Source organism: Ranitomeya variabilis, chromosome 3, assembly GCF_051348905.1.
Source record: "Ranitomeya variabilis isolate aRanVar5 chromosome 3, aRanVar5.hap1, whole genome shotgun sequence".
Classification (NCBI taxonomy): domain Eukaryota; kingdom Metazoa; phylum Chordata; class Amphibia; order Anura; family Dendrobatidae; genus Ranitomeya; species Ranitomeya variabilis.
Window position 1 is genome coordinate 74908066 of NC_135234.1, and position 72089 is coordinate 74980154.

Here is a 72089-nt window from a genome sequence, read left to right on the forward strand (position 1 = left end):
GCATTTGCGGGAGCGCAAATCCGCTAATCCTTTGGCGGTGTTGTCTGAACAGACGCCTGATTTAATGCAATGTGATAGAATTCAGACTAGAACTGAACGGCCAGATCATAGACGTCAGAATGGGTTGTGTTTTTACTGTGGTGATTCTACACATGTTATATCAGCATGCTCTAAACGCCTAACAAAGTTTGTTAGTCCTGTCGCCGTTGGTAACTTGCAGCCTAAATTTATTTTGTCTGTGACTTTAATTTGCTCATTGTCTTCCTACCCTGTTATGGCGTTTGTGGATTCAGGCGCTGCCCTGAGTCTTATGGACTTGTCGTTTGCCAGGCGCTGTGGTTTTGTCCTGGAGCCTTTAGAAAATCCTATTCCTCTTAGAGGAATTGATGCTACGCCTTTGACGGAGAATAAACTGCAGTATTGGACACAAGTGACCATGTGCATGACTCCTGAACATCGGGAGGTGATTCGTTTTCTTGTTCTGCATAAAATGCATGATTTGGTCGTTTTGGGTCTGCCATGGTTACAGGCTCATAATCCTGTTCTGGATTGGAGGGCTATGTCTGTGTCAAGTTGGGGTTGTCAGGGAATTCATTGCGATTCCCCGTCGGTGTCTATTGCTTCCTCCACTTCTTCAGAAGTTCCTGAGTATTTGCTTGACTATCAGGATGTGTTCAGTGAGTACAGGTCCAGTGCTCTTCCTCCTCATAGGGACTGTGACTGCGCTATAGATTTGATTCCTGGTAGTAAGTTTCCTAAGGGCCGATTATTTAATCTGTCGGTACCTGAGCATGCCGCGATGCGTTCTTATATAAAGGAGTCTTTGGAGAAAGGACATATTCGTCCATCCTCTTCCCCTCTTGGTGCGGGATTCTTTTTTGTGGCCAAGAAAGACGGATCTTTGAGACCTTGTATAGACTATCGGCTTCTGAATAAAATCACGGTTAAATTTCAATACCCTCTGCCACTATTGTCGGACTTGTTTGCTCGGATTAAGGGTGCCTGTTGGTTCACCAAGATAGATCTTCGTGGTGCATACAACCTTGTGCGCATTAGGCAGGGAGATGAATGGAAAACTGCATTTAATACGCCCGAAGGTCATTTTGAGTACTTGGTGATGCCTTTTGGGCTCTCTAATGCTCCTTCAGTGTTTCAATCCTTTATGCATGACATCTTCCGGAAGTATCTAGATAAATTTGTGATTGTTTATCTGGATGACATTTTAGTTTTTTCTGATGATTGGGATTCTCATGTAAAGCAGGTCAGGATGGTGTTTCAGGTTTTGCGTGATAATGCTTTGTTTGTGAAGGGCTCAAAGTGTCTCTTTGGAGTGCAGAAGGTTTCCTTTTTGGGTTTTATTTTTTCCCCTTCTGCTGTGGAGATGGACCCAGTTAAGGTCCGAGCTATACATGATTGGACTCAACCCACGTCTGTTAAGAGTCTTCAGAAGTTTTTGGGTTTTGCTAATTTCTACCGTCGTTTTATTGCTAACTTTTCTAGCGTTGTTAAACCTCTGACGGATATGACCAAGAAAGGTTCTGATGTCGCTAATTGGGCTCCTGTGGCCATTGAGGCCTTCCGGGAGCTGAAGCGCCGGTTTACTTCGGCGCCTGTTTTGTGCCAGCCTGATGTCTCACTTCCCTTTCAGGTTGAAGTGGATGCTTCTGAGATCGGTGCAGGAGCTGTTTTGTCACAGAGAGGCTCTGGTTGCTCTGTGATGAAACCATGTGCTTTCTTTTCCAAGAAGTTTTCGCCGGCTGAGCGGAACTATGATGTTGGTAATCGGGAGTTGTTGGCCATGAAGTGGGCATTTGAGGAGTGGCGTCATTGGCTCGAGGGAGCTAAGCATCGTGTGGTGGTCTTGACTGATCACAAAAATCTGATGTATCTCGAGTCTGCTAAACGCCTGAATCCTAGACAGGCTCGTTGGTCATTGTTTTTCTCCCGTTTTGACTTTGTGGTCTCATACCTGCCTGGTTCGAAAAATGTGAAGGCTGATGCTCTCTCTAGGAGCTTTGTGCCTGACTCTCCTGGAGTCTCAGAGCCGGCTGGTATTCTTAAAGAGGGAGTGATTTTGTCGGCCATTTCTCCTGATTTGCGACGTGTGTTGCAGTGATTTCAGGCTGGTAGACCTGACTCTTGTCCACCTGATAGACTGTTTGTTCCTGATAAATGGACCAGCAGAGTTATTTCCGAGGTTCATTCCTCGGTGTTGGCAGGGCATCCTGGGATTTTTGGTACCAGAGATTTGGTGGCTAGGTCCTTTTGGTGGCCTTCCTTGTCTCGGGATGTGCGTTCTTTTGTGCAGTCCTGTGGGACTTGTGCTCGGGCTAAGCCTTGCTGTTCTCGTGCCAGCGGGTTGCTTTTGCCCTTGCCCGTCCCGAAGAGGCCTTGGACACACATTTCCATGGATTTCATTTCAGATCTTCCGGTGTCTCAGGGAATGTCTGTCATCTGGGTGGTGTGTGATTGTTTTTCTAAGATGGTCCATTTGGTGCCCTTGCCTAAGTTGCCTTCCTCTTCCGATCTGGTTCCTTTGTTTTTTCAGAATGTGGTTCGTTTACACGGCATTCCTGAGAATATCGTGTCTGACAGAGGATCCCAGTTTGTGTCCAGATTCTGGCGATCTTTTTGTGCTAAGATGGGCATTGATCTGTCGTTCTCGTCTGCCTTTCATCCTCAGACTAATGGCCAAACGGAGCGAACTAATCAGACGCTGGAGGCTTATTTGAGATGTTTTGTTTCTGCGGATCAGGATGATTGGGTGACCTTCTTGCCATTGGCTGAGTTTGCCCTCAATAATCGGGCTAGTTCCGCTACTTTGGTTTCGCCATTTTTCTGCAACTCTGGTTTTCATCCTCGTTTCTCCTCGGGTCATGTTGAGCCTTCTGACTGTCCTGGGGTGGATTCTGTGGTTGATAGGTTGCAGCGGACTTGGAATCATGTGGTGGACAACTTGAAGTTGTCACAGGAGAAGGCTCAGCGTTTTGCCAACCGCCGCCGCGGTGTGGGTCCCCGACTTCGTGTTGGGGATTTGGTTTGGTTGTCTTCTCGGTTTGTCCCTCTGAAGGTTTCCTCTCCTAAGTTTAAGCCTCGCTTTATTGGTCCTTATAGAATTTTGGAGGTCCTTAATCCGGTGTCTTTTCGTTTGGATCTTCCTGTGTCGTTTGCCATTCACAATGTGTTCCATAGGTCTTTGTTGCGGCGGTACATTGTGCCTGTGGTTCCTGCTGTTGACCCTCCTGCTCCGGTCTTGGTTGAGGGCGAGTTGGAGTATGTGGTGGAGAAGATCTTAGATTCTCGTCTCTCTAGACGGAGGCTTCAGTATCTGGTCAAATGGAAGGGCTATGGTCAGGAGGATAATTCCTGGGTGGTCGCCTCTGATGTTCATGCGGCCGATTTGGTTCGTGCCTTTCACGCTGCCCATCCTGATCGTCCTGGTGGTCGTAGTGAGGGTTCGGTGACCCCTCCTTAAAGAGGGGGTACTGTTATGAACTATCCTTTTTGGCTCCCTCTTGTGGTCACTCGCGGTATGGCTCTTGGATACTCTTTCCCCAGGTTGGTAGTCACCTGGTTCGTTAAGACTCTGGGTGTTCCTATTTAAACTTCCTGGAGTCTTAGTCCATTGCCTGGCATCCATGTAATCAGTCCTTGTCTGGTTGCTCTTGTCTACTGGTCCTGATTTTTGCAACATAAGCTAAGTCCTGCTTTCTTGTTTTTTGTTTATTTGTATTATTCTGTTTTTTGTCCAGCTTGTTCATAATGTGATTCCTGATTTTGCTGGAAGCTCTAAGGGGGCTGATATTCTCCCCCCATACCGTTAGTCGGTACGGGGGTTCTTGGATATTCAGCGTGGATATTTTTGTAGGGTTTTTCGCTGACCACATAAGTCCGCTTTCTATATTTCTGCTGTTATTTAGTGGGCCTCTCTTTGCTGAATCTAGTTCATACTTACGTTTGTCCTTTCCTCTTACCTCACCGTTATTATTTGTTGGGGGCCTGTATCTACTTTGGGGTACCTTTCTCTGGAGGCAAGTGAGGTCTGTATTTTCTCTGAAAGGGTTAGTTAGATCTCCGGCTGGCGCGAGACGTCTAGAACCAACATAGGTACGTTCCCCGGCTGCTATTAGTTGTGGGCCCCCTAAGAGCTAGTTTTTATGTTTGCAGACTTTGCTGAAGACCCTGAGATCCTCTGCCATTAGGATCACAACAGGACTGGATGCCTTTCTTGAAAAGTATAATATTACAGGGTATATATATTAGATTCCTTGTTAGGGTGTTGATCCAGGGAACTAATCTGCCGTATGTGGAGTCGGGAAGGAATTTTTTTCCCCAATGTGGAGCTTACTCTTTGCCACATGAGGGTTTTTATGCCTTCCTCTGGATCAACATGTTAGGGCATGTTAGGTTAGGCTATGGGTTGAACTAGATGGGCTTAAAGTCTTCCTTCAACCTTAATAACTATGTTACTATGTTACTAATTTTATATTAATGACCTATTCTTACGAAATTTCAGATCAATGGAGGTCCGGCGTTCCCACCCATCCAACTGTTACCTGGTCCATCGGCGGCTGGATGTAAAGAGTGTACAGAGTGAAAACACCACAGCTCCATACAATATTTGGCGGCATCTATTCAAGTGAAGGTTTTAAAGGGAGTCTGTTACCCACCTACTCTCTTCCCAAGATACATTTTAAGCAAGCTAGAGGGGACTTAGCGCCTCTATAAATTACTGGTACAGTGCATAAGAAAATAACTTTAATTTGTATTAGGTTTACTCTTTGCGTGGTCAAGTGCTTAGTGCACAGTTACGCCCCATCATTTGATGTGTTGGGGTCTTCCTTCGCTTGTAAATGACAATGATCACTTCCCAGAGCAAGTCCTGCCTAAAGTCAGTTGGCGTTTGTGCGCACTGACACTGCCTGAGCCTTGCTGCATGCGGCATGTTTAATTCCTGGCTCCTCTCTAAGACTTATTAAAAAAAAAAAAAGAGTCCAGATGTATACCTTTTTTGTATACCTTATGCCATAATCAACCTTTGTTCAGCATTATATGGGGCAAATGTTTCTATGGAGCATCTTATGGGGCCATAATCAACATTTGTTCAGCATTATATGGGGCATATTTTTGTATGGAGCATCTTATGGGACCCATCATAAACTTTATGAAGCATTATATGGGGCATATTTTATTTTAGAGCTTCTTATGGGGCCCATTGTATTTTGTATGGAGCATCGCTTGGGGACGAGAGATTCTCAGTGCTGCAAAGTCTGCCCCCATCGGGACGTCACCACCCTCCTGATGCGATAGCATCGGGCCTCATCTAGTTATATAATTAAAAATGGTACATCACCATAAAAATAATAGAGCTACAGTTTTCATATAATGGCAACACAGAGATATTATTTTTTTTACACAATTCAGAATATTTTTAACCACTACAATAAACAATCTTATTAGTTTGGTATAGAGTTATTTTTCCATCACAATGAATGGGATAAAAAGAAAACGTCAGAAAACAATAGAGGGATTTAATTTTTTTCAACATTTCACAGTAATTGCATTTGCATTTCACTGTGTTAATTAAGGCTTGGGCTAAACGTTCACTTTGATTGTGCGGCTAAAGATTATTATTAGTGATGAGTGAACGTGCACGGATAAGATGTTATCTTAACACCGTAAAAAAAACGAGGCAAAAAAAATGCTTTCTCATCATACCGCTGAACAATAAGTGCAATAAAATGTGATCAAAAAGACTAATGTAACTAAAAATGGTACTGCTGAAGACATCATCTTGTCCCGCAAAAAACAAGCCATTACACAGCTCTATCAGCAGAAAAATAAAAAAGTTATAGCTCTCAGAATAAAGCCATGTAAAAATATTTTTTAGATAAAATAGTTTTTCATGTGTAAAAGCACCAAAACATTAAAAAAAAGTATAAATTGGGTATCGCTGTAATAGTACTGACCCGGAGAATAAAGCTGCCTTACCAATTTTACCACACACAGAATGGTATAAAAACAAAAAAATCAAAAAGCAATTCCTGAATTGCTGTGTTTTTTTTTCATTCTATCTCCCAAAAATCATAATACAAAACGTTCAAAAAATGTCATGTGCCTGAAAATGGCACCAACAAAAATGTCAGCTCGTCCCGCGAAAAAACAAGCCATAACATGACATAACATGACATAAATTTTAGCTCTCACAATATGGTGATGCAAAAGCTTTTTTTGTGTGTGACAGCAGCCAAACATAAAAACCTAATATAAATCTGGTATCGCTGTAATTGCACTGACCCGAAGATTAAAGTCACCTAATCACTTATACTACACGAGGAATGGCATAAAAAAATAAATAAAACCAATTCTTCACATGCTGTTGATTTTTTCATTCTGCTTCCCAAAGACTGCAGTAAGGCTTGGTGCACATTTATCCTGCGCTCTGCGTTGAGCGCTTACACTGGGGCTTCTGTGAAATACGTGATCCAGACAGAACCCCCGGCTGAAGATTCCCTATAATGAGGCAGATGAAGGCACTGTGGGCTCAATAGGACCTGTGATCAGGTGGTGTCCGTCTTTTTAGGTTTGCAAAAAAAGTGCCGTCGGCCACAGTTTTGTGCACTTTTGAAAAGGACACCATTGAAAATAGGCTAGACAGAGTACAGAGTAACTGCTACCTCATTATAGTGAATAGATCCATTGGGGGTTTCATCTGTCACGTTACTCAGAGATTTAGATGGAAATCCTGATGCAAGTGCTTAGCGTACAGAAATGTGATCATAAATGCTATGTAATATGTTCCCAATAAAAGCTTCAACTCAATCCGCAAAAAAGCAAGTCCGCACTCAGGTCTGTCATCTGTTAACAAAAATATAGGGGGCTTTCACGTTACTGATAGCATAAATGCTCTAGAAAAGCAAAAATGGCTCTTCGCCCTCCAAAAGAAATTCAGCAAATTCTCCGCTCCCAAATGCAAATGCCCTCCTCCCTTCTGAGCCCCAGTGTGCCTAAACCACATTTAGTGCCCACATGTTTGGCATTTCTGTAGCGATGAGAGTCCACTTAATTTACCGGTGCGTGACTCCAGAAGCATGAGCTGGGCATAATGTAGTGGTGACTACAACGTACTGGTCACTACAACGTACTGGTCACTACAGCGTACTGGTCACTACAACGGCAGTTTGCAATTTTCACTCAGCAATATGCACCGCTGTTTGTTTTTGGAAAACGCCCATGGAGTTAAAATCATCCCTACTCTTGTAGATAAATTCCCAAAGGGTTATAATTTCCAAAATGGGGTCACTTGAAGGGGGATTCTGCTTTTCTAGCACTTTGGGGCTCTGTATATGGAATCAGCAAACTATTCTAGTAAAATCTGCGTTCCAGGAGACAAATAGCGCTTCGTCCCTCCCAAGTCTCTCTGTATGGCTAAGTACTGTAGTACTGTACATCCACATATGGGGTAATGCCATGTTCAGTAGAAATTGTTGGACAAATTTTGGTGACATTTTTACCCATTTCCCAGTATGAAAATGTAAAACTTGAAGTAACACACAATCTTGATGGTAAAAATGTAAATTATTTTATCTTCACTGCTCAATGGTATAAAAGTTTGTGACACACCTGTGATGTCAATATAATCACTGCACCCCTAGATGAAATCATTGAGATGTTTAGTTTGTAAAATGGGGTCACATATGGGGGGCTCTGCTGTGTTGGAACCTCAGGGGCTCTGCCAATGTAACATGACACCCTCAAACAAGTGCAGCAAAATCTGCACTGTAATATGGCTGTAATTTCTTCCCTTCTGAGCTTTGCACTTTGTCTCAAAAGTATTTTTAGACAACATATGGGCTATCGGTAAACTCAGGAGAATTTGCCAACAAATTTTGGGGTCCATATTCTCTTGTTACCCTTGTGAGAATACAAAATTTGAAGCTAAAAAAGATTTTTGCGGAAAATATGTGATTTTTTTTTATTTTCACAGCTTAACGTTATAAACTTCTGCAAAGCACCTGAGGGTTCAAGGTGTTCAATACACATCTTGATAAGTTCACAAAGAGGTCTAGTTTCCAAAATTGTGTCACTTGTGGGGGGTTTCCACTGTTAGGCACATCAGGGGCTCTCCAAACGTGACATGGCGTCCGCTAATTATTCCAGCAAATTTTACATTCAAAAAGTCAAATGGTGATCCTTCCCGTCTAAGCCCTGCCGTGCGCCCAAACAGATTTCACCCACATATGGGGTATCGGCATGCTCAGGAGAAATTGCCCAACAAATTGTATTATCCATTTTCTCCTTGCAAAAGTAAAAAAAAAATAGGTCTAAAGGAAAATTTTTGTGAAATAAAAGTAGATGTTTATTTTTTCCTTCCACATTCCAAAAATTCCTGTGAGGCACCTGAAGTGTTAATAAACTTATTGAATGTGGTTTTTAATACCTTGAGGGGTTTAATTTTTAGAATGGTGTCACTTTTGGGTATTTTCCATCATATAGGCCCCTCAAAGTGACTTCAAATGTGAGGTGGTCCCTGAAAAAAATTCATTTAGTAAATTATACTGTAAAAATGAGAAATCGCTGGTCAATTTTTAACTCTTATAACTTCCTAACAAAAGAAAATTATGTTTCAAAAATTGTGCTGATGTAAAGTAGACATGTGGGAAATGATATTTATTAAATATTTTGTGTGACATACAGTTAAGTCCATATATATTTGGACAGAGACATCATTTTTCTAATTTTGGTTACAGACATTACCACAATGAATTTTAAACAAAACAATTCAGATGCAGTTGAAGTTCAGACTTTCAGCTTTTATTTGAGGGTATCCACATTAAAATTGGATGAAGGGTTTAGGAGTTTCAGCTCCTTAACATGTGCCATCCTGTTTTTAAAGGGACCAAAAGTAATTGGACAGATTAAATAATTTTAAATAAAATGTTCATTTCTAGTACTGTTGCTGTTTGTTTGTGGGCCTTTCTGTCTGTTTAGTCTTTAACAAGTGAAATGCATGCTCAATTGGGTTGAGATCAGGTGACTGACTTGGCCATTGAAGAATATTCCACTTCTTTGCTTTAATAAACTCCTGGATTGCTTTGGCTTTATATTTGGGTCATTGTCCATCTGTAGTGTGAAACAACGACCAATCAGTTTGGCTGCATTTGGCTGGATCTGAGCACACAGTATGGCTCTGAATACCTCAGAATTCATTCGTCTCCTGTCCTGTGTCACATCATCAATAAACTTTTCTCACACCCCAAGATCAGACAACAGAGCAGGTGGAGGCGTTGGTCTGCTCCTTTCACCCAAATGTACCTTCCAAGTTATCCCCCAAGTACCCTCACTTGTATTCCCTTCCTTTGAGGTCCATGCTGTCAGACTCTACGCCCCCTTCTCCATGCGAGTGGTGGTGGTGTATCGTCCTCCCGGCCCCTCTCACCAGTTCCTGGATCATTTTGCCACCTGGCTTCCACACTTTCTCTCCTGTGACACCCCCACCCTCATCATGGGTGATTTCAATATCCCCATTGCTTCTCCCCTCTCCCCATCTGCTTCTCACCTTTTATCTCTAACCTCCTCTTTCGGCCTCTCGCAGCATACTAACTCTCAAACGCATGATGATGGAAACTCCCTTGACTTGGTCTTCTCCCGGCTTTGCTCACTGGATGACTTCACAAACTCCCCTCTCCCGCTCTCTGACCACAACCTTCTTTCATTCTCTATCAAGAACTGCCATCCCGCTCAGGTCACCCCCACTTTCCACACTTATAGAAACATACAGGCCATTAACACCCAGAAACTTATGAAGACCTTGCAGTCCTCATTGGCCCCAATCTCCTCCATCTCTTGTCCTGATTCTGCTCTGAAGCATTACAATGAAACCCTGCAAAGTGCCCTGGATGAAGCTGCACCTCCTATACATAGAACAACTCGCCACAGACGGCGACAACCATGGCACACGCTGCAAACACGCTCCCTGCAGCGGTGCTCCAGGTGCGCCGAACGTCTGTGGAGAAAATCTAATCTACCTGAAGATTTCATCCATTATAAGTTCATGTTAAAAACATACAACTCTGCCCTTCACCTCTCCAAGCAAACCTATTTCAACACCCTCATCACATGGCTGTCCAATAACCCTAAACGTCTCTTTGACACTTTCCGGTCCCTACTCAACCCAAGAGAGCAGGCCCCAACCACAGATCTCCACGCTGACGATCTGGCCAACTACTTCAAAGAAAAAATTGACCACATTCGACAGGAAATAATTTCCCAATCTCTTCATACCAAGCACTGTCCTCCCTCCCCACTGCATCTAGTTCACTCTCTGACTTTGAACCAGTTACAGAAGAAGTAAGCAGGCTCCTTGCATCTTCTCGCCCGACCACTTGTACCAGCGACCCCATTCCGTCGCATCTCCTCCAGTCCCTTTCCCCGGCTGTCACCTCTCACCTAACAAAAATTTTCAACCTTTCCCTCACTTCCGGTATTTTTCCCTCCTCATTTAAGCATGCCATCATACATCCATTACTTAAAAAGCCCTCCCTCGATCAAAATTGTGCCGCTAATTATAGACCTGTCTCCAATCTTCCCTTCATCTCTAAACTCCTCGAACGCCTGGTCCACTCCTGTCTTACCCGCTATCTCTCAGATAATTCTTTTCTCGACCCTCTTCAATCTGGTTTCCGCTCTTTACACTCTACTGAAACTGCCCTCACTAAAGTCTCTAATGACCTACTGACAGCTAAATCTAATGGTCACTACTCCATGCTAATCCTCTTGGATCTCTCCGCAGCATTCGACACTGTGGATCATCAGCTCCTCCTCACTATGCTCCGCTCCATCGGCCTCAAGGACACCGTTCTCTCCTGGTTCTCCTCCTATCTCTCTGACCGATCCTTCACTGTATGTTTTGCTGGTTCCTCCTCGTCTCACCTTCCCCTTACTGTTGGGGTTCCTCAAGGATCAGTCCTAGGCCCCCTCCTCTTCTCTTTGTATACCGCCCCTATTGGACAAACAATCAGTAGATTTGGTTTCCAGTACCATCTCTATGCTGACGACACCCAATAATACACCTCTTCTCCTGTTATCACGCCGACCTTTTTAGAAAACACCAGTGATTGTCTTACCGCTGTCTCTAACATCATGTCCTCCCTCTATCTGAAACTGAACCTGTCAAAAACTGAACTCCTCGTGTTCTCTCCCTCTACTAACCTACCTTTGCCTGACATTGCCATCTCAGTGTGCAGTTCCACCATTACTCCAAAGCAACATGCCCGCTGCCTTGGGGTCATCCTTGATTCCGAGCTTTCATTCACCCCCCACATCCGATCACTGGCTCGCTCTTCTTATCTGCATCTCAAAAACATTTCTAGAATTCGCCCTTTTCTTACTTTCGAGTCTGCAAAAACTCTTACTGTCTCACTTATTCATTCTCGTCTGGACTATTGCAACTCTCTACTAATTGGCCTACCTCTTACCAGACTCTCCCCGCTCCAATCTGTCCTGAATGCTGCTGCCAGGATCATATTCCTCGCCAACAGTTACACCGATGCCTCTACCTTGTGCCAGTCATTACACTGGCTACCCATCCACTCCAGAATCCAGTACAAAACTACTACCCTCATCCACAAAGCACTCCATGGCTCAGCACCACCCTACATCTCCTCTCTGGTCTCAGTCTACCAACCTACCCGTGCCCTCCGCTCTGCTAATGACCTCAGGTTAGCATCCTCAATAATCAGAACCTCCCACTCCCGTCTCCAAGACTTTACACGTGCGGCGCCGATTCTTTGGAATGCACTATCTAGGTTAATACGATTAATCCCCAATCTCCACAGTTTTAAGCGTGCCCTAAAAACTCATCTGTTCAGAATGGCCTACCGCCTCAACGCAGTAACCTAATTATCCCTGTGTGGCCTATTAATAAAAAAAACAAACAACATAATCAGGTTACTCCATGTTCTCATACACTTTTTGCAGTTAATAGCCTCTGTGTCTGTACTGCTACATACTTAGGCAGTTAATTGGTTCATGCAGCTTTACATGAACACCCGAGCCTTACACTATGGCTGGTCCAAATAACTAAAGCAATTGTTACCATCCACCTCTCGTGTCTCCCCTTTTCCTCATAGTTTGTAAGCTTGCGAGCAGGGCCCTCATTCCTCCTGGTATCTGTTTTGAACTGTGATTTCTGTTATGCTGTAATGTCTATTGTCTGTACAAGTCCCCTCTATAAGTTGTAAAGCGCTGCGGAATATGTTGGCGCTATATAAATAAAATTATTATTATTATTAATAAACACTAGTGACCCAGTGCCACTGGCAGCCATGCATGCCCAAGCCATCACACTGCCTCCGCCGTGGTTTGCAGATGATGTGGTATGCTTTGGATCATGAGCTGTACCACGCCTTCGCCATACTTGTCTCTTTCCATCATTCTGGTAGAGGTTGATCTTGGTTTCATCTGTCCAAAGAATGTTCTTCCAGAACTGTGCTGGCTTTTTTAGTTGTTTTTTAGCAAAGTCCAGTCTAGCCTTTTTCTTCTTGATGCTTATGAGTGGCTGCACCGTGCAGTGAACCCTCTGTATTTACTTTCATGCAGTCTTCTCTTTATGGTAGATTTGGATATTGATACGCCGACCTCCTGGAGGGTGTTGGTCACTTGGTTGGCTGTTGTGAAGGGGTTTCTCTTCACCATGGAGATTATTCTGCCATCATCCACCACTGTTGTCTTCCATGGGCGCCCAGGTCTTTTTGCATTGATGAGTTCACCAGTGCTTTCTTTCTTTCTATCTCAGGATGTACCAAACTGTAGATTTTGCCACTGCTAATATTGTAGCAATTTCTCGGATGGGTTTTCTCTGTTTTCGCAGCTTAAGGATGGCTTGTTTCACCTGCATGGAGAGCTCCTTTGACCGCATGTTTACTTCACAGCAAAACCTTCCAAATGCAAGCACCACACCTCAAATCAACTCCAGGCCTTTTATCTGCTTAATTGAGAATGACATAACGAAGGGATTGCCCACACCTGTCCATGAAATAGCCTTGGAGTCAATTGTCCAATTACTTTTGGTCCCTTTAAAAACAGGGTGGCACATATTAAGGAGCTGAAACTCCTAAACCCTTCATCCAATTTTAATGTGGATACCCTCAAATGAAAGCTGAAAGTCTGAACTTCAACTGCATCTGAATTGTTTTGTTTAAAATTCATTGTGGTAATGTCTGTAACCAAAATTAGAAAAATGTTGTCTTTGTCCAAATATATATGGACTTAACTGTATCTCTCTGATTTAAGGACATAAAAATTAAAAGTTTGAAAATTGCGAAATTTTCGCCAAATTTCCATTTTTTTCACAAATGCAAGTCATATCAAAGAAATTTTACCACTATCATGAAGTACAATATGTCACAAGAAAACATTCTCAGAATCACTGGGATCCATTGAAGCGTTGTAGAGTTATGACATCATAAAGTAACACTGGTCAGAATTGTAAAAAAAAAATGTCCTTGTCCGGAAGGTGAAAACAGGCTTTGAGGTGAAGGGGCTAAATGTCTTTTATTAATATATAGCAATGTCAGTGATTTTCATGAATACACCAATCTTATATAGAGGATGTCTCCAGTTCAATAGTTTATTATACTTGCTTTTCCTCAGATCAGTGCTGACATCTGCAGGCCAAAGACATGTATTACATATTATTTAGACATGAAGGAACTGTAAGTGATTTACGCCTTCTGGGTCCTCTGGGTTCCCCATAATCTCCAAAAACATACTGACAGATTAAGCTTTCTATAAAACTGTGTGTGATACTCTGAAAACCACAACATTTTTCTATAAAATCATTTTCTATCATCCTAAATTTAAAGGGCTATTCCCAAATTCACAATATAGTCTTATAATAATAATGTCTTATAACGATATACACATAGATTTATTAATTTCTGCCGATATTACTCATCTTGAAATCTGCCCTGGTTTGCACATATTATTCCCCAAATGATGCCCCTCCAAACATCTGGATTTGTTTTTTCTTTTGTTCATGCATCTCTCTGTTCCTGAGATGTGTCCCACTTTTCAATGTATGTAAATGTAATTTTGTTAATTAGCTAATTGTTCATGGCCCTCAACTTCTCTCTGTGGGTATCTATAGAAACATGATGGTCAGTGGGTGCTCTTGTCCACTGGTCTGGCTGTCTTTAGGAAGACCACACGGGCCATGGCTCATCCCACTAAATGCCCGTACTCCTTCCCCGTGGGCAGAACACTACTCGGACAACACAGGGTGAGGTTACCGCAGTCGGGTAAGACTTTATTGTATCACCAACCGTTAACAACATATAGTACTTTCCCAGCAAGTACACAAGATGGAACAAATGACAGAGTCTCAGCCTTCGACTTGCTCATTTGGGGGTTAGAACCTACACGACTTTCGCACATCCAGGGCCACCTACCACAACCAGTGGCAACCTGCTTTTGGCAGTCATTATAGAGAAGAGTTAGCGGCAAGCTTAGGAAGCTGACCGAGCACAGCAAGATATCTGGCCAGATGACCTGATTGTCCCAACCTGGGTTCTCCAGATGACTTTGTGGGCTCCATGATGGGCAGTGGAGCACATCTGTTTTCCACCAGCTAGAATCATGGTTTCTGGGCTGACACCCTGTAGAGCAGAGGCCTTTTGTATCCCACAGCTCTCATTTTAGGGCATTGTCCCATAGGATTGGGGGAAGGTGAGGGGAGGTAATCCCTCATTGTTCAATTTTTCACTTAGGGTACCGTCACACAGTACCATTTTGATCGCTACGACGGTACGATTCGTGACGTTCTAGCGATATCGTTACGATATCGTTGTGTCTGACACGCAGCAGCGATCAGGGACCCTGCTGAGAATCGTACGTCGTAGCAGATCGTTTGGAACTTTCTTTCGTCGCTTGATCACCCGCTGACATCGCTGGATCGTTGTGTGTGACAGCGATCCAGCGATGTGTTCGCTTGTAACCAGGGTAAACATCGGGTAACTAAGCGCAGGGCCGCGCTTAGTAACCCGATGTTTACCCTGGTTACAAGCGTAAACGTAAAAAAAACAAACAGTACATACTTACATTCCGGTGTCAGTCCTCCGGCGTCTCAGCTTCTCTCCACTGTGTGAGCGCCAGCCGGCCGGAAAGCAAGCACAGTGGTGACGTCTGACGTCACCGCTCTGCTTTTCCGGCTATGGCGCTTACACAGTGGAGAGAAGCAGAACGCCGGGGACAGACACCGGAATGTAAGTATGTACTGTTTGTTTTTTTTACGTTAACGCTGGTAACCAGGGTAAACATCGGGTTACTAAGCGCGGCCTTCACTTAGTTACCCGATGTTTACCCTGGTTACCCGGGGACTTCGGCATCGCTCCAGCGCCGTGATTGCAACGTGTGACCGCAGTCTACGACGCTGGAGCGATATTCATACGATCGCTGCGACGTCACGGATCGTGCCGTCGTAGCGATTAAAATGGTACTGTGTGACGGTACCCTTAGACTACATATTTGTCCTCCAAGTTGTGCAGACTAGTACACCGCAGGGGACTGATGCAATACATAATCAGCAGGCTTTCCACAATCTAACATACAAGGGTCAACGCGCAGTCTCAGATGAAACAATAGATCATGTCTAGACATGAGCGAATAACGTCACTCCCTAATGCTACGATGCTGGGCTAGTAGACAGTTGTGGTTTTGAGTTTTCTCTCGTACTTTATGACACTTAATTAAGTTTCACAAAGCGATCTTCCAGGCTTTACCTTACTAAGGCTCTTTGGCCTTGCTATATATGGGGCATTTACCTGATAATTATCTTTTTCCTACTTGTAGTTCAGCAGTTTTGCAGTATTAGAATCGGCTCTCTGTAGACTGAAGTCTTGGTGAACCAGTGATTGACTGGCTGTCATGGAAAAAAATAAAGGAGGAGGCAGAGCTGCTAGGGGGAGGTAGAGAGCAGCAGTATGAACCAATGAGGAGACAGGGGCGTGTCCCAGACTCCCAATAGCACAGTTCCCAAAACTTGGCCTGGTAATGGGGCCACACATAAAAATGAAATTTTAAGTTAACAGCTGTAAAATAGTAAAAAAGTATTAAAAGCTGCAGCCAGTCAGTGGCTGCTGATTGGCTATAGCAGTCACGTGACAAAACAATGTCATGTCACCCGCTGGAAACAGCAGCACTAACATCACTGGAATAGTGCCGCTGCGTGAGGTGAGTTTCCATTGTTTTTACTTTCTATTTGGCCCAGAATTGTTAATGGGGATTATTCATAATGAACAACTCCTTTTAATTAAAGATTGTTTTTTTAAAAATTACTTGCCGTATTGGTTATATAGTATCATGCATGGTACAGCACAAGACTAGTAATCACAGCACACTACCAGTACAGCACATGACAGTACTTCAGTAATGTAATCAGTTGAGTATATGCCCTCTCAACCACTTCATACACATACACATGAATGCTCAAAGGGAATAAGCCTAATTTATAAAGCTCTGGGTGTAGTTTGCTGCAAAAATTGTCAACTTGGGCCTTTCATTTAGCTTAAATGTGGCAATACACCAGAGATAGACGTCGAACACTTAATAGTTTATGTCCTACTGTATAATAAATAAGGATCAGACACATTGAAATGTAACATGCCATAATATCCTTTTTACCCCCAAGATACCTACAGACACATACATGGGTTTAGTAACCTTCACACTAAATGCACCAGGGGGCCTTTATTGTGCCTTGTGCTGTCTGGGCTGAAGGACACAGAAAAGAGGGAGCTCCCTGCTTTTGTGCCTTTGTGATCAATACTAATTATGGTGTAACATGTATTAAATAAAGGTTCTCAAATGTTAAAAGGAATCGATCAGCAAAAATTCAACCCCCAAACGATTTATACGTGCATAACAGTGGGTATACAGTGGAGAAAAAAGTATTTAATCAGCCACCAATTGTGCAAGTTCTCCCACTTAAAAAGATGAGAGAGGCCTGTAATTGACATCATAGGTATGTAAGAAGAGATACCGGACCGGGGGTACCTTTTTCACACCAGGGCCGGAACTGTCGGGACTGTCACCTTTGTTGTCTGGGGGAAGGTTTAGAGGCTTGGACGGACCTTTGCACTCTACAGCAGGGGGCGGAGCTAGGATAAAAAGGGCAGGGCACGTGAAACGTCAGGCAGACTTGATGGGAAGAAACAGCACGCAGGATAATTTAGGTGCTCCGTCATCTGAGAACCGTGACAGCGCAGGACCACGCTACATTGTCCCGGCTGCTGCCTACAAAGATTGTGATTGGAGAAATGTGTTCTACCCATTGGCCTCTTCTGTTCAAGTTACTCAATGTCAGGGGCCATCATATAACGTGTGCCCGTGCTGCCTAAAAGAGACCGGGTGACTTGTCGAGAACTTTACCCTTACTCACCCCGGCAGCCCAAAGGAATACTCTGCTCTCTGCTACTCAGGAACCTGGGAAATACATGGAGGACTCATCACCACCGCCAGGAGCCGGTACATCAGCGCTTGCAGGCCTGCATCACATCCATCACGTGCTGACTGCGTCGGCGCCACCATGCGCATCTGAGATTCTTCACTCTGAGGCCGTCAGACTGATAAGTTTACTATTATTGAACATTCGTTCTACCTTCCGCCCCATTATTTCCTTCAGTACATTGTATGTGTTAATACCACCTCCCTCTACCTTCCCACCTCCCTGCGTGGAGTATATCTCTGTTACAGTAAAGTTAATTTCAACTCTTGCTCTGCCTCATATCCGTTACTGTGTCCCGCAACCTGCTCACAAGTCGACCACAACTATGAGAGTCAAAATGAGAAAACAAATCCAGAAAATCACCTTGCCTAATTTGGCAAGATTTATTTTGCAAATTATGGTGGAAAATAAATAAATGGTCATCATTAACAAAAGTTCATCTCAATATTTCGTTATATATCCTTTGTTGGCAATGACAGTGATCAAACGTTTTCTGTAAGTCTTCACAAGGTTGCCACACACTGTTGGTGGTATGTTGGCCCATTCCTCCATGCAGATCTCCTCTAGAGCAGTGATGTTTTGGGCCTGTCACTGGGCAACACGGATTTTCAACTCCCTCCAAAGGTTTTCTATGAGGTTGAGATCTGGAGACCGGTAAGGACACTCCAGGACCTTCATATGCTTCTTACGAAGCCACTCCTTCATTGCCCTGGCGGTGTGCTTGGGATCATTATCACGCCGAAAGACCCATCCACGGGGCACTTTTGTAAATACAAATATATATGCTGAATGTATTGTATTAAAAACCCTTAAACAAATTGCAACAGGCAAATATATCTTTCCAAAGATCCTGACTCCTGAGAAAAGACAAGGCAACACAAAGGGGATGTCCAGAAATCTTCAAAAGTATAATTGTTCTCAGTAAGAAAAAATACATTTTGAAAAAAATGCTAACTTTTAATGGCGGGACAAATTAAAAGAAATGATGATTTACACACAGTCAGATACACCTTCCTATTGTGCTGCAACTCTGCTATAAATCATGGAAATATAATTTATTACATGCAATTTGCAACAGATTTTTCTTCACCCTTTGCATTAACAAAGATAAAGTTTTCTGCAATTCTGTAAGATAATAGAAAAGTTGCCAAATCCAAACTCCAGGGAATGGCTTGAAATCCGTGCAGATTGTTTCCTATCGTAATTCACATACGTTATATAGTAAATTGTTGCAGAATCTGTCTTGAGTAATTAACTGTAAGGAATACAATTTCGTATTATGACTTTGATGGGGATAAAAAAGATATTTGTAGGAAAGTCTTCTACTGTAGGAATGACTCCCAGGTAATAGAACTGCCTGGTTTCGTACCTGCTTACAAGGGTATATTTGATAACAGTCTTCTGTCTGGGAAGCGACGTGTCATGGACACATATTAAAGTTTCTATAAGAACTGACTGCATTGTGTTAGCTCAGACAATGATACATTCTGGGTGACTGAGATGCCCAAGAGATCTGCCAAGAAATATTGTTATCAAATTTGTGGCACAGAAGCGTGTCACACAAAGAACGCAGCCAGCAGATGATATCAAATAATGAAAGTAGCACCACACGTCAGGTTAATCGGAATATTGCTTTCACAGCACCCGACGCAGGTTACTGTTGAATTGTGTTACTGCTACTAAAGCAGAAGAAAAGTTTTTTTTAATCAAGATTAAGACTGAAACACAATCAAACCTAGAACGTAAAGTGTTCAGAATTTCTCAAAATTCTACACAAAAGCTCACTACAGTCTACTGTGCCGTTCTGTTATTCCTCCTGGAAATGTATGAAGAATTTTGATCAATGAATATTAACATTCTCCTTATAAACCGAATATGTTCTTGTAACACTGTCCAGTTAGTGGTATCAGTGATAAAGGGAGTCATGTTAGTAGATTTAATGCCATGTAATCTGAGAGCAGTATGAAGTAGGAACAGATACCCTGATTTCAGGGATGTATCACTTATTGTTGTTTCAGCAGGAGATTATCATCACCGCCCGGACCGGTGCCCACATGAGACATAGTCCAACTCCTCCTCCAGCACTGATTCACAGCTTACTGTCAATAGACAATGTGCACAGAAAGCTGCGGTGTGGGTGAGGTCAGTTTTGTGAGCTGTGCTACGCCTCAAAACTCTGATTGTATCAAAACTGCTGCACCCAAGAAATAAGAGACACATCGCTGGACTTAAGGTCTCTGCCCTTTCACTACTCTGCTCTCTGATGATATAGCAAAGACCTAGTGACAGATTCCCATAAGGCCCTCATACACAGAAGTTAAGAGCAGTGTTGCCACCTTGACTTTTGTTGTTTTTTTTTAATGGACGGCTATCAGAAAATCTTGGACAGATAATGGAGGGGGTTTCATAGCTTACGCCAATCTTAATGAAGCAGTTTCTGGAATACACTGACTTAATTCATTAAGCAGAGTGCACCACTTAATGAATCACGATCATCTGAACCCTAGCTTGCACCAATGCACCATTCCCAGAAATGTATGCCAGCTTGGGGTTGGTCATTTCTGGAGTGAGTTATACCACTTTAGTGGTGTAACATATGATGAATTTAATGGATGGGCATCACCACACCCCCTTAGCCTATGACCCACAAAACCCCAAAAGTCACACTATTTTTGAACTGGAGAATTTATTAAGGTGTTTATGACAAATTTCTTGTGTATGCTAAATGGGGACAAATGAAAACATAAGTTGATGCTATAAAAAAATCTAAACTAGAGGAGGTACTGTGCTAACCTAGAGGTGTTATGATGACAACTCCTGGGAACGCCTGTAGAATCCCAGCTGCTGCTCCTCTGTGTGCTAGAGGATGATCCTCAGAGGATAAATGGAATGGATAAGGAATTTATCATAGGTGGATGGCAGCACTGCTGCACATAGAATGATCTTCAGGCATAACAACATTTCAGTAATATGGGGTTTTATTTGTAGACAAGTTTGATTTTATCTTGAAAAAGGAGCCGGTTCGGCTCTGAAACACATTGACAAATAAAACCCTATATTAATTAAATATTACTATGCTTGAGGATCGTTCTTCTGTATGTCTAGCAGTGCTGCCATCCACCCATGAAAAATGTCTTATCTATTCCAGATATCTGGCATAAGCACCTTAATAAAATTGTTCCAATATTTTTAAGAAACACATTGGAAAACCGTAATAAATCATGATGATATCAATATTTGTCTGCAGTCCAAAATTCTGATATGAAGACATCATCAGCATTCACTGTAAAATGATAATTACAGTCAAATGTATTTTTTATTCTCAAAATAAATCACAGACGCCTCTCTGGATGGTTGGCAACCTTGGTTAATAGTTGGCCGAACTTGACAATTTTGGTGGGATCGGCCAGTCAACTAATGGGTATGGATTTCCACCAAGAGATGATGTTGGAGAAGAGAAGGATCCCACCAGTTGGAATTTTAATGGTCTATGGTCTTGGAAATAAGCTGCTGCCAAAGAAGTCTGGCAGTTGCTCTCACATGAAGATCAGACGATGATGACTTGGCTGAGCTGAGTGTTGCTGTGTATGGGGGAGTCAGGAGAGACAGCTGTTAACATTTACCGGTCTGTGTTTGTCATCTACTGTTATGACCAAAAGTGTTGGCACCGTTGAATTTTTTCCAGGAAATGAAGTATTTCTCACAGAAAAGTATTGCAATTACACAAGTTTTGTTATACACATGGTTATTTCCTTTGTGTGTTGGAACAACACAAAAAAAACAGATAAAAAAAGCAAATTGGACATCATTTCACACTAAACCCCAAAAATGGGCAGGACAAAATTGTTGTCACCTTCCCAATATTGTGGATAAACAACTTTGTTTTAAGTATATGATGCTCGTTCAAACTCACCTTTGGCAAGTCATGAGTCTCGGGAGGGCCAGTGCTGACATTAATGGAAACTTAATTGGGGGAAACATGGGCATTGAGAGGGGTTGTCTGAGTAGTGGATGAAAATATTATATCCTTAGCATATTGTATGCTGAATCCTTATACTATTTTAACACAGTTACAAGAATTCAATGTAAATGCGAATGTTACTATAACAGATATCACTATAAAACCTTGGGTAATTTCTTTTTATCATTATTAGCATTTAGCATTATTGAAGTTTTTTCATGCATATGTAGAATTGCAGGGATCGGGACGTCGTCAGGGACAGGAGGCAGATCAAGAGTTAACAAGTTTATTAACAGATGTAAACTCCACGCAGGGAGACAGGGGTATGGGAGGCAAAGGATGTAACGTTATGGGAACTGGAGGGGAGAACGGGGTAAAGCGGTGTTAGGAGAATGTTCAAAAAGAGGAAAGCTGAGTACAACTTATCAGTCTGTCGGCTTCTTGATTGCAGCGTCTCGGGTTCCAACGATGGCACCGACAACAGCGGCACGTGATGTCTCGGGGTTGTCCTGAAGAGACGGAGGTCTGGTTCCTTGATGCAGATAGAGAGTCTTTGCGATACTAGGCGGGTTCCCGTACCCGTGGTTTTCTTGTCCTGGTCTCAGTTCTATGTACAGTATCACCAGAGTGTAGCTCTGCTCCGCAGTGCAGGCGGAAAGGGAGTCGGTACATTCTGGCTCAGACACCGGTACAAGGCTAGGCCGCATGTACACAGCAGTCACTGGACTCACATGTGAGTCACCTCCTGGCACGGGGACGTCGGGAGCATAGCTGTCTGATGTCCGCCAGCCATGGACAAAATAGCAGGGGTTGAGGTAGATGGGCTTGCGGTAGGTGGTCCTGCGCTTACAAGATGTCCCGCCCTCAAGGCCTGCACTACATTCTGCTGCGCGCTCAGTCTTCCCGCCAGAACTCCTGCCTTTTTCCCGCGCGCAGCCCTTTTTATGTCTGACCCGCTCCCTGCTGACAAGTGTAAAGATCAGTCCGGGCCAGAAAGCTCTCCCCCATGCAACAATGGTGGCAGTCCCAACAATTCCGTAACTTGCGCAAGAAAGGTACCCCGGGTACGGTTCATCTTCTTACACATATAAAATTCATTTTATGTAATTTTACCTGTCAACAAAAGTGCTAATTGATTTTTACACCGCGTAATTACCATGATTACTCTACTTTAAATATGAGGCATGTAGTGCACATATTCATTCAATTATGTGAAAAAAGGGACCTCATTCTGGTAGACCCATTGTTGTTCATAGAAATCTCAGCAAACAGTCCTTTTTCGGCCTGCCTCTCAATTTTTAAAATCGATGAGATTGACACATGTCATGACAAGTACGCCGTAAGTATGCCAAAACAGGGCAGCAAGGTGGCTCAGTGGTTAGCACTACAGCCTTGCAGCGCTGGTGTCCTGGGTTCAAATCTTACCAAGGACAACATCTGCAAGGAGTTTGTCTATTCTCCCCATGTTTGAGTGGGTTTCCTCTGGGTACTCTGGTTTCCTCCCACATCAAAGACATACTGATAGGGAATCTAGATTGTGAGTAATGATGAGGTATATAAAGTGCTGTGGTATTTGATAGTGCTATATAAGCAAGTCATAATATAAATAAATAAAATACCAAAGCTCCTCAGAGTTCTCACCCACAACTAAACCTCTTTAAAGGCCCTTATAGAGTATAATCCGCTAAACAATGACCCACACATTATGAGGACACCACGTTGCCTCCAACAAACTAAGATGCCACAATAGTAACCTCAAGACAGTATAATTCCTCTTCCAGCATGATGCTCCTAAAGTGCCCCCCACGTAGTATGAGGCAGTGTTGTCACCCGCAGACACTGTTTCTGGACCCTAGCCGAGTAGTCAGATGCTTTGTTTACATGTGCCTGAGCATGCTGGTGGTGGTCAGGCTGGTAGTCATGCTGCCCCTGCTGATGCTGGCATGGCACATGTTGAAAATGGCCTTTTTTTGATTAACTGGATTGTTTTTAAAAAGTGCCGAAAACTAGGCCATGTGGAAGACAGTGTGTTGCTGGCAAAGTGACTGGAAGCATTATCTGCTATCCATCCAACAACCTTTACACACTAGTCTGGCTTCAAGAGTGGTGTTCCGCGCTCCCCTGCAAAGTAGGACAGGAAGCAAGATCCACATGAAGTGTGTGTTGACTGTGCTCATCTTGCCTGTGGCCTCAGCCGCTGCGCTCACCATCAGCATCACGTCCACTTCCCTGTCCCTTACCATATGCCTTGCCCATTTTAAATTATATATGATATATCCCTGTTGAGAAAACGTTGCAGGATTAGTGTCGCAGGAAAAGTTGCCCACCGCTGATGGACTTGTTACAGTGACGGAGCAATATAGTGATGCTATTTCTAAACAACCAACTCTGTCTTTTTTATTTTGATGCACAACTGGTGCAGTATAAATGGCTTATAATATTTGTCTGCTGAAAAAAATGGCAAGAATACTAGCAATGGTAAATTTTTCCACTTCAGCTGGACTTCTTCGACTGCAGTATCAATATAGCGATGCTATTTCTATCCAAACAAGTTTGCTTGTGTTTTGAGGCACAACTGGAGCATGATAAGTGGTGTATAAAATTTCACTGCTGAAAAAAATTGCAGCATTATTATTGCAGGAAAATTTGCACACCTCAGATGGACTGGTTACACTGCAGGAACAATATAGTGATACTATTGATATCCAACCAAGTCTGTCTGTATGCTTTTCATGCACAACTGCTGCAGTAAAAATGGTGTATAATATTTCCCTGCTCAGAACAATTTGCAAGATTAAGAGCAAAAATATTATTAGCCCTGAGAAGGATTTTTGAGATAAATTGCAGGTTGCAGTATAAATGAAATGCAATACACCTTATCCTGTCCTACACAATCCCTTCAGTACAATCTCTCCCTTAGTGCTGCTAACAGCAGTATTAATATTGATTATAATTAGCCATAAGAATGGCTGCTGTTGTACTTGAAAGAAATCTAAATGTGGTTGAATCCCTGTTTATACGCAGCTACAATTCTGTCCTTCTCTCACCAGCCCCTCTCTGTGCTCTGCCTGTTTCCAGGGTACAGTGTGACAAGCATGGCTTCATGGGTCTTATATAGACCTGATGATGCCATGCAGCCAGCCAATCACCATAATACCACAACCAAGATGGCTACGGCATTACAGTGAGTGGCAGGAAATCCCCACATGTTTACTGGCTGTCTAAACATGCTGGACTTGGACTTGAGCGTCCGCTTTATACACTTTATATATTTGTTTCAGACATGTCGTGTTTATTTTACCAACGTCTAATAACATAGAATGATGCTGCTAAATGTGATAGAGTTTTATATACTGCGTAGCGATAAGGTCATGATTGCAGAACTCGCCTGAGGAAAAAGCTGCAAAACACTGAAAGAGATGAGGCACTTGCCTTAGATGTAAGGTGTGTGTACTGGTAGTTTTCATCTCCTGGAGGGAGTCTGCTTTGATAGCTGAGCGATTAAAGCAATGTTAGTTCTCTTTGAAATATCAATATCTTTTAAAATATGCGTAGAAAGTAAGATCTTTTGATTTTCAATGAATATGTGTATGGAAATACGGCTTTTGGAGTTTGTGTTTTAGCCAAAACAAAGATTGTTTTATTTGGCTTTTATATTTGAAGAAAATTACTTTTTTTATAAATCAAAGGTATACTAGTTTTCCGCAAAAATTAAAACAATAAACAAGGTTACCGAAAAGTCTATGCATAAATGGGTATAAGACATATTTGACATTGAATATTTATGACCCCTTTGGCCATATCTTAACATATATATATATCTTTACTAAATCTAAAACACATCTCTCTTACACTTCTGTAGTAGTATAAATATGCATAAAAAATACAATCTGAAATGGAAAAAATGAGAAGAAAGAATGAATGAGACTTCTGGTGAGAACTGGAAGAAAATTAATATTCATGTTAATAGTATTTGTGGTCCAGATAGTTGCTATTTCAACCCATGTCTTTTTCTCCTTACGGTGAAATACACACATGGTCAAAATTGTTGGTACCCCTCGTTTAATGACAGAAAAACCCACAATGGTCACAGAAATAACTTGAATCTGACAAAAGTAATAATAATTAAAAGATCTATGAAAATGAACAAATGAAAGTCAGACATTGCTTTTCAACCATGCTTCCACAGAATTAAAAAGAAAACCTCATAAAATAGGCCTGGACAGAAATGATGGTACCCCTGAAAATAATATGACAAAATGGACATGTTAAATCAAGGTGTGTCCACTAACTAGCATGACAGGTGTCTACAATCTAGGAATCAGTGAGTGCCTGCATATAGGGCTACAGATACTCACTGTGCTGTTTGGTGACATGGTGTGTATCACACTCAACATGGACCAGAGGAAGCAAAGGAAAGAGTTGTCTCAGGAGATTAGAAAGAAAAGTATAGACAAACATGTTAAAGGTAAAAGTTATAAGACCATCTCCAAGTAGCTTGATGTTCCTGTGACTACTGTTAAACATATTATTCATAAATTTAAGATCCATGGGACTGTAGCCAATCTCTCTGGACGAGGCCGCAGGAGAAAAATTGATGGCAAATCAAAGAGACAGATACTACAAATGGTAACAAAAGAGCCCAGAAAAACTTCCAAACAGATTAAAGATGAACTATAAGCTCAAGGAACATCAGTGTCAGATTGCACCATCCGTCTTTGTATGAGCCAAAGTGGACTTCATGGGAGACGACCATGGAGGACACCATTGTTGAAAAAAAAGCCAGACTGGAATTTGCCAGACTACATATTGACAAGCCACAAAGCTTCTGGGAGAATGTCCTATGAACAGATGAGACAATAATGGAACTTTTTGGCAAGGCACATCAGCTCTATGTTCACACATGGAAAAATGAAGCATATCAAATGAAGAACACTGTCCCTACTGTGAAACATGGAGGAGGCTCTGTTATGTTCTGGGGCTGCTTTGCTGCATCTGGCACAGGGTGTCTAGTATCTGTGTAGTGTGCAATCAAATCTCAAGACTATCAAGGGATTCTAGAGAGAAATGTGCTGCCCAGTGTCAGAAAGCTTGGTCTCAGTCGCAGGTTATGGGTCTTGCAACAGGATAATGACCCAAAACACACAGCTAAAAACACCCAAGAATGGCTAAGAGGAAAACATTGGACTATTCTGAAGTGGCCTTCTATGAGCCGTGACCTAAATCCTATTGAGCATCTTTGGAAAGAGATGAAACATGCTGTCTGGAAAAGGCAACCTTCAAACATGAGACAACTGGAGCAGTTTGCTCTTGAGGAGTGGGCCAAAATACCTGTCGAGAGGTGAAGAAGTCTTATTGACCGTTACAGGAATCGTTTGATTGCAGTGATTGCCTCAAAAGGTTGTGCAACAAAATATTAAGTTAAGGCTACCATCATTTCTGTCCAGGCCTATTTCATGAGTTTTATTTGTTGAAAAATTCTGTGGAAGCATGGTTGAAAAGCAATGTCTGACTTTCATTTGTTCAGTTTCATAGATTTTTTTATTTATTATTACTTTTGTCAGATTCAGGTTATTTCTGTGACCATTGTGGGTTTTTCTGTCATTAAACGAGGGGTACCAACAATTTTGACTACGTGTGTATGTCTAAGATACAAATCATCAAGGAAACATAATTATAAAGAGAACAATCCGGCAAACCTACTCCTCCTGCCTTTTTAGGGCTGCATAATAGATAATAAGATAAACGGGGGCAATTATGAAACCAGATGAATTTGGTTATGGCATCCTTGAGTAGTGGAAAAAAGGAAGCTAGTAAGTAAAGGAGAATTGCCTGAAAGAAAGTAGAAAATATGAGGTAAAAGGTCCATTTTTATTGCGTTAGTCAAGTCGCACGTCCTCAGGTACTATAGGAAGTTTATGCAAATGCAAGTAAGATTATATTTTATCCTGAACTTGGGGTATAAGAAGGTCTCTAAAATGATCCTTGATATTATATAAGGATTTGTAATAATCACTGAAACCCAGGAGGATTTCGCTAGTTCTATGCACCCTTATCCCCTCAGTGGATTTTTATTAATTGGATTTAAGTGTTTAAAGCTCTGGACAGTAACCTTCAACGTCTATTTCCTAGTTGGTAAAAACAACTTCTAATTTGTTCTCTAAAATATTGAGTCTTCTGATCTATAATTGCTAATAGTTTCTGTCTTGCTGTTGAAAGTTGTGAATATATGGGTGAAGATGTTTTATGTTCATTGTTGTGAAATTGGATTTTGGGCTCCCCCGGTGGCCACTGGTGGAATTGAACTGGTGTGCATCATCCTCTCTGTTCACCTGTTTCCATCAGGATGTGGGAGTCGCTATTTAGCCTTGCTCCTCTGTCACTTCCATGCCGGTCAACATTGTAATCAGAAGCCTTTCTGTGCATGTTCCTGCTGCTAGACAACTCCCAGCTAAGTTGGACTTAGTCCTTGTTTGTTTTTGCATTTTGTTCCAGTTCACAGCTGTAGTTTCGTTTCTGTGTCTGGAAAGCTCTTGTGATCTGAAATTGCCACTCTGATGTTATGAGTTAATACTAGAGTCTTAAAGTAATTTCAGGATGGTGTTTTGATAGGGTTTTCAGCTGACCATGAAAGTGCCCTTTCTGTCTTCCTGCTATCTAGTAAGCGGACCTCAATTTTGCTAAACCTATTTTCATACTACGTTTGTCATTTCATCTAAAATCACCGCCAATATTTGTGGGGGCCTCTGTCTGCCTTTCGGGGAAATTTCTCAAGAGGTGAGCCAGGACTATATTTTCCTCTGCCAGGATTAGTTAGTCCTCCGGCCGGCGCTGGGCGTCTAGGGATAAAACGCAGGCTACGCTACCCGGCTACTGTTAGTTGTGCGGCAGGTTTAGTTCATGGTCAGTTTAGTTTCCATCCTTCCAAGAGCTAGTTCGTATGTTTGCTGGGCTATGTTCTCTTGCCATTGAGAACCATAACAGTTTGACCGGCCTGAAGGGTTAAATTAATTGACAGAGAAAGGAGAGAAAAGAGAAGTCTGCTGAAGATTTTTTTTTTTTTTTTCTCAGTTCTGAGTGTGCTTGTAATTGAATCTCTTGCAAGTCTGCCTATATTGCAGCCTTTCTCTCTCTCTCTCCTTCTAATCCTGGAATGGCTCTGTGTTCACCTGTTTAAAATGGATATTCAGAGTTTAGCTGCAGGTTTGAATAATCTCACCACGAAAGTTCAAAACTTACAAGATTTTGTTGTTCATGTTCCTATATCTGAACCTAGAATTCCTTTGCCTGAATTTTTCTCGGGGAATAGATCTTGCTTTCAAAATTTCAAAAATAATTGCAAGTTGTTTTTGTCCCTGAAATCTCGCTCTGCTGGAGATCCTGCTCAGCAGGTCAGGATTGTGATTTCTTTGCTCCGGGGCGACCCTCAGGATTGGGCTTTTGCATTGGCTCCAGGGGATCCTGCGTTGCTCAATGTGGATGCGTTTTTTCTGGCCTTGGGGTTGCTTTATGAGGAACCTCAGTTAGAACTTCAGGCGGAAAAGGCCTTGATGTCCCTATCTCAGGGGCAAGACGAAGCTGAAATATACTGCCAGAAATTCCGTAAATGGGCTGTGCTTACTCAGTGGAATGAGTGCGCCCTGGCGGCGAATTTCAGAGAGGGTCTCTCTGATGCCATTAAGGATGTTATGGTGGGGTTCCCTGTGCCTGCGGGTCTGAATGAGTCCATGACAATGGCTATCCAGATCGATAGGCGTCTGCGGGAGCGCAAACCTGTGCACCATTTGGCGGTGTCTACTGAGAAGACGCCAGAGAATATGCAATGTGATAGAATTCTGTCCAGAAGTGAACGGCAGAATTTTAGACGAAAAAATGGGTTGTGCTTCTATTGCGGTGATTCAACTCATGTTATATCAGCATGCTCTAAGCGTACTAAGAAGCTTGATAAGTCTGTTTCAATTGGCACTTTACAGTCTAAGTTTATTCTATCTGTGACCCTGATTTGTTCTTTATCATCTATTACCGCGGATGCCTATGTCGACTCTGGCGCCGCTTTGAGTCTTATGGATTGGTCCTTTGCCAAACGCTGTGGGTATGATTTGGAGCCTCTTGAAACTCCTATACCCCTGAAGGGGATTGACTCCACCCCATTGGCTAGCAATAAACCACAATACTGGACACAAGTAACTATGCGGATTAATCCGGATCACCAGGAGATTATTCGCTTTCTTGTGCTGTATAACCTACATGATGTGTTGGTGCTTGGATTGCCATGGCTGCAATCTCATAACCCAGTCCTTGACTGGAAAGCTATGTCTGTGTTAAGCTGGGGATGTAAGGGGACGCATGGGGACGTACCTGTGGTTTCCATTTCATCATCTATTCCCTCTGAGATTCCTGAATTCTTGACTGAATATCGTGACGTTTTTGAAGAACCTAAGCTTGGTTCATTACCTCCGCACCGGGAGTGCGATTGTGCCATAGATTTGATTCCGGGTAGTAAATACCCTAAGGGTCGTTTATTTAATCTGTCTGTGCCTGAACATGCTGCTATGCGAGAATATATAAAGGAGTCCTTGGAAAAGGGACATATTCGTCCTTCGTCATCTCCCTTAGGAGCCGTTTTTTTCTTTGTGGCTAAGAAAGATGGCTCTTTGAGGCCGTGCATTGATTATCGGCTTTTGAATAAAATCACGGTTAAATATCAATATCCGTTGCCACTGCTGACTGATTTGTTTGCTCGCATAAAGGGGGCCAAGTGGTTCTCTAAGATAGATCTTCGTGGGGCGTATAATTTGGTGCGAATTAAGCAGGGGGATGAGTGGAAAACCGCATTTAATACGCCCGAGGGCCACTTTGAGTATTTGGTGATGCCTTTTGGTCTTTCAAATGCCCCTTCAGTCTTTCAGTCCTTTATGCATGACATTTTCCGTGATTATTTGGATAAATTTATGATTGTGTATCTGGATGATATTTAGATTTTTTCGGATGACTGGGACTCTCATGTCCAGCAGGTCAGGAGGGTTTTTCAGGTTTTGCGGTCTAATTCCTTGTGTGTGAAGGGTTCTAAGTGCGTTTTTGGGGTTCAAAAGATTTCCTTTTTGGGATATATTTTTTCCCCCTCTTCCATCGAGATGGATCCTGTCAAGGTTCAGGCTATTTGTGATTGGACGCAACCCTCTTCTCTTAAGAGTCTTCAGAAATTTTTGGGCTTTGCTAACTTTTATCGTCGATTTATTGCTGGTTTTTCTGATGTTGTTAAACCATTGACTGATTTGACTAAGAAGGGTGCTGATGTTGCTGATTGGTCCCCTGCTGCTGTGGAGGCCTTTCGGGAGCTTAAGCGCCGCTTTTCTTCCGCCCCTGTGTTGCGTCAGCCTGATGTTGCTCTTCCTTTTCAGGTTGAGGTCGACGCTTCTGAAATCGGAGCTGGGGCGGTTTTGTCGCAGAGAAGTTCCGATTGCTCCGTGATGAGACCTTGTGCTTTTTTCTCGCGTAAATTTTCGCCCGCCGAGCGGAATTATGATGTTGGGAATCGGGAGCTTTTGGCCATGAAGTGGGCTTTTGAGGAGTGGCGTCATTGGCTTGAGGGGGCTAGACATCAGGTGGTGGTATTGACTGACCACAAAAATCTAATTTATCTTGAGTCCGCCAGACGCCTGAATCCTAGACAGGCGCGCTGGTCGTTGTTTTTCTCTCGGTTTAATTTTGTGGTGTCCTACCTGCCGGGTTCTAAGAATGTTAAGGCGGATGCCCTTTCTAGGAGTTTTGAGCCTGACTCCCCTGGTAATTCTGAACCTACAGGTATCCTTAAGGATGGAGTGATATTGTCTGCCGTTTCTCCAGACCTGCGGCGGGCCTTGCAGGAGTTTCAGGCGGATAGACCTGATCGTTGCCCACCTGGTAGACTGTTTGTTCCTGATGATTGGACCAGTAAAGTCATTTCTGAGGTTCATTCTTCTGCGTTGGCAGGTCATCCTGGAATCTTTGGTACCAGGGATTTGGTGGCAAGGTCCTTCTGGTGGCCTTCCCTGTCTCGAGATGTGCGAGGCTTCGTGCAGTCTTGTGACGTTTGTGCTCGGGCCAAGCCTTGTTGTTCTCGGGCTAGTGGATTGTTGTTGCCCTTGCCTATCCCGAAGAGGCCCTGGACGCACATCTCGATGGATTTTATTTCGGATCTTCCTGTTTCTCAGAAGATGTCTGTCATCTGGGTGGTGTGTGATCGTTTCTCTAAGATGGTCCATTTGGTTCCCCTGCCTAAGTTGCCTTCTTCTTCCGAGTTGGTTCCTCTGTTTTTTCAAAATGTGGTCCGTTTGCATGGTATTCCGGAGAATATCGTTTCTGACAGAGGTACCCAATTCGTGTCTAGATTTTGGCGAGCATTCTGTGCTAGGATGGGCATAGATTTGTCTTTCTCGTCTGCTTTCCATCCTCAGACTAATGGCCAGACCGAGTGGACGAATCAGACCTTGGAGACATATTTGAGGTGTTTTGTGTCTGCAGATCAGGATGATTGGGTTGCTTTTTTGCCTTTAGCGGAGTTTGCCCTCAATAAATCGGGCCAGTTCTGCCACCTTGGTGTCTCCCTTTTTCTGTAATTCGGGGTTTCATCCTCGATTTTCTTCTGGTCAGGTGGAATCTTCGGATTGTCCTGGAGTGGATGCTGTGGTGGAGAGGTTGCATCAGATTTGGGGGCAGGTAGTGGACAATTTGAAGTTGTCCCAGGAGAAGACTCAGCTTTTTGCCAACCGCCGGCGTCGGGTTGGTCCTCGGCTTTGTGTTGGGGACTTGGTGTGGTTGTCTTCTCGTTTTGTCCTTATGAGGGTTTCTTCTCCCAAGTTTAAGCCTCGGTTCATCGGCCCGTACAAGATATTGGAGATTCTTAACCCTGTGTCCTTCCGTTTGGACCTCCCTGCATCTTTTTCTATTCATAATGTTTTTCATCGGTCATTATTGCGCAGGTATGAGGTACCGGTTGTGCCTTCCGTTGAGCCTCCTGCTCCGGTGTTGGTTGAGGGCGAGTTGGAGTAAGTTGTGGAAAAAATCTTGGACTCCCGTGTTTCCAGACGGAAACTCCAGTATCTGGTCAAATGGAAGGGATACGGTCAGGAGGATAATTCTTGGGTGACTGCCTCTGATGTTCATGCCTCCGATTTGGTCCGTGCCTTTCATAGGGCTCATCCTGATCGCCCTGGTGGTTCTGGTGAGGGTTCGGTGCCCCCTCCTTGAGGGGGGGGTACTTTTGTGAAATTGGATTTTGGGCTCCCCCGGTGGCCACTGGTGGAATTGAACTGGTGTGCATCATCCTCTCTGTTCACCTGTTTCCATCAGGATGTGGGAGTCGCTATTTAGCCTTGCTCCTCTGTCACTTCCATGCCGGTCAACATTGTAATCAGAAGCCTTTCTGTGCATGTTCCTGCTGCTAGACAACTCCCAGCTAAGTTGGACTTAGTCCTTGTTTGTTTTTGCATTTTGTTCCAGTTCACAGCTGTAGTTTCGTTTCTGTGTCTGGAAAGCTCTTGTGATCTGAAATTGCCACTCTGATGTTATGAGTTAATACTAGAGTCTTAAAGTAATTTCAGGATGGTATTTTGATAGGGTTTTCAGCTGACCATGAAAGTGCCCTTTCTGTCTTCCTGCTATCTAGTAAGCGGACCTCAATTTTGCTAAACCTATTTTCATACTACGTTTGTCATTTCATCTAAAATCACCGCCAATATTTGTGGGGGCCTCTGTCTGCCTTTCGGGGAAATTTCTCTAGAGGTGAGCCAGGACTATATTTTCCTCTGCCAGGATTAGTTAGTCCTCCGGCCGGCGCTGGGCGTCTAGGGATAAAACGCAGGCTACGCTACCCGGCTACTGTTAGTTGTGCGGCAGGTTTAGTTCATGGTCAGTTTAGTTTCCATCCTTCCAAGAGCTAGTTCGTATGTTTGCTGGGCTATGTTCTCTTGCCATTGAGAACCATAACGGTTCATGTTGTGTTTCAAGTTTAGCGATTTTAAAAGAAAGATCAGCTATTTCTGTAGCCCGTTCTTTCTCGAGATGTGCTCCATGCGATATGAGAATGCCTCGTAGGACACTCTTCAGGGCTTCCCATTTACTTGAGGAGGAGGTAGGATCCTGGTCATGATCAGAAACAAAATTCTGAATAGTTTGTTTGAGATCTGATAGACACAATGGATCTTGAAGTAGGTTCTCACTTAAACGCCACTTAAAACTGGTTCTCGAATGAGGACCTAATTGCTTGGAAAGATAGATAGGAGCATGGTCTGACCATAACATAGATCCTATCTCTGCCTCTCCCTAAAGATCTAGTAGTGTATGCAAAATAAAAAAGTTATCAATTCAGCTATAGGTGGAGTGTATTTGTGAGTAGAAACGGTGGTCCTTGGTTTCTGGTTGAAGTACCCTCTAAACATCTACCAATCTTATATTTTGTATTTGTTTTTTTTAACTTTCTGTATGGAGGACAGAGAGTGGGAAGACTTAACAGATTCGTCAATTGATGGATTCATAGGGAAGTTAAAGTCACCGCCAAGTATCACAGGAGAGGAACCCACAAACTCCCCCAAGAGCTTTCAACATTCTAGGCCAAAGTTTTGCTGGCCCTGATTGAGGAAATATACATTAGCCATCACAAAATTGCCTGTAGCCTATGACACTCGAAGGAGGACATATCTATCTAAGGGATCAATAAGAGAATTTAGAACTTCAGATCCAAAAGATTTCTGGAATGCCACCGGTAGCCTTTTAGATTTGAAATCTGGGTTAGAAGTGCGAAACTTAAGTGCAATTCTTGTCATCTTCTTTTCTGGGATGTTCAGCCCCTTTACATTAAGCAAAATTAAATTTTATCCATATTGACTAGGTAACGACAGTATCTAAGTATATGAGCTTGCACATCCACCCAGGAGAGAAATGAAGAGATAGAGAGAGGGAGCAGGGAGAGAAGGAAAAGGGAAGAAGCTAAAGAAAGTGGAACATTGGTGTAATATCCCGTGTTCCATAGGTGCTGTATTTATATAGAAATTAAGCTCCCATTTGCACTAAGAGAAGGAGAGGACGCCGATATCGGGTTGAGACTCCCACCATACTCCTCAACCACTAAGTCATAATAATTATTAAAACATATCAACATATTTAAAGCCATAACCTCGACTGTGTGTTCAATTATATAAAAGCAGCAAGATCCAATGGGTAAGCTGATTTTCAGGTCATCGTATCACCATAAATAGTACTGCTAAGCTGTACACATATGAACATAACATGAAATATGATGATAGAAAAATGGGAATAATGTTAAGATAAATCAGAACAGATATTATATCCAATAATAAACAATGAGGTCATTAAGCTTTATCTGTGGAGAGAGTGGGGAAAGGGAGAAAGTTGGAGCTTGACACGCTGAGACATATAAAAAGCCATTGCAAGCGAATATAGCTGGTGGGTGCCATACCTGCTAGTGATTTCAGCCGAAGTGAGGAAGACAGAAGGGTGTACCAGCACGTCCATCCAGGTTAAATAAAAAATGATTTTTATTAGAAGAGTTTAAAAATCAATAATAAAAGTGAGAGCGAGACTCTCAACCTGATGCATTTCTGGTGCACTTAGTCATATCTTTCTATCAATATATTTATCTATTGCAAGTACTGTTTTTGTCACGGGTGTGTCAGGCTGCAGATCGTCGCACTGCATCTGACTGCAGAAGGTCTCAGCAATTTGATGGACTTCTTCCTGGTCCTTCTGACTCTAGGACCCAGTGGCAACCTTCCTTCTACTCTAATGGACACACCTAGGACTGGATGTTTATAACTCCCTGCTTGCTGCTGGAAGTTTCGGGTGATATTTCGTTTTCCATTTCCCTGCTGAGGCTTGGAGCTATAGCAGTTGGCGATTTTGCTGTGGATGGCATGGTTCTTTTTTACCATGTAAGAAAATGGTCAGTCAGAAACTCTATATAATTTGCTGAGGTCATTTTCACACCTTCAGGGACCCTAGAAAGGCCTGTCAGCTCTCTCTCCATGATACCGGCCCACAACATGACTTCGGCCCCTCCTTGCTGACATTGCAGTCTTGTTGGGACATGGTGGCCGTCCACCATCACTACTCCATCAATTTGGACCATCTAGGGTTGCACAGCACTCAACAGTAAACAGGGTTATTTTATTGCATGTCTGGGCCCATTGTAGCCATTTCTGCTTGTGAGCTCTGTTTAGAGGTTATCCAGTAGTAGGTTTATGCACAATTTCAAGCCTCTGGAGGATCCTACAATTTGGTACTTTAGCAGCTGTACTTTTAATATGATGAATTTTTCTGGCAGAAACCTTCCTCATTATGTATTTATCTACACAAACCTGTCTGTGCTGTGTATCACCCACAAATCTCTTTACAGTACGATGATCACACTTAAGATTTTGTGAAATATCTCATGTTTTCATACCTTGTCCAAGGCATTGCACTATTTGATGCTGTCTGACAGCAGAGAGATCCTTTTTCTTTCCCATATTGCATGAAACCTGTGGTCTGTTTGATAATGTGGAACATCCTTTTTAAGTTTTCCTATAATTGAGTTCACCTGGCAAACTAAGTATCACAGGTGTTTGAGATTGAGTTCAATTATCCAAAGAGCCCTGAGACACAAGACCATCCATGAGTTTATTTGAAAAAAAAAAATTACATCTTTATGACACTTCTAATCTGCATAATAATTTTGATGCAGATAGAGTTGAAAGCTCCCACCTCCATCATTCTCCCTGTTTCTCACAATGGGCACAACGAAATCACTACATTGCGCCCACTGTGCAAACCATGCATCACTTCAGACTATACACTGCAGAGACTGGAACAGCAGGGGAATGGGGAGAAGTTTTTTTTTTTTTTTAATCAATGAGTACATTGTGGAAGCAAATATACTATTTGGAGAACTATATGGAGGCCATTATACTGTTTGGAGAGTTATATGGGGGCTATTATACGATTTGGAGGGCTAGTGGAGACAATTATATCATGTGCGGACCATTATACAGTGTAGAGGGTTATGTTGGTGGCCAGTGTATGGACTTTGTGGAGGGAAATGGGGCCATTATACTGTATGGAGGGCCATTATACAGTATTGAGGACCAATACTGTAGAAAGGGCTGTGTGGGGGGCATCATATTGTGTGGTGGGCTGTGTCAGGGCCATTGTACTGTGTTAGTTTCACTGTGGAGGTATCATACTTTGGAGGGGAGGCTTATTGTAGGGTCATCATACTGTGGGTGTGAAGGGTACTTTGAACAATTCACTGTGGGGGTACCATTCTGTCTTGTGCTTGGGGGTCACTTTTGTTGGCATCATACTTTATGGGGACCATGAAAGGGGTATCTTATGGCATGGGAACACTAAGAGGCTTCAATGGGAGCAAAATTACTTTGTAAGTGCTGTAAAATTGTGATATATAACCTTCTGTGACCCCGCCAAATATATATTTTTTGGGGGGGAGGGAAAACATCTGCAATGGGGTCCAATGATTTCTATTTACACCCTTACTGAATACCATCAATGGTGGATCAACTGATATTTCAGGGGACATTAAATGAGTAATAGGGATATTAACAATTTTTAATAAATTGCTCTGCATTGCTCAGCACAGGAAACAGGTTCATAATTAAAAGATCATTATAGCAAGTAATTATTTTCTTTATTCCTTATTTAAAAACACATATTTCCTGTGCCGAGGATGTCTGAAGAGAACGGAGTCACTTAGTTTTCATTGTGGAATAGAGGCAAATAAAATGTCTCATATTTCACTTCTTAGCCGTGTAAAGGAACTTTTATCCCACCTGCCATATCCTGCTATATCACTAAATGTTATCAGTTTCCTATTGCAGAATAAATGTATCGAAGATCCTGTTACTTGGCTTTTATATTTTAAAGGTAAATGTTGTTTTTTGCAATTAATAAACATTTCAAGCTCAAAGATGATTATTAATGCTTACCATTTCTTAAATATTTATTCAAGTACATCTTGCATTATCGCTCCTCCTAGGTTTGATAGGATCTGTGTTTGACACATTCTATCTGTCAAAGCAAGCTAAACTTAAGCCTTTATGCAGTTGTGATGGTGTGATATGCTATGTGGGTATCATTTTGTGTATATTTCTATTTTACTTATTTTCATGGTGTTGAGTTGTTATTTGCCATCTGATATTCTCCCCACAGTTCTGTATTGTTATCTCTCCACAGGGTCAGTGGATAATGTTGTTTGCTAATATGCTAATGACATGTTGACCTAGCTTGTTGAAACAATGAGCCCCTGCGACCACCCCCCTAACCTGTGAATGGGGAGGTGAGACACAGTTAGTCATGTTTGGAACTATGAAGTGAACACAGCACGTCAGAGAGAGAAAGAAGGGAATATGGACTGTTATCCTCTGAGCTGGATTGTTGGGCTTTTATCCTGTAACTGAACTGCATTTGTGTTCTGGAATATTTTTATCATTTGTGTGGTGGATCGTATATGGACCTTTCGTACTTTTGCCTAAATAAAGGTCTTGGGATTGTTCACTCTTTTCGCTGGCTCTGTTGATTGTGTGGTACCGGAGAAGTAACCTGTGACAACTGGTGGCAGCAGCGGGATCAACAGAGCATAACCTAATGGAGAACCACACACAGAGTGAGTACAGAAATTGGACTGTATCCAGTTTACCGGAGAGAGCCAGAGACCTGGGCCTGAACTACCAGGGACTGACTAAAGAGGCCTTAATCGATCTACTGGTTGGTGCTAGCCAGACCATGTACTCCCATATGTCTGAAGGACGAGCACTGGAGACGAGGACCCCCACCTCAAAAAGCCAGTGGGTGGTGTGGTACGAAGAAGAGATGGCGGTTCTGGGCCCAGGTGTCTCTCAGGAGTACAAGGAGGAGGCTGCCCGCTGGGCACATCAGAGACAAGAAGCAATGGAGCTTAACAGAGGGAGTAACGCAATGTGGAATGTAAACCCAACGATCCGGGAGCCTGTACGGATCACCCGGACAGAGTTTAAGCCATTTGATGAGGCTTCCGGAGATGTGGAGGGGTTCTTCAAGGACTTTGAGCAGCAGTGTGCTGTGATGGAGGTGCCCCACTCTGGCTGGATGCGTTTGTTAGTGGGACTCCTGAACGGTAGCCTGGCGGAGGCTTACCGAACCATTGACTCACAGCGGAATCGGGATTATAACATTGTAAAGCAGACTATCCTGGATTACCATGCTATCACCTCAGACTCATATAGGGCCAAGTTCCGAGACCTCCCATGCACTACGGGGGAATCGTTTAGGATGTATGCACATAAGATGTCCCAGGCATGTCGGAGATGGCTGGAAGCAGAAAATGCCTTTACTGTGGAAGATGTTATACAGGCGTTCCTTATAGAACAATTTCTTGCCAAGTGCCACACAGAGGTACGGGAACGGGTCCGGGAGCGCACGCCATGCACCGTGGATAGAGCTGCAGCCCTGGCCGATGAAGCCCTTACTATCCGAACGCAATGGAGGAGGCTTCTGGACAATGAACCACGGCCTTCAACCGTGCCCCGTCCCCCTCCGATTATATCTGCCCCTCCACCCAGCCGCAGGCCGAAGACAATCACAGCTCACAATCCTGGGCCCCAACAGTTCCGACCATGACCTGAGGGTATCACAGAGAGGAGATGTTACGGGTGTGGGCAACCTGGACATTTGCAGTCTGGCTGTCCCTCAAGGATTCAGAGGGAGCCCCACGCAGCCCCACCTCGTCCAGTGCATCTTGTGCACTCCATCCCGCCTGAGGAAGAGGAACCACCACCTCCACCAGAGTGGACCACCGACCACGGCACCATAGATACTCCTCCTGGAGTGTACGGACTCCGGCCTTTGTCCATCAGAAATACACAGCAATGGCATTGCCACCTGCAGGATGTCTTAATTAATGGATACAAAGTGTCGGGATTTAGAGATACAGGGGCATTCCTGACTATCGCTGACCCCAGTGTGGTTCGACCCGAGGCAATTCACCAGGGCCCGGGAATTCCCATTGTCCTGGCGGGGGGTGTCCGCAAATATATACAGGGAGCTTTGGTGCATTTGGATTTCAGTTTTGGAGAAAAACTGTGTTGGATTGGCGTTATGGGAGGACTTCCTGCAGATTTCCTCCTTGGAAATGACATTGGGGAGTTGCAAAGTCATTTTGTGGGAGCAGAAGGTCCGTGGGCCTCTCCTTCTTCTGAAAGAACAATTGGAGGGAGATATTGCAGATACCGTAACGCCCATCATTCCCTACGTTCTAGCGTTCAGAGACTGTCTTGCCCAGCTAGCTACCTTGGCTAATGAACATCAGTGAACGGCCCAGTCCAGTCAAAAAGACTGGTTTGACAATAAAGCCAGGACTCAAACACATTTCCAACATGGTAATTACCATCCGAAAAAAAGAAGTGAGGAAAAGGTGGTGGTAAAAACAATACATTTATTAATGAAATTTATTCTAAAAAGTATATAGACATAGCATAATGAACAATGTTTTAGACAGAAAAACGGGGAACGGAAACCCTCCAAGTACCAAGGGAGGCTTATCCAGCACTATGCCATATCTCATTAGAGCACAATAGTGTGCGGTGCGCCAAGAAGACTACCACTGTTGCGGTATATATGTTATGGGGAGAAAGTATATATATCTACTGCCAGACCGGATGTATCCAGGGAAGTGGCAGCAATTTGTCCTAAACCCTGGAGAGTGACAAAGGCACTATGTATACCGGTAAAAGTGTGGCAGTCAAAATTACCATAAGATCAATTACCTGCAATGTGAGTCTTTGTTCTGTGCGCTCCGGTCTTAGTGCTGTGAGGGCCTCCCGCGCCCGACTAGCGCCGTTTCGCAGTAATGCTTCTTCAAAATGGGGCGTGGATGGTTCTGAAAGGTGTCAGGATTACTTATGTAGTGTATGGGTAGTGCAGGAGGAGGTCCGTGTGTTGATACTTAGCGCGCGTCAGCAGAGCCGTCCCCCATACCAAGGGGACTTCCGGATCGGCGCACCGTGACCCGCAGTGGAACGCACTGCTGTCGCGTGTATTGGCGCCTCCGGAAGTCAGAGGGGGCAATCGGACTCCGCGCGTGCGCAGTCAACTCACGGACCTGAAAAGTTTTAACCGGCGATTGCGCAAGCGCAATCAACCTCAGAGCAGAAGGGACACAGGGCATGCGCAGTGGGCTGCTAGGTTATAGGGGATGGACAGCAACAGAGAAGAGGGGCGGTTTTAAGGTAAATGGTTTTATGGGGAGGGACATTTTCTACACCTATAGAGGTATATTGTCCCCCTCTTTTACAATATACCTCTATAGGTGTAGAAAATGTCCCTCCCCATAAAACCATTTACCTTAAAACCGCCCCTCTTTTCTGTTGCTGTCCATCCCCTATAACCTAGCAGCCCACTGCGCATGCCCTGTGTCCCTTCTGCTCTGAGGTTGATTGCGCTTGCGCAATCGCCGGTTAAAACTTTTCAGGTCCGTGAGTTGACTGCGCACGCGCGGAGTCCGATTGCCCCCTCTGACTTCCGGAGGCGCCAATACACGCGACAGCAGTGCGTTCCACTGCGGGTCACGGTGCGCCGATCCGGAAGTCCCCTTGGTATGGGGGACGGCTCTGCTGACGCGCGCTAAGTATCAACACACGGACCTCCTCCTGCACTACCCATACACTACATAAGTAATCCTGACACCTTTCAGAACCATCCACGCCCCATTTTGAAGAAGCATTACTGCGAAACGGCGCTAGTCGGGCGCGGGAGGCCCTCACAGCACTAAGACCGGAGCGCACAGAACAAAGACTCACATTGCAGGTAATTGATCTTATGGTAATTTTGACTGCCACACTTTTACCGGTATACATAGTGCCTTTGTCACTCTCCAGGGTTTAGGACAAATTGCTGCCACTTCCCTGGATACATCCGGTCTGGCAGTAGATATATATACTTTCTCCCCATAACATATATACCGCAACAGTGGTAGTCTTCTTGGCGCACCGCACACTATTGTGCTCTAATGAGATATGGCATAGTGCTGGATAAGCCTCCCTTGGTACTTGGAGGGTTTCCGTTCCCCGTTTTTCTGTCTAAAACATTGTTCATTATGCTATGTCTATATACTTTTTAGAATAAATTTCATTAATAAATGTATTGTTTTTACCACCACCTTTTCCTCACTTCTTTTTTTCGGATGGTAATTACCATGTTGGAAATGTGTTTGAATTCTATGATGAAGTGACCCCAGCCACACTATATATAGGACTATGGGATTAATAAAGCCAGGACCCGGGAATTTATGGACAAGTGCTCATGATTATTGCAACCCCTGCCACTGTACTAGGAACTATAAACAGTGGAGCAAAGTGGACTAAAGTGAGCAGGCCAGAGGTCTGTGTAGACCTAATGGCATGCTCACTTATTATGAGGGGGGAGAGGTTGTGATGGTGTGATATGCTATGTGGGTATCATTTTGTGTATATTTCTATTTTACTTATTTTCATGGTGTTGAGTTGTTATTTGCCATCTGATATTCTCCCCACAGTTCTGTATTGTTATCTCTCCACAGGGTCAGTGGATAATGTTGTTTGCTAATATGCTAATGACATGTTGACCTAGCTTGTTGAAACAATGAGCTCCTGCGACCCACCCCCCTAACCTGTTAATGGGGAGGTGATACACAGTCAGTCTTGTTTGGAACTATGAAGTGAACACAGCACGTCAGAGAGAGAAAGAAGGGAATATGGACTGTTGTGAATTCTGCTCTTGGGCTCCCTCCGGTGGTTGTAAGTGGTAGCGCTGTTGTCTCTGAATCGCAGCATTTATCAGGTGTGTTCACTTTTTGCAATTTTGACTGGGCTATTTAGTCTTGCTTCACCCTTTAGTCAGTGCCAGTTGCCCATTGTTCCTGGAGGATTCTCATCCCTGCCTGGTCTCTTCTGCTTTGCAGTTCATTTCAACAAAGATAAGTTCTGGCCTTGATTTTTGCTGTCCACATGCTGTGGCCTTATTGTTCAGTTCTTTTCCATGTTTTTGTCTTGTCCAGCTTGGTCTTTATAAGGATTTGTTTAGCCAAGCTGGTATCTCTGGAGATGCAGATATACCCTCCATATCTTTAGTTAGCTGTGGAGATTTTGTATTTTCTGTGGTGGATATTTTCTAGTGTTTTAATACTGACCTCATAGTACTCTGTCCTATCCTTTCTATTTAGCTAGAAGTGGCCTCCTTTGCTAAATTCTCATTTCAGTCTGTGTATGTTTTTTCCCTCTCCTCTCACAGTCAATATTTGTGGGGGGCTGTCTATCCTTTGGGGATTTTCTCTGAGGCAAGATAGTTTTCCCTTTTCTATCTCTAGGGGTAATTAGTCCTCCGGCTGTGTCGAGATGTCTAGGGAGCGCTAGGTACATTCCACGGCTACTTCTAGTTGCGGTGTTAAGTTCAGGGTCTGCGGTCAGTACAGGTACCACCTTCTCCAGAGTACGTCTCATGCTGCTCTTAGGCCACCAGATCATAACAATGGACTATTATCCTCTGTGCTGGATTGTTGGGCTTTTATCCTGTAACTGAACTGCATTTGTGTTCTGGAATATTTTTATCCTTTGTGTGGTGGATCGTATATGGACCTTTCGTACTTTTGCCTAAATAAAGGTCTTAGTTTTAGGCAAACTGAAGACCGCGCACACAAGGTAGATTCTAGGAAGTTTATTGAAGCCTACGCGTTTCAAGAGCTTTCCTGCTCTCTTCTTCAGGGCATGATTTTGATGCCCTGAAGAAGAGAGCAGGAAAGCTCTTGAAACGCGTAGGCTTCAATAAACTTCCTAGAATCTACCTCGTGTGCGCGGTCTTCAGTTTGCCTAAAACTACTACCCTCAACATCCTTTTGGATTTTCGTGGAGACCTGCTGCTACGGTTATGCCTGCATGGGAGTTGTGACCTAGGTTCACAACTTCAATAGGTGAGCACATTCCCTACTAAGGACTGTATTCTTTCATATACAGTGTGACACATTGGGGGCGCCTTGTTGTTTTGTTTTTTTTTTTCCCTTTAAATAAAGGTCTTGGGATTGTTCACTCTTCTCTGGCTCTGTTGATTGTGTGGTACCGGAGAAGGAACCTGTGACACAACTTTCTATTGAAGTGATGTATTGAGGAAAAATGCATTCACACTCCCACAGTACTTTACTGTCATGATTCAGCTGTCCGGTGACTCGGAACCAAGGGCTCCTTCCCTGTCCCTACCAGTAGGGGGCACCCTAGCTCGCCCTATTCCCCGGGATACTTCTGAAGGTGAAGACGCCGAGCCTGCCACCCTTGCCTTATCTCCTGAGTTAGCCCAAATGCTAGCTCTGACATGGGTTTGAATCAGGACCCAGATTATAAAGGGAATGGGAGTGGCTAACTGAGCTCAGATGAGAGCTCAGAGTTACCAACATGACCAATTAACCCCTGTTCTGCCAAAATAAATAAACACCATTAAAAAGAAAGAGAAGTGCTTAGTGAGTAGGAGCAACCAGACGCTGGGGTCTTCTGGCTCCTCTCTGTTGCAGTAACCCTGTGACAGTACCCCTGTTCTACAAGGGACCTCCGGAACTGCAGTATCGGTTTATCGGGGTGTGCCACATGAAAAGACCAGATCAGTCTGGCAGCATGAATGTCAGATGCTGGTACGTTCATCCTCTCCCTAGGACTGTACCCACTCCAATATATCAAATACTGAAGCGACTGATGAACTAAACGAGAATCCGTGATTTTGCCATCATGAGGACTGGAGTTTGGGAAACACTGGCCTAGACAGTGTATGTGGATTGAGGATTCAGACCTGAATGAGCCTAGCGTCGATCAAGTTAAACCCCGCCCCACAGTCTAGAATTGCAGACACCTCTACCTTTATTTCACCCAGGTGAAATTCTGCTGGCAGAAAAAATTGTGTCCTACCCACGGAGGTGGTGAGTACACCCGGATTGCTAACCTCCATGCAACCCCGGCTTCTTAGTTTTCCTGACAGCTGTTTACAGTGAGATCGGGAAGGACACGTGCCCATGAAATGTCCCTTTTTACCACAGTAAAAACACACTCCTCCTTTTCGCTGAACAACTGATAGTTCTCCAGAACCTGCATGGGTTCCTCAGATGACTCATTCCTGAACTCCCTTGGCCCCGGACCTCACGCACCTTGGGGTGTCTCCCTATGTCTCTGGCGAAGACGGTGATCAACCCAGATCGCCAGAGACATGGCCACCTCAAGGGAGACTGGAGTTTCATACAGGGCTTACTGTAAGCTCCTCACAAAACAGGCTACAGAGTGTGGGATCATTCAACTTAGTGTCCATGGCCCACCTCCGAAACTCAGAACAATACTTCTCCACTGGCCGGTCACCCTGCTGATGTTGGCGCAGTGTAAACTCAGCCAAGGAGATGTGGTGGGGGTCGTCGTATATAAGGCCCAGTGCCTGAAAAATTACTCCACCGTCTGAAGCTGCTGGGAGTCAGATGGGAGAGAAAATGGCCATGCTTGGACGTCCCCCTAAAGGAGCGATATTATTATCCCCACACGTTGCTCCTCTGTACCTGAGGAAACAGGACGTAACTTACAGTACAGTTTACAAGCCTCTCTTAACCCCTTAACGACCGCCGATACGCCTTTTAACGGCGGCCGCTAAGGGTACTTAAACCACAGCGCCGTTAATTAACGGCGCTGTGGAAAAAGTGAATAGCGCCCCCCAGAGTCGGATTTTCTCTGGGGTCTCGGTTGCCGAGGGTAGCCGAGACCCCAGAGAACATGATTCGGGGGGTTTTTACCGACCCCCGAGTTGCGATTGCCGGTAATTAACCGTTTACCGGCGGTCGCAACAAAAAAAAAAAAAAAAACGCGATTTGCCGTTTAATTTCTCTGTCCTCCGATGTGATCGCACATCGGAGGACAGAGAAATGTGGTCCCCGATGGCCCCCAATAGCCCCCCAATACTTACCTACCTCCCCCGGTGCTCCTCGTGTCTCCCCATGGGCGCCGCCATCTTTTTTCCGGGAAAAAATGGCGGGCGCACGCGCAGTGCGCCCGCCGCCCGGCACCCGGATGTTCTTTGGGGTCTCGGCTGCCGGGGGTAGCCGAGACCCCAAAGAACATGATCGGGGTCGGTTTGCACCGACTCCTGCTTTGCGATCGCCGGTAATTAACAGTTTACCGGCGACCGCAAAAAAAATAATAAAAAAAAAAAAAAGCAATCAGTTATTTCTCTGTCCTCTGATGTGATCGCACATCAGAGGACAGAGAAATAGGGGGATTCGGGGACCCTATCATACTCACCCGGGGTCCCTGGGTCCTCTTCTGTCTTCTCCTGCCAGCCGGCTTTTTCATCATGGCGGGCGCATGCGCAGTGCGCCCGCCATCTGCTGCCATCTGCCGGCCAGCAGGAGAAGACAAGTTGGGGCTAAAATTAGGGTTAGGGTTAGAGTTAGGGTTAGGGTTAGGGTTGGGGCTAAATTTAGGGTTAGGGCTAGGGTTAGGGTTAGGCTACTTTCACACTAGCGTTTTTTGGCTTCCGTCGCAATGCGTCGTTGGAGAAAAAACGCATCCTGCAAAAGTGCTTGCAGGATGCGTTTTTTCTCCATTGGCTTGCATTAGCGACGCATTGCGACGGATTGCCACATGTCGCATCCATCGTGCGACGGATGCGTCGTGCTTCGGCGGACCGTCGACACAAAAAAAACTACATGTAACTTTTTTGTGCGACGTGTCCGCCATTTCCGACCGCGCATGCATGGCCGGAACTCCGCCCCCGCCTCCCTGCACCTCACAATGGGGCAGCGGATGCGTTGAAAAAACAGCATCCGCTGCACCCGTTGTGCGGCGCTTACAACGCTAGCCTCGGTACGTCGGCCCGACACACTGCGATGGGCCGAGTACGACGCTAGTGTGAAAGTAGCCTTAGGCTTCTTTCACACTTGCGTCGGTACGGGGCGGTCGCAATGCGTCGGCCCGATGTACCGACGCACGTTGTGAAAATTGTGCACAACGTGGGCAGCGGATGCAGTTTTTCAACGCATCCGCTGCCCAGTCTATGTCCTGGGGAGGAGGGGGCAGAGTTACGGCCACGCATCCGTGGAAATGGCGGACGCGACGTACAAAAAAAAGGTTACATTGAACTTTTTTTGTGACGACGGGGGCTAAAGTTATGGTTAGGGTTGGGGCTAAAGTTAGGGTTGGGGCTAAAGTTAGGGTTAGAGTTGGGATTAGGGTTAGGGTTTGGATTAGGGTTGGGATTAGTGTTACGTTTGGGATTAGGGTTGGGATTAGGGTTAGGGTTGGGATTAGGGTTAGGGGTGTGTTGGATTTAGGGTTTTGATTAGGGTTATGGTTAGGGTTGAGATTAGGGCTGTTTTGGGGTTAGGGTTGTGATTATCGTTAGGGTTGTGATTAGGATTATGGATCGGGTTGAGATTAGGGTTAGGGCTGTGTTGGGGTTAGGGTTGGAGTTAGAATTGGGGGGTTTCCACTGTTTAGGTACATCAGGGGGTCTCCAAACACGACAGCCAATTTTGCGCTAAAAAAGTCAAATGGTACTCCCTCCCTTCTGAGCTCTGCCGTGCGCCCAAACAGTGGTTTACCCCCACATATGGGGCATCAGCGTACTCGGGATAAATTGGACAACAAATTTTGGGGTCCAATTTCTCCTGTTACCCTTGTGAAAATAAAAACTTGGGGGCTAAAAATCTTTTTTGTTGGAAAAAAATATATTTTTTTATTTTCACTACTCTGCATTATAAATTTCTGTGAAGCACTTGAGCTTTCAAAGTTCTCACCACATATCTAGATAAGTTCCTTAGGGGGTCTAGTTTCCAAAATTTGGTCACTTGTGGGGGTTTCTACTGTTTAGGTACATTAGGGGTCTGCAAACGCAACATAACGCCCGCAGACAATTCTATCAAAGTCTGCATTCCAAAATGGCGCTCCTTCCCTTCCGAGCTCTGCCGTGCGCCCAAACAGTGGTTTACCCCCATATATGGGGTACCAGCATACTCAGGACAAATTGGACAACAACTTTTGGGGTCCAATTTCTCTTGTTACCCTTGTGAAAATAAAAACTTGGGGGCTAAAAATCTTTATTGTTAAAAAATATATATTTTTTATTTTCACGACTCTGCATTATAAACTTCTGTGATGCACTTGGGCATTCAAAGTTCTCACTACACATCTAGCTAAGTTCCATGGGGGGTCTAGTTTCCAAAATGGGGTCACTTTTGGGGGGTTTCTGCTGTTTAGGCACATCAGGGGCTCTCCAAACGCGACATGGCGTCCGATCTCAATTCCAGTCAATTTTGCATTGAAAAGTCAAATGGCGCTCCTTTGCTTCCGAGCTCAGCCATGCGCCCAAACAGTGGTTTACCCCCACATATGGGGTGTCGGCGTACTCAAGACAAATTGTACAACAGCTTCTGGGGTCCATTTTCTCCTGTTACCCTTGGTAAAATAAAAATTTGGAGGCAAAAAGATCATTTTTGTAGAAAAAATTCGATTTTTTTATTTTCACGGCTCTACGTTATAAACTTCTGTGAAGCACCTGGGGGTTTAAAGTGCTCACCACACATCTAGATAAGTTCCTTAAGGGGTCTAGTTTCCAAAATGGTGTCATATGTGGGGGGTCTCTACTGTTTAGGCACATCAGCGGCTCTCCAAACGTGACATGGCGTCCGATCTCAATTCCAGCCAATTCTACATTGAAAAAGTAAAACGACACTCCTTCTCTTCCAAGCTCTGCGGTGCGCCCAAACAGTGGTTTACCCCCATATATGGGGTATCGACGTACTCAGGAGAAATTGTACAACAACTTTTGTGGTCTAATTTCTCCTGTTACCCTTGTGAAAATAAAAATTTGGGGGCAAAAAGATCATTTTTGTAGAAAAAATGAGATTTTTTATTTTCACGGCTCTACGTTATAAACTTCTGTGAAGCACTTGGGGGTTCAAAGTGCTCACCACACATCTAGATAAGTTCCTTAAGGGGTCTAGTTTCCAAAATGGTATCACTTGTGGGGGGTTTCCACTGTTTAGGCACATCAGGGACTCTCCAAACGCGACATGGCATCCGATCTCAATTCCAGCCAATTCTGCATTGAAAAAGTCAAACGGTGCTCCTTCACTTCCAAGCTCTGCGGTGCGCCCAAACAGTGGTTTACCTCCACATATGGGGTATCGGCGTACTCAGGAAAAATTGCACAACAACTTTTGTGGTCTAATTTCTCCTGTTACCCTTGTGAAAATAAGAATTTGTGGGCGAAAAAATCATTTTTGTGAAAACAAATGCGATTTTTTATTTTCACGGCTCTACGTTATAAACTTCTGTGAAGCACTTGGGGGTTCAAAGTGCTCACCACACATCTAGATAAGTTCCTTGGGGGGTCTAGTTTCCAAAATGGTGTCACTTGTGGGGGGTTTCCACTGTTTAGGCACATTAGGGGCTCTCCAAACGCGACATGGCGTCCGATCTCAATTCCAGCCAATTCTGCATTGAAACAGTCAAACGGTGCTCCTTCACTTCCAAGCTCTGCGGTGCGCCCAAACAGTGGTTTACCTCCACATATGGGGTATCGGCGTACTCAGGAAAAATTGCACAACAAAATTTGTGGTTAAATTTCTGTTTTTACACTTGTGAAAATTAAAAAAAATGGTTCTGAAGTAAAATGTTTGCAAAAAAAAGTAAAATGTTCATTTTTTTCTTCCACATTGTTTTAGTTCCTGTGAAGTACGTAAAGGGTTAATAAACTTCTTGAATGTGGTTTTGAGCAGCTTGAGGGGTGCAGTTTTTAGAATGGTGTCACACTTGGTTATTTTCTATCATATAGACCCCTCAAAATCACTTCAAAGGTGATGTGGTCCCTAAAAAAAACATGGTGTTGTAAAAATGAGAAATTGCTGGTCAACTTTTAACCCTTATAACTACCTAACAAAAAAAAAATTGTTTCCAAAATTGTGCTGATGTAAAGTAGACATGTGAGAAATGTTATTTATTAACTATTTTTTGTGACATATCTCTCTGATTTAAGGGCATAAAAATACAAAGTTTGAAAATTGCAAAATTTTAAACATTTTCGCCATATTTCCATTTTTTTCCTAAATAATCGCAAGTAATATCGAAGAAATGTTACCACTAACTTGAAGTACAACATGTCACGAAAAAACAATCTCAGAATCAGCGGGATCCGATAAAGCGTTCCAGAGTTATAACCTCATAAAGTGACACTGGTCAGAATTGTAAAAATTGGCTCGGTCATTAAGTACCAAATTGGCTCTGTCACTAAGGGGTTAAAACAGCAAACTTGTCATGCCCCCCAGAGAACCTGTCAGGCAAAGCACTTCTGCATGAAAAAAAGCTTTAAATTTGACTAATAAATCGACAGAAGCCGAAAAAATGCCCCTATCTGAAAAACATCACCAAAAATATTATTTTTGAAGCGTTTTTAAAATATAGGTTTTTCAGCTAGATAAATCCAGCAAAACTTTATGTGACCTTCCCCTATCTGATGCTCTACAAACTAAGTAGCAAACCAAATAGCCACACAACTTTTTATTAAGGAATAGGAAGTTTATATGAATAAGAACCAGGAAGGGGGTTAACCTTTTTCTTTTTTGGTATGGGTCTATGATCTTTGTATGTACACTTCAACTTTCAGGGTCTGAATTCAAAATCCATTGACTTTAGCTGCTCATTATTTATCATTCCATTATTCTTCTGATGGTGCCTATTGTAGATACGTTCAGTAGGCTCCTTATTATGTTAAATATTGATTTACACACCACTCACGAAGACGGACTTTCAATTCTGTGACTACAACACATTTGTACTGAGATTGTCTTTGACAAGGAGCATTTATCATATATAATGTGCTGTCTTTTGGAACCGAGAATTGTTTGTACATGTACCTTACAATTTGAGCCCCTGCTGACTTATAATATATCACTCTATTGACTTCATGAGAGGTTCTTTTAGCATCTGTTAGGCTATGTGCACACAAGATTTTTCTTGTTTTTTTCGCGGTTTTTCGCTATAAAAATGCGATAAAACCGTGAAAAAACGCATACATTAAGCATCCTATTATTACAATGCATTCCGCATTTTTTGTGCACATGCTGCGGTTTTTTCTGCGGCGGAAACGCATTCCGTGAAAAAACGCAGCATGTTCATTCTTTGTGCAGAATCGCGGGGATTACGCACACATAGGAATGCATTGATCCACTTACTTTCCGCATGGGGCTATGCCCACCATGCGGGAAGTAAGCGGATCATGTACAGTTGGTACCCAGGGTGGAGGAGAGGAGACTCTCCTCCAGGCCCTGGGAACCATATAATTGTTAAAAAAATAATTAAAATAATAAATAGTGATATTCTCACCTTCCGGCGTCCCTCGCAGTGTTCCCGCTCCTCGCGATGCTTCCATTCCCAGTGATGCTTTGCGGCAATGACCTGTGATGACATAGCGGTCTCGCGAGACCGCTACGTCATCTGAAGTCGTTGCCGCTAGGCATTATTGGGAACGGGAGCATCACGAGGGAACGCTGCGAGGGACTCCGGAAGGTGAGAATATCACGATTTATTTATTTTATTATTATTTTTAACATTAGATCTTTTTACTATTGATGCTGCATAGGTCAACCTGTCAATCAGTTTTCCAAGCGATGCTACAGATCGCTTGGAAAACGCTAACATTCTGCAAGCTAATTACGCTTGTGTTTAGCGGGAAAACGCATGCCAATTCCGCATTTGTTTTATCCGTAGCACAGTTGCGGAATTCTCCTGGACAGCTGCAATCCCACTGTGTGTATGGATTGTGACAGGGTCACTGGCTCGGTATGTGAGGGGAGATATGTGTCAATGAGATTGCTTTCCTCCATGATCTAGAAACCCATAAGTTTTTTTCAGAATGCTATGAGCTGAAGGAGTTAAGCAGCCATGTTAAGGGCGGGTTTTTAGGTGAGTAAGTAAGAGATGGGTGGGACGCCTACTTGTGTTTTGTAGAGGCAAGGAAGCCTCTAAGCTGATGCTCCTGTGAGATCTGCCATATGTGTTGGCCCAGAAGTGCTGCCAGGACTGTTTATGAACTTTTTATTTCATTTTGAGCCAGAAAGGCTGGTTTTGTTTTACCATTTTTGGGTTTATGATACAATAAACCACCCAGAGACTTTAACCCCACATGTGTCTGTGTTTACCTTGAGGAGCAGCTAAGTGAGCCGACCTTCCACAGTATGTATACTGCATATACTAGCTATTGAACCCATTTTACGCCCAGGTGGCGAGCATTTTTATTGGTACATTTTTAATTTTATGCCATTTTTTGAAGGCACTGTGTCTGGTAATTCGCATATGCAACAATCTTCTATAAAATGACCCTGGAGATCCTGGTATGCACACGTGCTGACTCAGTGCAATTTTATTGAATTAATGTACTACAAATGTGATGGCGAACCTTTTAGAGTCCGAGTGCCCAAACTGCAAAGCAAAGCCAACTTATTTATCTCAAATTGCCAACTTGGCAATTTAAACTGAGGTTTAGATAAAGCAACTCATACAGAGAGCAGGCTGGGGCAGCAGAGAGCAGGCAGCAGCACAGAGCCGATGGGGCAGCATAGCAGGCAGGGGCAACAAAGTGCAGCCACAAACAGGAGCATGGGTACCAGACTGCAGATATAATGGAATATGCTCCCCTCATCTTTGTATATGCTCCACAATCCTGGTATATGCTCTGCAATCATGGTATATGTCTCTCCATCCTGGTATATGCTCCTCCCCATCCTGGTATATGCTCCTCCCCATCCTGGTATATGCTCCTCCCCATCCTGGTATATGCTCCTCCCCATCCTGGTATATGCTCCTCCCCATCCTGGTATATGCTCCTCCCCATCCTGGTATATGCTCCTCCCCATCCTGGTATATGCTCCTCCCCATCCTGGTATATGCTCCTCCCCATCCTGGTATATGCTCCTCCCCATCCTGGTATATGCTCCTCCCCATCCTGGTATATGCTTCTTCTCATCCTGTTATATACTCCTTCCCATCCTGGTATATGCTCCCCACATTCTGGTAAATACTCACTCCCCATCCTAGTAAATGCCCCCCCATCCTGTTAAATGCTCCCCCCCATCCTTCCTGGTAAATGCTCCCCCTCATCCTGGTATATGCTCCCCCATCATGCCTGCACTGCTGCTGTCCAATACATAGAAAAAAAACAATAAACACTCTTACTCAAGTTATACAAGCAGTCAAAGAGATGGGTGGGAGTGGCTGCTTCCATATCACCACCCCAGGGGCATTCAATCACTGTGAGTCTGGAGAGGTGTGGATCTCTTCTGCGTAGGTCTGTGCTAAGGCCTTAAGAATTGGACACTAACCTGAACTGGTGAACCCGCAATCCTGTAAGGACTATTTACTTTGTGTGTTCACATTGTGTTGGAAAAGGCTGTTTTTGGTTTCCTGAGCAGTTTATACAGTCTTAATAAACCAGCCTGGACCTTTTAATGAAACAGTTTTCCTGAGCCTACCTCAGCTGAGTGAGTGAAACCTTAATACACCCCTGGGAAAAATTAAGTGACCACTGCACAGTTTTATAAAAAATCAGCTTCTCTACATGTCTGACAGCCATTCCATTCCAGTGTCAGTTGAATTCCAACCAGAGGACTACTTAATCTGCTTCTGATTAAGTGATCACCTGAACCAAATCTTACTTGATGAAGGAAAGTATAAAAAACCCTGCTGTGGTGTTCACAATCCTCTTGCAATAGGACACGCTGGATGGCAAAACAAGTGCTACTAATATCCCAAAAGAAATAAGAATGAAAAAATAACTTTTAACCATGCCAAAGGAGTTGAAAAGAAAAGTCTTGAGTGAGGAAAAGAAGGACTCAATTCTGGCTTTACTAGCAGAGGGACACAGTGAACATCATGTGACTTCCTTCCTTAAAATTTCTAAGACGGCAGTCCATTACAACAAAGTCAAGCAGCAGACATTGGGGACAAAAAAGCTACAGACCAGCATAGGGCGAAAACCACTCTCCGCTGACCGGAATGACCGTAATCTTATTCAAATATCACTCAGCAACCGCAGGATGACATGAAGTGACCTTCAAAAGGAATGGCAAATGGCAGCTGGGGTGAAGTCCACGGCAAGAACAGTCTCCTACAGGCAGAGGTTAAGTCATGTAAAGGTAGAAAACAGCCTTCCCTCATTGAGAAGCAAAGGAGAGCCAGGCTGAAGTTGGCCAAAGACCATAAGGATTGGACCATAGAGGACTGGAGTAAGGTAATCTCCTATGATGAGTCTAATTTTCAGCTTTGCCCAACACCTGGTCGTCTAATGGTTAGACGGACACCTGGAGAGGTGTACAAGCCACAGTGTCTGGCACCCATTGTGAAATTTGGTGGAGGATCGGTGATGATCTGGGGATGCTTCAGCAAGGCTGGAATTGGGCAGGTTATTCTTTGCGAAGGACGTATGAATCAAGCCGCATACAAGGTTATCCTGGAAAAACAGTTGATTCCTTCTGCTCAGGCAATGTTCCCCAACTCTGGGGACTGTTTTTTCCAGCATGGCAATGCGCCATGCCTCACAGCTAGGTCAATCACAGTGTGGATGAAGGACCACCACATAAAATCCCTGTCATTGCCAGCCCACTCTCCAGACCTGAACCCCAGTGAAAATCTCTGGAATGTAATCAAGAGGAAGATGGATAGTCACAAGCCATCAAACACAGAAGAACTGCTTACATTTTTGTACCAGGAGTGGCATAAGGTCACCCAAAAACAGTGTGAAAGACTGGTGGAAAGCATGCCAAGACACATGAAAGCTGTGATTAAAAATCATGGTTATTCCACAAAATATTGATTTCTGAACTCTTCCTGAGTTAAAACATTAGTATTGTTGTTTCTAAATGATTATGAACTTAAATAAATACAAAATGTATTGCTTAGAACATCGGAGACATGGTGTCAGTAGTTTATAAGATAAAAGAACAATTCAGATTTTACTCAGAAACATACCTATGAAGAGAAAAATCAGACAGATTTGTGTGTGTGTGTGTGTGTGTGTGTGTGTGTGTGTGTGTGTGTGTGAAATAAGTATTTGAGTGTGTGTGTGTGTGTGTATAAAATAAGTATTTGATACACTGACGATTTTGAAAGTTTTCCCATCTACATGGATAGGTCTGTAATTTTTATCATAGGTACACTTCAACTGTGAGGGACAGAATCTAAAAATAAAAAAAACAGAAAATCACAGTGTATGATTTTTAAATAATGAATTTGCACTAAATGTTTAGCTGTTTTGCAAAGCAGTTATGTTTTATATAGTTTTGATAAAATCACTTTTTTATTAGTAGTAGATTATTGCTAGAGGAGTAGTAAAGTGCTTCTTTTCAGTGCAGGACTAGGAGCCATAAGACGTTGCAGTCTTCTGGCTCCTCTCTGTCGCTGTAAGGCTAGGTTCACATTGCGTTAGGGCAATCCGTTTAGCGCTAGCGCTAGCGGATTGCGCTAACGCAATGTTTATTTAGGGGCCGTGTTAGGGGTCGCGTTAACGTCCCCACTCTAGCAGATCCCCGATCTGCGAGAGCGGGGAACGGACCTCGGGCGCGCCGCAGACGCTGCAAGCAGCGTCCGCGGCGCGTCACAGAAGAACGGCACATCACTAGCGCGAGCCGAAAAAGGCACGCGCTAGTGATGCGCTGCAGGAGAAATTGACATTGCTGTCAATGGGCACGCTAACGGCCCCGTTGCACGGCGTTAATTGCGACATTTTCGCCGTGCAACGCTGTCCGTTAGCGTGCACACATTAACGCAATGTGAACCCAGCCTAACCCCGTGACACTCAGGCTGTCGAAAACACATTTTTCAAGCAGAAACTGTTTAGGAAACACTTCTCTGTATAGCATTTTCAAGGTGTTTTCTTTTGTCCTGAAGTTCCCTATTAACACTTCCTTTTTGTTAACATTTTTAGAAGCTTTAAAAAAAAAAATGAAAAAAAAATTAACTTATTTTAATGGTTTTTAAGTTTTTTAGGGGGTAATTTTGGCATTTTTTTTTAAATCTGTTAAACTATGAATGCCTGTTTTTTTATAACTATAAACTTTAATAAAAATTTACATTTAAACAATTATAAATAGCAATCCAAATAACGATACAGTAACATTCTAGACAGTCAAAATGCAATGTAAATGCCAAAATAGAAAAAAGACATTTGAGAGAGCTTCAAGTACAAAATACACCATATGAAAGAATGATTGATTCTACTGCATACAAATAGAGAACAAGACCAGCACATCCAAGCTAGTGTGAACAAGCGCCAACCAAAACAAACATATAAGTTGAAAAACGATAAAGATTGCACCATTATTTCCCAAGAATGATTACTCTAGAACATTGAAAATGCATTACTGCCATAGAAAATAGGAAAAAAGCGCTATATAATGTACACATGAAATATTTATCTGCAAAAATTGCTATGAAAAATGGAAGGTAATTTGCGCATAAATTGGCCAATGTATGACTCCTGACCCATAAATTGTAGGCTTTTTTGCCAAAGAGAGGTGACAAAACAGGGCAGGGACCCAATTACGAAGGACGCCTTGACGTGGCAATTGGGCTCACATACATTGGCCAATTTATGCGCAAAGTACCTTCCTTTTTTCATAGCAATTGTTGCAGATAAATATTTCATATGTACATTATATAGCGCTTTTTTCCTATTTTCTATGGCAGTAATGCATTTTCAATGTTCTAGAGTAATCATACTTGGTAAATAATGGTGCAACCTTTATCGTTTTTCAACTTATATGATTCCACTGCATGCTCGGTCAGTATTATAATCCATTAGATGATGTCTATACAAATCTAACTCTAAAATAGCTAAAAGCACAAAAAGAGGATTCAGAGATCCTCCATAAATGAGAGAAAACAGCAAAACAAGGCAGAGATGCTTACCTGCCTAGGCCTCCAAACAAATGCACTATCAGGATGCAGTGGACCCATGTGGTCAAGATGAAAAAAACACAGGTGCAGCATAACCGATGAGGCAGCCACTCACGGCCTACCAAACTAATGGAGGGGGTGGCTGCTTGGCACATTGCTGCACATAAAAAACTTGTATGTGGCGCTGTTCACACAATGGAGATGCACAGCATCCAGGCAGGCCTAGTAGTGACACCCTTCTATTAGATCAGGCGGGCCTGCCCAGCGCTATCCAAATGCACCCCATGTGAACAGACACCACAGTTTACAAGAGAAAAATGGGCCCAACTGCACCCCGAAAAAAAGTGCAAAAAACACATAAAAAAATATATTTTTATGTGAGGTATTAGTTGATATTTTGGCCAAAATAAAGAAGCTCATGACCCACGTCAAGGGTCCCCACGCTCATGAGTCCTAACTCTAAAATAGCTAAAAGCACAAAAAGAGGATTCAGAGATCCTCCAAAAATGAGAAAAAACAGCAAAACAAGGCAGAGATGCTTACCTGCCTAGGCCTCCAAACAAATGCACTATCAGGATGCAGTGGACCCATGTGGTCAAGATGAAAAAAACACAGGTGCAGCATAACCGATGAGGCAGCCACTCACGGCCTACCAAACTAATGGAGGGGGTGGCTGCTTGGCACATTGCTGCACATAAAAAACTTGTATGTGGCGCTGTTCACACAATGGAGATGCACAGCATCCAGGCAGGCCTAGTAGTGACACCCTTCTATTAGATCAGGCGGGCCTGCCCAGCGCTATCCAAATGCACCCCATGTGAACAGACACCACAGTTTACAAGAGAAAAATGGGCCCAACTGCACCCCGAAAAAAAGTGCAAAAAACACATAAAAAAATACCTCACATAAAATTATATTTTTTTATGTGTTTTTTGCACTTTTTTTCGGGGTGCAGTTGGGCCCATTTTTCTCTTGTAAACTGTGGTGTCTGTTCACATGGGGTGCATTTGGATAGCGCTGGGCAGGCCCGCCTGATCTAATAGAAGGGTGTCACTACTAGGCCTGCCTGGATGCTGTGCATCTTCCATTGTGTGAACAGCGCCACATACAAGTTTTTTATGTGCAGCAATGTGCCAAGCAGCCACCCCCTCCATTAGTTTGGTAGGCCGTGAGTGGCTGCCTCATCGGTTATGCTGCACCTGTGTTTTTTTCATCTTGACCACATGGGTCCACTGCATCCTGATAGTGCATTTGTTTGGAGGCCTAGGCAGGTAAGCATCTCTGCCTTGTTTTGCTGTTTTCTCTATACAAATCTAACAAGTAAAAGACATAGACAGGAAGGGATAAGGAAAAAGGGGAAAGAGGCACAAACTGTGTAGGAATTTTAAGAGAAATCATTCCTAACCGCCAAATTGAGCCCAGTAATAAAACCAGGGAGCCTAAATCGTATCAAATCTGTCCACTCCAGCTCTCATCAAAGCCATCATATATTCCATTCTACGGATATCAGCAATTCTATTTAGCAAATGTTGGTGGGAGGGGGAGAGGTCTGTTTCCAATTAAGAACTATCAAACATCGCGCAGCAGTGAGAATGTGCAGCAGCAATATAGCTGAATTTTTCCCCATCCTTTTAGGAGAGACATTAAGGCCAGAGTCATGTATTTCTAATGCAGCTGAACGCTCCGGTTCTGAGTGCCAGTGGCAGTGCCGGGTATTGATGCGAGTTTCTCGCATTGCACTCGCAAGTGTGACCCCGGCCTAAGGAAAATAGCAGGATCTAATTCAACCTCCACAAAAAGAACCCTGAAAATTAAGGTTCTCACTTCCTCCCAAAAACTGATTTCCGGGCAAGAACAAAAGATATGATATTGAGAGCCCACTTCTGAACCACAACTCCAGCAAAGGTTCAAGAGCAAAATGCTTGTGTTTTATGATGCAAAAATGCCTTAACCCCTTAAGCCCCAAGGGTGGTTTGCACATTAATGACCGGGCCAATTTTTACAATTCTGACCACTGTCTCTTTATGAGGTTATAACTCTGGAACGCTTCAACGGATCTTGGCGATTCTGACATTGTTTTCTCATGACATATTGTACTTCATGATAGTGGTAAAATTTATTCGATATAACTTGTGTTTATTTGTGAAAAAAATGGAAATTTGGTGAAAATGTTGAAAATTTTGCAATTTTCCAACTTTTAATTTTTATGCCCTTAAGTCACAGAGATATGTCACGCAACATACTTAATAAGTAACATTTCCCACATGTCTACTTTACATCAGCACAATTTTGGAACCAAAATTTTTTTTTGTTAGGGAGTTATAAGGGTTAAAAGTTCACCAGCAATTTCTCATTTTTACAACACCATTTTTTTTTAGGGACCACATCTCACTTGAAGTCATTTTGAGGGGTCTATATGATAGAAAATACCCAAGTGTGACACCATTCTAAAAACTGCACCCCTCAAGGTGCTCAAAACCACATTCAAGAAGTTTATTAACCCTTCAGGTGTTTCACAGGAATTTTTGGAATGTTTAAATAAAAAATGAACATTTAACTTTTTTTCACACAAAATTTATCTCAGCTCCAATTTGTTTTATTTTACCAAGGGTAACAGGAGAAAATGGACCCCAAAAATTGTTGTGCAATTTGTCGTGAGTACGCTGATACCCCATATGTGGGTGTAAACCATTGTTTGGGCGCATGTGTTATGGAAATATTAGGGTTGGATAAATATATCCCTGTGTGTGCTGCAGCCGCTCCCAATTAGACTGAGTATTTTGAGCGCTCATCAAGAATGGACTGTACACAACTGTGACAGAACAACATTCCATCAATACTGAAACTTTATTGTGCATACATAGTTTTATATTTTCACATAGAAAGGAGTGGTTAGGGGTTGTCAGGGGTGGTTAGTTAATTACCATATTGTCTAGCTCCTCTGTCATTGGTTAGCTAAACATATATGGAATATTGTGATTAATGCTCATATGACTGCGGATTAAGCAACTAAACTTGAGTTCTGTGTCTAGGACAGAGTTGAGACATCTGACACTGTTGGTCTGCCGTTTCAGCAAGATTCAGCTAGATTCTAGGCATTATTTCAGACATCTGATCAGCAGTCACCAAACATCTGACACTCTTCTGCTTTTTTGTGATGGAAAACCCCATATGATCTGTCTGGGTTATATCAGTTTGTCAGCCATTTTAAACCATTGATTATAATGTATATATTAGCTGTGAGCATATAAGTATATATTTGATTATAGAGGAGTATACATGCAAGTGAGATCTACATGATATATATATTTCTATCACAAGCCCCCCTTAGATATCACTTGCCCTAATCCTAGCCTCCTGTCCCAAAGCGCTGCAACTCTTTTGTGCGGTCGGCGAACTGACACAAGCCTAACGCCTGTGCCCCACTCCGTACAGACTTTTCGCAAATGGGCGGTCAGGAGATCTGTCCCTAACGGGGGTTCGTTGCAATCAGTCTCTTAGTCAATAGCATGTGTAGTGAGCGATGTGTAGTCTTTATCAGGTAGGTCATCTGTTCGGTCAGGCAGGGCATCCACAACATCATTCTGGCTTGGGTGTCATCTTCTGGTAGGGGAGCTTTCTTGCCATGCGATGAGTGGATCCAAGTGGGTCTTCCCTCCAGTTTCACAGAGTTTGGTGTCATCAGCAGCACTTGAGCAGGACCAACAAATCTGGGATCGAGTGGTGTTCTCCTTACAAACTTTTTCACTAACACCCAGTCTCCTGGCTTCTAGGAGTGCATACCGGACACTGAATCTGGATCTGGCAATGAAGAAAAAAACTCGAGAATGGATGTTAGCAAGTTTCTTGGTGATTTCAATTACATAAGCAGACAAAGTATCATATTACATAGTCAGCTGCTGAGGGAAAGGATACCCCTAACCTGGGACTAGACACAAACAAAATTTCATATGGTGACAGCTTTGCTGGGCCTCTGGAAGTATGCCTTACATTAAGTAGTGTGATTGGGAGTGTGTAGGCCTAAGTCTGACCCTACTGCTGACTAGATCTCTCATGTGAGGTTTGCTGTGAATGCAGGTCCCTGGTCACTCTCTATCACTTCTGGGACCCCATGGCTGCATATCTCATCTCTGAGAGTAGCTTCTTTGCAGTAGTCTTTGCTGACTGGTTCCTCACTGGGAAAGCTTCTGGCCATCCTGAGAACACGTCCATGACCACAAGGGCATATTCAAATCCTCCACTTGGCGGCATCTGGATGTGGTCTATCTGGATCCTCTGGAAGGGGTACAGTGGTCTGGCAAGACGATGTGTGGGAACTTTCTTCATTCTTCCAGGGTTGCATTTGCCACAGGTCAGACAGCTGTTTATGAACTTGGCTGTTAGGGTGGAGATTTCTGGAGCGAACCAGTAAGCACCAATCGGATCATTCATCTGTGTCTTTAATCTGTGTGTGGGCCCATGTGCCCACTGGACCACCATAGGGTACATGCTTCGGGGTAAACTGGGTTTGTAGTCCATTTAGTATACCCTTCCTTCTTCATGTGTTGCTCACTTCTGCATCCAGCATTCCTTCTTGTCCTTTGGGGCTTGCTCTTGCAACTTTTTTTGAGCAGATCCCAGGATGTCATCTTGTCAGGTTTCCTGTCTTCAGCCGTCCTGTAGTAGCCGTCCGGCTCTACGACCTCTTCCACTAGTCCATATTGTCTTCCCTTGACTGTTTCTTTGGCTGCCATATCCGCCATGTTGTTGCCTCGTGCCCCTACTGTGTTCAGTTTTCCATGCGCTTTGACTTTTAGCATTGTCACCACTTTTGGAAGTTGAAGTGTGTTCAGCAGGTCCTTAATGGCTCCATTGATGCTTCACGGTTGTTCCGCTGGCTGTTATGAAGTCCCTTGCAGCCCAGATGGGTCCGAAGTCGTGTGCTATGCCATGCAAGTACCTTGAATCGGTATACATTTTCTCAGTCTTGTCTTCTGCCATCTGGTAGGCCTTCATCAGCGCTATCAGTTCTGCTTCCTGGGCTGACAGACTGGGCGGCAGACTTCTGGACCACAGGATCTCTTGATTGCTGGTCGCTGCACCTCCCGTGTGGAATCTTCCTTCATCATCTGCAAATCTGGAGCCATCCACATAGAGGATCAACTCTGGGTTGGTCAGTGGCTCTTCTGCCACCTTGGGTAGTCCTGCTGTTTCCTATTGCATGATGCTGAAGCAATCATGGTCATCCGTCCGGAGCAAATTCAGATCCCTGCAGAAGGTATCATGCAGATTTTGATCAGACTTTTTATCTGAGGATCCGTATCTGTATCCCCCCTTGGGAGTGGGAGTAGAGTGGGCGGATTGAGGACTGTGCATCTGGAGATGGTGACATTGTTGGGCAGGAGTAGAGAGCACTGGAGGCGAAGATGCCTGGCGGTGGAGAGATGTTTTAGCTGGGTTTGGTTGAGGATTGCTGAGATGTCATGCAGAGCCAGGATTTCCAATGGTTTTTCCACTGATGTCAGTAGTCCTGTCCAGGAGGGCGTGTGCTGCAACTGCTGCTCTCATGCGGGAGGAAGAGGCTCCCCTTGCAACTGGATCCAGGCAAGCTGAAAAGTAGTCCGAAAGTCTCTGCTTTCCCCCCTGAAGCTGTGTCAGGACTCCAGTAGCAAGGCCTTCTCTTCTCATCAAGTAGAGACGGAATGGCTTCTTGTAGTCAGATCGGCCTAGTGCTGGCGCTGAGACTACAGAGCCTTTTAACTTCTTGAACGAACTGAAGGCCACATCTGTCTGGAGGAACGGGGTCACACTGACGTATTCACACAGAGGCTGCATTAGGACGGAAGCATCAGGGATCCAGGCTCTGCAATATGAAACTAGACCAAGGAAGGCCTGTAGCACCTTTGGAGTTGTCGGAGGGACCATCTTCTCCACTGTGGTCTTCCGGTCATCTGTCAGGTGTTTCGCCTGGTGAGCAATACAGTGTCTCTGGAACGTAACTTGCTTCCTGACACCACTGGACTTTGTTCTTTGAGATCTTGCAGTGCTGCTCCGCCAGGTAGAGTAGGAGATACAAGGAAAGGGCTTTACACGTGTCAAAGTCAACTGCACAAAGGAGTAGATTGTCCATGTATTGTAGCAGGGTTACTTCTGCTTGTTCTGTGACTCAGTTGGTGAGAACTGTGGACATTGCTTTGGTGAACTGTGAAGGGCTGTTCTGGGCCCACTGTGGCATCACTGTCCATGTGTGGTGTCCCCCCTGGTGCATTAAGGCAAACAGGAACTGGTCTTCTGGATGAAGGGGAACACTGGAGAAAACATTAGCCAGGTTGTTCACTGTGAACACTTTTTTGCTGTGGCAGGCACATTTGAGCGCAGAGTGTGCGGATTCGGCATAATTGCAGTTTCAAACACTGTGGCGTCATTCACAGCTCTCAGGTCATATACCATTCTGAACTTGGCTGGCTCTCCTTTTACAGTCTTTTTCTTGACGGGGAAAAGCGGGGTATTGCAAGGTGATGTGCGAGGAACAATGATTCCTATTTCCAGGTAGACCTTCAGTTGGTCAGAGGCAGCTTGACTCTATGCCTGGCCTGGGCCTTACGAGGGTACGGGATACATGGCTTGAGTGACACCCGTACTGGGGCAACTTGAGGTTTTCTCACGTGCTGGGGTCCCTTAAACCATAGACTTTCTGGTACTACGTCCAGTACCTCCTTGAGTAGGCCTCATTGGTTGCTTAATGTTCTTGTAGGGCCGCCAGCATGACTCTTCTTGGGTCAGGGATGAAGAAAGTGTCACTGTCCCATCTTCGTGGAACACTGTGGTTGCCTTCAGCTTCTGCAGTAGGTTCGCTCCCAGCAGGTTGAGTGGCAGGTCCTTTACACCACAAACTGGGACAGGATAGAGTGTCCTGGCTGAGTGCACACGCTCAGTGGCTTTGTAAGCTGAGAATGTCTGACTTGACCATCAATGCCCATGCGAGACACAGAGGATTCTGATAGGCAGGTGGGATCAGTGAGTTCCACAGGTGTCATCACACTTCTGGCTGCACCACTTTGGATCTGACAACGCCATCCATTTTAAGGGTAATTTGAGGTAGTGGTCTTGCAGATGAAGTTTTACATGTCAGGAGCATAGTGTCTTGCGGGCCTGGCTTGCTTGCCTCTGTCCTATGGATGGGGTACTTCACTGCTTTCTGCACTTCTTCCTTGACCTGTTTCTCTGGACCAACTCTTGGGTTGCATGGGTCCAGTTTCTTCGGGGGCGTGGGTGCCCTGCACTGGTTTTGGAAATGGCCAAACTTGCCACAGATGTAACACTTGACACTTCTTCTGTCTTCGTAGGGTGGTTGCGCTTCCAGGTCAGTGGTCACCATGAGAGGGGCTGTCTTCTGCACCCCTGGTTGGGACTCAATCCCTTTGGCTACTGTGGACAACGGCATGATGGGTACTGTAGCGGCAGCGGGGTCCGGCCTGCTGATTGAAGCTGCGGTGGTAAGACGGGGCCTGCAGGTGCATTCGTGGCGAGGCCCGGGGGTGCCATGAGACCGGCGGCTGCATCCAACCCAAGGTCTTGGGGCATTACAGGGGCTGCGGCTGCATCTGCCGTCACTTCTTACCCCTGGTCTGACATAGCTTCTCCCCTTTGCTAACCTTATTGAGGTCGGTGTCTCCTCTCTGGAGTCTGCAGCGGTTCTTCCGGTGTGTCGATCGGCACTTTGTAGCGTCTTCACCTCTGGCTCCCCTTCTGGTGTTCTCAGCAGCACGGCACCCTTTTCCTTCTTTGTGCTCTTTTGTGGTGCTATAATGGTGGCAATTTTGGTGACAATCGGCAATAAACAGTCTCCTAGGCGCACATAAAACATTTTTTCTGGGTCAGTCCACTGCCATTGACCTGTTCCTAGGCCTAGCCACTATCAGTGGTTTCCTGATTGGCTGTCTCAGTCCATGCCCAAAGGCCTGTGTATCTGGTCATGAATGGTGAAGCCCAAGTCTTGGAATACTTGCATTACTCTGCAATGAAACTTCTTTACAGGCTCTGTCTTATCTTGGCTCATGTCATGGCTTGTCCTGCCAATTTGCCTTTGGCCCACTCTCTGAGCTGTTCAATTAGCTGTGGCCCTGACTCCCAAGCGTGTCCATCTGATTCTGCTGGAAGTTTGAATTGTTCATTCATGATTGGCCAGAGTGCATCACCTGCTTCTATTTTCATTCATGGCCCAGAGATCATTCCAGCTGGCTGCATATGTTTTCTGCTTCTGCTACTTTCTTCGGTAAAATGGCATGGGATGCATCCCTGGGTCTGGAAGATTGTCACCTGACTTGAAGTGCAGTGCACATAGTGTAATGGTGGTGCCTCTATCTGCCCCTGCATTCTTGGTGCCTGTGGGTTTCTTTTCTAGTACTGGACAGCATGTATGATGTTCCCTCTTCATCTTCATCAGTGGAATAGTTGTGATAGCTTGTACTGGGGTCGTACACTGACTGATATTGGACTTAGAAGTTGCTTTTTTATGTGAGGATGTCTCCCCCCTTGCTGAAGCTATGATGGATTAGGATTATAGTTTCATGTTAGTGTGAATGTGGATGTAGGCAGCTCTGACCGGTGCTGAAGCTGTACATTATCAATACATGGTGATATCAAAGTTCATGTAAAACCTTAAGGGTTACAATATTGTTGACTGTGAAATGAGGTAACGGAGGATCTGTCAGTGAGCTCGTTCTGATATCATTCCTCCCCCCTCTGCACCCAGGGCTGAGCTGTCTGCTACCTGATGTGTCTGGGGCTGCCCACTGTGGGGGGGGGGGCTTTCACCTTCTTTCCCCGATATCACAAATTGCAATGGCTGGACTGTGCCAGGGGCATAGAGGGAAACCTTGTGCTGTAAGCACCATATTGTTTGAATTGGGCGTTGGCCCAGCCGGCAACAAGGAGGGAAAAAGAGGAAGAAGAAGAGGAGGGGTTGAGGAGTGAGACAAAGGAATAGTAGGAGGGGAGAGAGAGAGAGAGAATGTGGAGAGAGAGGGAGGAGAAGAGAGGAGTGGAGAAGGAGGGGAGTGAGAGGGTGAGGAGAAGAGGGAGGAGAGAGAGAGGAGAAAGGTGTGGTGGGGGAGTGGAAAAGGAGGGAGGAGAAGATGGAGGGTATGGAGGAGAGAGATAGAGAGGGGAAGAGAGAGAGAGAGAATGTGGAGAGAGAGGAGAGGAAAGGAGAGAGAATGCGGAGAGAAAAGACTGACAGAGAAAAAAAAGAGGATAGATGAGAACAACAAGAATAATAGAGAGGAGCAATTATGCCTTCTCTCTGTAGGGAGAAGACGGGGCGCACCACATACTGTGCAAAAATAACTACCTACTGCGCAGATTCTCCTGTCTTATACCCACAAAAATCACTTCCTGGTTTGCTCACATAACTTTCTGTACCACCTAAACGATGTAAGCTCTGCTGCCACTTCATACCATGTATTAGTATTCAGCAATCTAACATCAGCTAACTTCCCTTATTTTCCTTTCTACGTCATGCCACTCCGCAGCTTGAAGTCTGCCATTCTAATGAATTTCACGTACTTTATACCTTCCAAAATCTTCACATACTTAACACCTTCGTGTTCTGTCACTATCTAGGGGCTGTTTTCTCATCAGGAAGTAAAAAGACTTTCCTGTTGCTCGGCCACTTTATTCCTCATGGCAAAAGCAAAAAATGAAAATGAAAAACACACAAAAATGAAAAAAAGAAAACAGTACTAAAAAAAAACCTTCTAAAAATGAGTATATAAAACTCTAAGAAAAACCCAAAACGATAAGAAAAACCGTCAAAAACTTAGTTCACAACCAAAAACTCAAAACTTTGATACAAGAGGAAAAAAAAGGTTTTTTTTTCAAAAATAAATAAATAAATAAAAAATAAAAAGGTAAAGAGATTGAAGATTGAGGAAAACTTAATTAAAAAACTTTAAAATGCCGCAAAAAGAAAAAGACCCTTTAAGAGAGTAAAAAAAATTAATTAAAACGGCTTTTCTCTTCTTTTTTTTTTTTTAGAATCTCTGCGCTCAAATGCAGTCAGAGACACACTTCCTCTTTTTATTCCGTATGCCATTGCAATAATATCAAATGTCACTAAAATCACGTTTCTGAAAACACTTATGTCACATCAAAAATGATAGATACAATTTAAATTTCACTTCTTCACAAAAAAACTACACATAGCCAGCATTGCAGCTGAAAACAGTCAGAAAAAAACAGATGTGACAGTTTGATTTACAATGCATATCTCCGCTTCAGCTGAAAAAAGAGGAAGTTTAAGAGAACTATTTCTGCTTCTTAAAGCGGCAATAGTACATGACACAAACAGAAACAGACAATCCGGGAGATGCCCTTTTTAAATTCTGTGACACGTGCAGGTTGCGCTGGGAACAGACAACTATCAATCGCACTGGCACGCATATGCCGGGTTCTACCACCCTCCGCTCCGGTCGTCCTGACTGGCCGCCGGCTACGGGAATCTGTGGCAGCCCCTGAAAACTATCACCATCCGAGCCTGGATCCTGGAGCCACCTGCTCCGGAACTACCTGCTCCTTTCCTCTCGCACGGGAATCTGTGATAGCTTACTCAGCGATTTGACCTCCTGCTGTCTGTTACCCAGCCACCATAAACAAAAGTCACTTTTCCTTCCTTCTCCCGGATCTTACACAAACACATAACACATACACGGCTACACGGCACACAGCAGACACCTCCCAGGGTGGATTCGTGGCTCCGGACTTTTTACACTACCTGGGAATTGATGACCACATCTGACCGGCAAGAGGCATAGACAAGGACTGGGCACAGGGGACTTTCAGGTAAGATGATAACATTTTCTTACCTTACTTATGGAGCTGCGCAGTCTCCTGCCCCTGTGCCAAGTCCACGGCAACACCTCCTTCTTTCCGGTCAGTAGTGGGTCCCCGCGTGCGTTTCATCCATGCCTCGCTGTTGGGGGCCATTAATGTTGTGGAAATATTAGGGTTGGATAAATATATCCCTGTGTGTGCTGCGGCCGCTCCCAATTAGACTGAGTATTTTGAGCGCTCATCAAGAATGGACTGTACACAACTGTGACAGAACAACATTCCATCAATACTGAAACTTTATTGTACATACATAGTTTTATATTTTCACATAGAAAGGAGTGGTTAGGGGTTGTCAGGGGTGGTTAGTTAATTACCATATTGTCTAGCTCCTCTGTCATTGGTTAGCTAAACATATATGGAATATTGTGATTAATGCTCATATGACTGCGGATTAAGCAACTAAACTTGAGTTCTGTGTCTAGGACAGAGTTGAGACATCTGACACTGTTGGTCTGCCGTTTCAGCAAGATTCAGCTAGATTCTAGGCATTATTTCAGACATCTGATCAGCAGTCACCAAACATCTGACACTCTTCTGCTTTTTTGTGATGGAAAACCCCATATGATCTGTCTGGGTTATATCAGTTTGTCAGCCATTTTAAACCATTGATTATAATGTATATATTAGCTGTGAGCATATAAGTATATATTTGATTATAGAGCAGTATACATGCAAGTGAGATCTACATGATATATATATTTCTATCACACATGGCAGAGCTCAGAAGGGAAGGAGCGCCATTTTACTTTTCAATGCAAAATTGACTGGAATTAAGATGGGACGCCATGTTGCGTTTGGAGAGCCCCTGATGTGCCTAAGCATTGAAACCCCCCACAAGTGACACCATTTTGGAAAGTACACCCCTTAAGGAACTTATCTTTTTTTTAAATCATGTATTTCTTATTAAAGCATATGACACGCCATTAACAGAGTCCGATACAATTTCCAGATAAATACCGTACGTTAGATACATGACCTGATAATATATTTTCACTTTACTAAACAACACCCTTACCACCTAACCAACCCCCCTCTCCCTCCCCCCAATCTCTTGCCCTTAAGGAACTTATCTAGATGTGTGGTGAGCACTTTGACCCAACAAGTGCTTCACAGAAGTTTATAATGCAGAGCCGAAAAATAAAAAATCATATTTTTTCACAAAAATGATCTTTTCGCCCCCAATTTTTTATTTTCCCAAGGGTAAGAGAAGAAATTGGACCCCAAAAGTTGTTTTCCAATTTGTCCTGAGTACGCTGATACCCCATATGTGGGGGGGAACCACTGTTTGGGCGCATGGCAGAGCTCGGAAGGAAAGGAGCGCCATTTGGAATGCAGACTTAGATGGATTGGTCTGCAGGCGTCACGTTGCATTTGCAGAGCCCCTGATGTATCCAAACAGTAGAAACCTCCAAGAAGTGACCCCATATTGGAAACTAGACCTCCCAAGGAACTTATCTAGATATGTTGTGAGAACTTTGAACCCCCAAGTGTTTCACTACAGTTTATAACGCAGAGTCGTGAAAATAAAAAATCAATTTTTTTCCCACAAAAATGATTTTTATCCCCAAAATTTTTATTTTCCCAAGGATAACAAGAGAACTTGGACCCCAAAAGTTGTTGTCCAATTTGTCCCGAGTACGCTGATACCCCATATGTTGGGGTAAACCCCTGTTTGGGTGCACGGGAGAGCTCGGAAGGGAAAGAGCACTGTTTTACTTTTTCAACGTAGAATTGGCTGGAATTGAGATCGGACACCATGTCTCGTTTGGAGAGCCCCTGATGTGCCTGAACAGTGGAAACTCCCCAATTCTACCTGAAACCCTAATCCAAATACACCCCTAACCCTAATCACAATGGTAATCCTAACCACACCCCTAACCCTGACACGCCCCTAACCCTAATCCCAACCGCAAATGTAATCCAAACCCTAACCCTAACTTTAGCCCCAGCCCTAACCCTAACTTTAGCCCGAACCCTAAACCTAACTTTAGCTCCAACCCTAGCCCCAACCCTAACCCTAGCCCTAACAATAACCCTAGCCCTAACCCTAACCCTAGGCCTAACCCTAACCCTAGCTGTTGTGAACTTACTTCTTGGCTCCCTCTTGTGGTCACTAGTGGTTTGGCACTTGGATTGTCTTTTCCCAGGTTGGTACTCACCTGGTTCGTTAGGCCTGGGGTGTTGCTATTTAAACTTCCTGGATTCTCAGTCCAGTGCCTGGCATCGTTGTAATCAGTTCATTTCTGTTTGCTCCTGTCTTCAGGTCCTGGTTCTTTGCAAGATAAGCTAAGTCCTGCTTTCTTATTTTTGTTTATTTGCATTGTTCATATTTTTGTCCAGCTTGTACAAAATGTGATTCCTGATATCGCTGGAAGCTCTAGGGGGCTGATATTCTCCCCCTCACCGTTAGTCGGTTCGGGGGTTCTTGGATATTCAGCGTGGATATTTTGCAGGGTTTTTTGCTGACCATATAAGTCATCTTACTATCTTCTGCTATTAGTCAGTGGGCCTCTCTTTGCTAAAATCTAGTTCATTCTTACGTTTGTCTTTTCTTCTTACCTCACCGTTATTATTTGTTGGGGGCTTGTATTATAACTTTGGGGTCTTTTCTCTGGAGGCAAGAGAGGTCTTATTTTCCCTGACAGGGTTAGTTAGTTCTCCGGCTGGCGCGAGACGTCTAGAATCAACGTAGGCACGTTCCCCGGCTACTGTTAGTTGTTTGTGCTAGGATCAGGTATATGGTCAGCCTAGTTACCACTTCCCTATGAGCTGGTATTTATGTTTGCAGACTTTGCTGTAATCTCTGAGATCCTCTGCCATTGGGATCATAACAGTATGCCAGGTCAAGTGAATAGTTAATGCATTGCAGAAGCGGGATTAAAAGAAAAGAAGTTCTGAGTTTTTTTTTTGTTTTTTTTTTTTCTTCTCTTTCTTCCTTCCCATTTTTCTCTGAGTGGCTTGAAGCTTTGCTGCAGACATGAATGTTCAGACCTTGATTACTAGTGTGGATCAGCTTGCTGCACGAGTGCAGGGCATTCAGGATTTTGTTGTTAGCAGTCCTATGTCAGAGCCTAAGATACCTATTCCTGAGCTGTTCTCTGGAGATCGATTTAAATTTAGGAATTTTAGGAATAATTGTAAATTGTTTCTATCTTTGAAACCTCGTTCGTCTGGAGATTCAGCTCAGCAAGTTAAAATTGTTATCTCCTTCTTGCATGGCGACCCTCAGGATTGGGCTTTCTCGTTGGCGCCAGGAGATCCGGCATTGGCGGATGTTGATGCGTTTTTTCTGGCGCTCGGATTGCTTTATGAGGAGCCTAATCTTGAAATTCAGGCAGAAAAAGCCCTACTGGCTATCTCTCAGGGCCAGGATGAAGCTGAAGTGTATTGCCAAAAATTTCGGAAATGGTCCGTGCTTACTCAATGGAATGAATGTGCTCTGGCCGCAAATTTCAGAAATGGCCTTTCTGAAGCCATTAAGAATGTGATGGTGGGTTTCACAATTCCTACAAGTCTGAATGATTCTATGGCGCTGGCTATTCAGATTGATCGGCGTTTGCGGGAGCGCAAATCCGCTAATCCTCTGGCGGTGTTGTCTGAACGGACACCTGTCTCAATGCAATGTGATAGAATCCTGACTAGTACCGAACGACAAAATCATAGACGTCAGAATGGGCTGTGTTTTTACTGTGGTGATTCTACACATGTTATATCAGCATGCTCTAAACGCCTAACCAAGGTTGTCAGTCCTGTCACCATTGGTAATTTGCAGCCTAAATTTATTTTGTCTGTGACTTTAATTTGCTCATTGTCTTCCTACCCTGTTATGGCGTTTGTGGATTCAGGTGCTGCCCTGAGTCTTATGGACTTGTCGTTTGCCAAGCGCTGTAGTTTTGTCCTGGAGCCTTTAAAAGTTCCTATTCCTCTCAGAGGAATTGATGCTACGCCACTGGCGGAAAATAAACCGCAGTATTGGACACAAGTGACCATGTGCATGACTCCTGAACATCGGGAGGTGATTCGTTTTCTTGTTCTGCATAAAATGAATGATTTGGTCGTTTTAGGTCTGCCATGGTTACAGACCCATAATCCAGTTTTGGATTGGAAGGCTATGTCTGTGTCGAGTTGGGGTTGTCAGGGAATTCATTGCGATTCTCCGCCGGTGTCTATTGCTTCTTCTACTCCTTCAGAAGTTCCTGAGTATTTGTGTGACTATCAGGATGTATTCAGTGAGTCCAGGTCCAGTGCTCTTCCTCCTCATAGGGACTGTGACTGCGCTATAGATTTGATTCCTGGCAGTAAATTTCCTAAGGGACGATTATTTAATTTGTCTGTACCCGAGCATGCCGCGATGCGTTCTTATGTCAAGGAGTCTTTGGAGAAGGGGCATATTCGTCCATCCTCTTCCCCTCTTGGTGCGGGATTCTTTTTTGTGGCCAAGAAAGACGGGTCTTTGAGACCTTGTATAGACTATCGGCTTCTGAATAAAATCACTGTTAAGTTTCAGTATCCTTTGCCACTATTGTCAGACTTGTTTGCTCGGATTAAGGGTGCCAAGTGGTTCACCAAGATAGATCTTCGTGGTGCGTACAACCTTGTGCGCATTAGGCAGGGAGATGAATGGAAAACTGCATTTAATATGCCCGAAGGTCATTTTGAGTACTTGGTGATGCCCTTTGGGCTCTCTAATGCTCCTTCAGTGTTTCAGTCCTTTATGCATGATATCTTCCGGAAGTATCTAGATAAATTTATGATTGTTTATCTGGATGATATTCTGGTTTTTTCTGATGAT